At 40.8% G+C, this 60,180-nt stretch overlaps 3 protein-coding genes across 6 annotated transcripts; 1 reads left to right on the forward strand and 2 right to left on the reverse strand.

The window, feature by feature from the left end:
• Positions 1 to 329: 329 nt before the first annotated feature.
• nepro (nucleolus and neural progenitor protein) lies at positions 330 to 7,095 on the reverse strand. Its single transcript, XM_061792940.1, has 9 exons — positions 6,954 to 7,095; positions 6,613 to 6,767; positions 6,044 to 6,132; positions 4,425 to 4,553; positions 3,235 to 3,309; positions 2,829 to 3,127; positions 2,089 to 2,147; positions 1,788 to 2,002; positions 330 to 1,239 (listed from the first exon to the last, which is right to left on the reverse strand). Exons 1-9 carry the CDS (start codon positions 7,036 to 7,038, stop codon positions 912 to 914), a joined length of 1,434 nt encoding a protein of 477 aa, XP_061648924.1. The 5' UTR covers positions 7,039 to 7,095; the 3' UTR covers positions 330 to 911.
• Positions 7,096 to 8,766: 1,671 nt separating this feature from the next.
• LOC133486965 (transmembrane protein 163a-like) lies at positions 8,767 to 48,828 on the reverse strand. The gene is made up of 8 exons (XM_061792848.1): positions 48,246 to 48,828; positions 41,772 to 41,891; positions 18,003 to 18,046; positions 17,164 to 17,255; positions 16,726 to 16,822; positions 13,608 to 13,719; positions 12,994 to 13,135; positions 8,767 to 12,874 (listed from the first exon to the last, which is right to left on the reverse strand). The coding sequence occupies exons 1-8, from the start codon at positions 48,457 to 48,459 to the stop codon at positions 12,814 to 12,816; spliced, it is 882 nt and encodes a 293-aa protein (XP_061648832.1). The 5' UTR covers positions 48,460 to 48,828; the 3' UTR covers positions 8,767 to 12,813.
• A 5,951-nt stretch (positions 48,829 to 54,779) lies between these two features.
• acmsd (aminocarboxymuconate semialdehyde decarboxylase) lies at positions 54,780 to 60,147 on the forward strand. Of its 4 annotated transcripts, XM_061793146.1 has the most exons (11): positions 54,849 to 54,940; positions 55,667 to 55,711; positions 56,573 to 56,715; positions 56,863 to 56,959; positions 57,042 to 57,091; positions 57,449 to 57,685; positions 57,861 to 57,954; positions 58,691 to 58,786; positions 58,864 to 59,036; positions 59,147 to 59,245; positions 59,718 to 60,147. In XM_061793146.1, exons 4-11 carry the CDS (start codon positions 56,875 to 56,877, stop codon positions 59,778 to 59,780), a joined length of 897 nt encoding a protein of 298 aa, XP_061649130.1. In that variant the 5' UTR covers positions 54,849 to 54,940; positions 55,667 to 55,711; positions 56,573 to 56,715; positions 56,863 to 56,874; the 3' UTR covers positions 59,781 to 60,147. The 4 variants fall into 4 exon arrangements, with proteins under 4 accessions (XP_061649129.1, XP_061649131.1, XP_061649130.1 ...); XM_061793145.1 differs by lacking the exon at positions 56,573 to 56,715 and having other exon boundaries at positions 54,780 to 54,940; XM_061793148.1 differs by lacking the exon at positions 57,042 to 57,091.
• The last annotated feature ends 33 nt before the right edge of the window (positions 60,148 to 60,180 follow it).

A 60,180-nucleotide genomic window follows, 5' to 3' on the forward strand; every position in this document is an offset into this window, starting at 1 on the left:
AACTGCAAGAAACCGCCTAAAGGAAATGGGATTTAAATCCAGGAAAGCCAAACGAAAGCAATCCTTCACAGCTAAACAGAAGGAAAAAAACAAGGTTACAGTGGGGTAAAGAAAAGCATTAATGGACTGTGGATGACTGGATGAATGTGATATTCAGTGGTGAATCACAAATCTGAATTGGGCAAGGTGATGATGCTGGAATTTTTGTTTGGTGCCATTCCAATGAAATTTCTGTTAGCATATGTTCCAACTAACTACAAATTTGAGTTACGTCATTACTGTAGGAACAAAACTCGAAGTGCAGCGATACAAAACACGGTAAGATGCTGTGGAATCAGTTGCTTTATTATAAATGTGACAATTATCAGTCCCTTTCATGATTCTTTTCAAAAAGAGAGACTAAGCATTTTTTTCACTATTTGAAGCAGTGCGTTATCTTTGTCTTGCTAAAATTTGCCTAATTTGAGAGGGCGGCCCTGTCTCATGTCAGTGTGCAAGTTATTTTGGCCCTATATACTGAAGATGAGTAGGGGTGGAGCAAAGACAACATGGATTGTATTTCCACTCACTTCATCACCAAGCTGCTGAATTATAATGCTCAGAAATGGTCAGATAAAAGATTTACTTGGCTTTTCCAACAATTTGTATACAAGCAATTACAAAGTGTTTTTTTCCCCATAACTTTTCAGAATCTCATGATGTAGTGTGTAGATTCGTCTGCAACTCCACCAAACAAACAATCAGCTAACTGAAGACTTAAAAATGACTCATGTGAGAAAGGTTGTTCGCTTCAATGTGTCAGCCCTGTGATTAAAAGGTCATCAGTCCAGGGTATATCCCACTTCACCCACCTGCAAGCCTGCAAAGGCTAAGTGGCATAAAAATCGATGAATAGGGGAATTTCAAAACAGTTACAAACCCACTAAGGCAAAAATATCATCTATGTCATCTGTACTGCTACGGTTAAACATCAAGGCAGTTGTCCTGCCTATTGTTCTGCTTATCCAATCATCTGTCTGGACTGCAAGCGACACACGCTTCTTTGATTTGAGTCCATTTGTCACATTATTTCTCATTTTGGATGATCTAAACTGCCTCCTGAGTGACCACAGACGGGTTCTCAGGCAACCACGTCTCCGGCACGCAGCGGAGTGGCGGCGGGTCTTCAGAACTGGGCCTTGAACACGGCAAAAAGCCTGGCGTACTTCTTGTTTGAACGTCTGCAACTTCTTCTGCACACTGCAAATGAAGATGGATCACACTTAACTTCATGTGTTGTCCAACAATATGGTGATGTAAAGGGTTGGGCGAGCACCGATACCAGCCTTATTTCAATGTATCAGTTACTCGTGAAGGCTGCCGATACCAGCCACCGCTACTTATGGAGCCCTCTTGTGGCCGTTCTACTATCAGGAAGGGACATGCATGGCTGATAGAACACTCTTCTGTGTGAATTGCATCCCTCTCACTCCTCTCATATGCTCAGTAAGACTAAATGTCTGAAAGTATATATATTTCATAGGGGTTATATTAATGCGTCGAGTGCGTTATCAGTGTTGTGACCAAAATGTATACATTTATTTGATTAACTCAATTTCAGTGGTGAGGATGAGTGGCTCAGAAAATGAATGGATGTGTTAATTTTATGTATCAAATGTACTAGTAGTACTGGTACTCTGTATCGGTCTCAATAAGTGCTTAAGAGTGAATACTCGTACTGGTATCGGTCTGAAAATAAGTGGCATCGAATACAACATCCATAGTGCTGTATATATTGTTGTCCTTACTTGTAACCTGCAGCCTCTGCTCCTCTCATCCGCCAGCACTTTAATCTCAGGAAGGTTAAAAGTCGTTTAGTTTTATTCAGTTTCTGGGATTTGCACCACAAGATCATTTCTTCTAGATTGGAGGCCGTGTCTTTGAACGTGGCGGCTTGCCTCATGCGTCTCTGAAACATCCGCTTCCTCTCAGCCAGGTGTTGTTTCTCTGGGAGGATTGTATTCTGGAGTACCAGAATGATACATTGATTAGATAAGAAGCAGCAGCACATGCATAACAGAAAACACTGAATGTTGTCCAGTTACATACCTTTGCATCAGTGCTGGAAATGCTTTGACTAGACTTTACGCTAGTATCCAACACCAACCCTGCAATGACAGATTAAAAAATAAATTTAAAAAAAATTCTATTCACTCCAGCACATTCAAAGCGCAAGACAGGAGATCATGTTTTTGGTACTGGCCCTGTCACTAAAAATAAGTTATTCCACACTCACTGTCATGGACAGCAGCCATTTTGGCATAGATCTGGTTTACTCATTTAGGATTTTTGTTTGAATTTTAAATTAAATAAAAATTACCATCCACAAAAGCTGACACATATTACCGCCATCTATAGGACACGGGTGAGCATTGGTGTAAGTAAGCCCTCTTCGAATTGCTGTTTATTAAATCGTTTGCTAGTCAAAATATATATATATTAGCACACCCAAAACCTACTCCACGGCCTGGGAGGCAGGCTTTGTGGCCAGTGTGTGTATATGTATGTATGTATGCGTATATGTATGTATGTATGCGTGTGTGTACACGTGTGTGTGTGGGGGGGGGGGGGGGGTCATGGTATGCAGTCCAACTATATTGCAGGTTTTGATTTACCGGTAAGTTGTTACTCTATTTTTCATACTGTTTGTACAATATTTTTCATGTTATCCATTGCTCTTGCGCTCTCTCAATATATTATGTGTTTAAATGTGCTTATATTGTTTTAGGTGTTTATAGGCCTTTTTACAATAATTGTTGCGGAGGTGGACTGGAATTTACCAACCCCACCTCTTTGTACAACAACACCCAGGTCTTGTTGAACCTTCCTCAGCTGTCCCCGGTGATTTGCTTTGACACGAGCCTTCCGTCTCTCCTTGTTTGCCTTGTGTCCCGTGACGTGGAGATCAGATTTGGGTTTCACAACGAGTAAAGCTGCATCAGAAGGACCGAGGAAGTCAGCCATATTTGCGGGCAGGTTGAAGTCTGTGAGGAAGGGCATGGGCCGAGCGAGGGCTACTTCCGCCCGGAGCGCCAAGAGCTGCTGGTACAGAACAGACAAGCTGGCCAGGATCCCTCTGAAAATAACCCTAATGGAGCACAAACAGCCGTGGACAATTGCTGTTCAATTTAATAAAGACGCAAAGCATTGCAAAATATGAAATGCCTTTATCCATAAATTGTTGAGGTGACTCACCAGAGGCGACTGAGCATGCTGGTTATCACCAAATTCACGATGATGAACTCATATTTCATGTGCTGCTTGGATAAGCTGAGGCAAATGTTTAAGGCAGTGATGCTCAAAGTGTGGTATGCTGGCTCCCTCTAGTGGTATGCTGGCTCCCTCTAGTGGTATGCGAATGAATCACTGCCCAAGTACAGTTCACTTTATCCATTCATCCATTTTCTTTACCGCTTATCCTCACTCGGGTCGCGGGCTGCTGGAGTCTATCCCAGCTATCTTCAGTTGCATTTAAATTTTAAGAGCAATTTGCATTTAGTTTTTAAGCTTTGATGTAGGTACAATTCCTACTTTACGTACAATGCATAATTAAACTAATCCGTTGGTAGTTTTTTCCAAAATTTTCACATTTTGCTTATAACATTTTAACTTTATTCCTCTAAAATTGCATACTTTTTTTCTTATATTCTAACTTTATTCTCCTAAATTGCAACTGTTTTTCAATTAACATTACAACTTCATTGTTGTTTAGTCCTTATTTTTTCTCATCATAACTTTTTTTTATATTTCTTGTAGTATTCCGACTATAGTCTGATATTTTTTTTCTCTCTCAATATTTTGACTATTCCTGTAAACCTTGGGGTGTTGTTTTTCTCAATGTTATGACTTTATGTATAATTTGAGGTTTTTCAAATACAATTTTGACTTTATTCTTGGTAAATGATGTCTTTTTTCTTGTAATGTAACTTTGGGAATTAGGGCTGCCACAAGCAATTATTTTGTTCGCCAACTTGTCATTATTATTTGTCGATTATTTTTGTGATTAGTCGACAAATGTAAATTGCAGCTTATTGCACAAGCAAGCAGCTGCTCTTTTACAAGCATTATTAGCTTCCAGGTTGAATTGTTTAAGGTATGTGAAAATATAATAGTTCATTTAATTTTTAATAAACTTTGCAGCTTGTACCAGCATTCCTGACAAGTTTATTTATGATTCTTAACGTTATCATTAATAGTTGACTAATCTTGGCAACACTATTAGGAATACAATCCATTGTCTCATTTTTGATAAACATTTACATTTTGTAAAACGTTTGAGAACCACTGGTTTAAGGGAAGTTAGTGACACAATAGATCAATAGATCATGAAAACTGAAATAAGTCTTAATTCTCTCGCCATCTAGTGGCGCATCTGGAAAGGATACACAAAAGCTCTGCTACAGCGTTTCATTGTGCAGTTCATCAGTTGCGCAGCTCCCAGCACTTTGAGACATTGCCACTCCAGCCTGGGTTGGCTGGGAAGATCGGCTTCACCGGCCTTCATGCTCAGCCGCCTGAAAGGAAACAAGTACAGTGGGGCCTTGAGATACTGTACGGGTTTAATTTGTTCATTGCCCACGCTCGTAACTCAAATCCTCTTTCCCCATTGAAATGATTGGAAATGCCATTAATCCGTTCCCGCTCCTCAGAAAACACCAACAAAAAAACTAACATAAAAATAGCACTTTACAGTATTTTACTTACACACATACAGTAATAACATAACGACGTAGAACGTAAAGAAATAAATAGTTTGTGCCGAGAAATTGTGCAACGATGAGTGCACCTAGGCCATCAGGAAGTGGTATAATACAGACATACAGAGTTGCATGGACAGTCATAACTGCTCAGTAAGCTACAGCAACATTAGTCGTTTCTCACAGATAATAAAAAATATGCATGCGAGCATTGTTAAATTGTGTGTCCGCATGTGATGCTGCGCTGTTTGTGTTCAAATATCTGTTGCTTAAAGAGTTATAACAACCTGACATCGACACTAGTTTTGTTGGCCCGCCTTTGGGCAAAATTTTCGCATTGCGCGTTGGCATTAAGCTAGTGGACCTTCGGGGAAAAAAATATTGTGATATCAAATTTAGGCCATATCGCCCAGCACTATTTTCACATTAAATATCTTATCTTTGTAGTGTAATTATTTGAAGAGCTTGAAAAAGACTTGCAAATCACTGTATTTTTTTATTTATTTACATTTTACACAATGTCGCAACTTTATTGGAATTGTGGTTTGTACAATTTTTATCTATAAAATATCCAACTTTTTACTTTGAAGAAAAAAAAAAAACAATCATACTCGTAATATTATCACTTTTATTTAGAAACAAATAACTATCTGAAAAATATACAACTTTTTGTCAACAAATATACTCTTAATATAATGACTTTAATCTTGAAAATATCCAACTTAAATTGAAAATATACTCCCCCCCCCCCCCCCAAAAACATACACAACATTCCTTTAGTAGTACAACTTTGATCCAAAAAGACTTCCGACTGTTTATGTAGAAAATACACAACTTATTCTTATAATACTACTACTTTGATCTCGAAGGATTTCTGAGATTTTATGAAGAAAATATCCAACTATTTGTCTAAGAATGTAACTTTATTCTCAAAATCTTGAAAATATTCTATTTTTGTCTCAAAAATATCCAACTTTCTTTCTCAAATAAAATCCACATCTTCATTCTCGTACTATTAATAATTTAGAAGACTTTGGGCTTTTCCATGCTAGAAAAAAAACCTGTAAAATTTATAATATATATATATATATATATGTGTGTGTGTTGAAAAATATGACTTTTTACTTGTAATATTATGACTTTTATCAGGAAAAAATGTTAATTGTTTCTCTAAAATATCCTACTTTTTCTTTGAAAATATACAACTTCATTTTTAATTTCTTCTTTCTTCAGTGTGGCCCTAATCCCCTATAGTGTCTCATGCTGTTCAGCACAAGTGTCAAGAACGAGTCAACCGTTGTGCCTACCTTTGGATCCCATTGGGACACATATCGCTCAAACTCTGCAGAGCGGCGTCCAACTTCATCTCCTTCAGTCTGTTAACGCACTGTTCAACCTGGATGACACGAATCAGGCACAAGAAAATGCACATTACACGTCCTTATTAAGGCTTACTGTTCAACACACCCCCCATCACACACGTTGTACTGTACTTTTATTAGGCGCAACCCAAGTGAGGCTAAGCGGTGCGGATGGATGCATCTGCTGCTGACTGAAGTGGTCCAGTGATGATGATTAACATTTTAAGCACACAGAATACGTTCAAAAATATTGTACACTTTATGTTGGGAAATTACTTGGTCAAACATTGTTTTGTAATACATAGTCATTCCCAAGAGCCAAAAAAGACGCAAAAAATGCAATGCAGCACATACTGTATGTGGTAAAGCTAGAGCTGCCTGTAATTATGCACATGGCCAGCAGGTGGTTTCGTGTGCAATGAAGCATCAAGAAATGAACCACGACTCCAACCAATGGCTGAAGTGTTACGATGCTTCATGAAGCTTCATCTCGCCATCACTACTTACAACCTTACCTGCTTTAGGACTCGAAAGGTTTTGTTGCCTCTTGCGCTATTGTTGAGATTGTAGAGCAAATCGTATAGAACTCGAACTTCCGTCTGAAGAAACCTACTTCGAAGTACCTTGAGGACGTTTTCGTTCTCCGCTAGGAGGTTTTTCACAGTGGTGTCTGCATTAAAAAAAAAAAACATATTTTTTTTATTATTATCTCGACACTCACTAGTTTGTCCACACGCACGCACAAAGTAGCCTGAGTGTCGCGCACGTGTGATACAGCAAACACCCACACACAGGGTTCTTAAATTGAGTTTGGACAAGCAACGTACGCAAATGACATAATCCGAACATGTCTAACCTGTTTTCGAAGTAAAATGTACGCAGACTTTGGAAACAGCACTGGGAATGGTAATATTGATCCTGTTCCACGGATAGCGTGCCATTTTGTGTCGAGAAAACACGGAAGTCTTTCAGCCAATAGTAAACGTGAAAACGGCGACGTCACACAAAGCCGTGGAAGGAATCAAGACTGCGAATAAATGCGCAATTCATACGTTAGATAAACATATTGCAGTGTTTTCACTTATTATTATGTTCGCAATAGGTCACATACAATTTTAATAAACTATGTAATTTTTATTGGGTTCGGTATTGGTATGCATATTTTATTCTTTTTTTTATTGTGCTAATTGCACTTTCATTTTGTATATGAGTAATCTTTATTTGGGTCACAGGAGAGCTGGAGCCTATCCTACTCTTTTTTTTGGGGGGGGGTGTACAACCTGGACTGGTCACCAGCCAATCGCAAGGCAAGTATATGAAAGAAAACAGCCATTCACAATCATTTATTTTATTTTAATAACTTAATGATATCATAGAGTTCATATATACATAAAGGATATTTGAATAATCATTTAAAATGTATACAATCTGTGAGTGTATCAGGCATTAAATACATGCATACTGTATGTTTAGAGCAGGGGTGGTCAAACGTTTTCATCTGAGGAACGCATACAGAAAGCTCGAAGGATGCAAGGGCCACTTAGAAATTTTTCATGTTTAATTTATTAAACACACTAAAACCAGTCCACCAAGGGATTATATATTGTTTATAAATTGTCGTTATTTAAAAAACACAGCAACATTCCAGCTTTCTGTTAAAAGTAATCAGGGAAATTTTGGAGTGGCCCACAGCCGGTAACCCGCTAGAATAGATCTGCCCTACATTCTGCACATTTTTATTACTCACACTGTACATATTTTGCAAATTGGGCACATTCACGCCTCATTCAGGGTCCCCTGGGGGGCTGGCACGAGGCATGATGAGGCGGACGCCGGGCCGGTTACTGGCACATCTGTGCTGGTCTCCGGTCTGGTCGCCCTCCTTCTCTGCCCTGCCGGTCCTCCAGTTTAAATGCATCATACAGCCATCCACCCCAGTGGGTGGAGGGGAGTGTCGGACTGGGGAGGACACTCGGCCAGGTGTTCTGGCACTCTGGCCTGCCCTCTGGCCCACTGACACCCCACCACACATGATCACAGTCCAGGGATAATGGTTGCCGGTCGGGGATCTGGTAACCATAGTAATAGGTTTCACATTTCTCTTGGTTTGACTCCTGGGGCCTGTGCCGCACCCCCACCCCCTCACCCGCTTGGTAGTTGTTCAGCAGGGAGATGGGTGATAAGAGATAAGAGATTGTCAATGTATGCGAAGTTGGGAATATCGCCAGTTCCTTCAAATGGCCATTAAAGAGTGGGTAACAGTCAAAGAATGCAAAATAAAACATGAAGACTCAAGAACCTGAGAATGAATGGACTTTCAAAAAAAAAAGAAAAGAAAAACATGTACTGTATGATACATTTATGGCATCATAGCAATGAGGTTCTTAGAATGGAATAGAGTCTTTAAAAAAGCAATATCGGAAACACGAAGAGAGTCACACAAAACAAGGGGGTTGGTGGTGTTTATCCAAGGCACTGCATCAGTATGAAGGGTGTCACGCTATACGCAATTGAGCATTATGTTTTCTCGCAAGGCACATCTAGACAAACTACTCACACTCACATTCACACCCATGGACAATTTACCATCTTACCCACAAGTTCTAATAGACGTCCTAAAGACATTAATTAATATCTCACAGTGTGACAAAAAGACAAACACTCTGTCGAGGGACAAACTGGCATAATCTTTATTAATCATTGAAACTTTTTTTTAAACAAATACTTTTTGTTTTTTTATATATAAATACAATAAATGGTGTATACATTATAGGTAATATCACAGACCTTATTACTGTACAAACATGGCAACATACATATTGATCGTGTGTGCGTGTGTGTGTGTGCAATGCATTTCAAACTACTTATAGAGACTACATTGGATTAAGTCCATGCAAAGCATCGAAAGAGTGAAGAGTATCACTGCTGTTAGAATTGAACAATCATGTAACGGCAACGATTTGGTATGATAATTCATCAGTACAACTACAGTGAAAGATGTGAACTGTAATGATTGAGATCTGTGTTCATCTTCTAATAAACTCACTTCAGCCTTTACACTAAGCAGCAGAAAAGCGAACAAATTCATTAATGTGCTTTAAATTGAAATTCAGCTCGTGAGATTGACTTCAAAGCTTCACAAAGATACTTTAGGAATGAAAGAGCATCATGGCAGCATTAGAAGGTACAGTAAGTGAATTCAGGAGTGTGAAGTGGGTACAAAAGGACTTGAAAATGAAAAAACCTTTCGAGTCCTAAAGCAGGTAAAGAAGAGAGGTAGAAAGGTCTATGCAAAGTCTAGACCCAAACCATAAGAGGTAAACAAACAACTTTAATGAACCCTGATGATTCTATATGCTTGGTCTGTGCCTCACAATATGCAACAGTGTGCTTAAAAATATGCTTTCTAATGATTGTTACTAATACTTCAGAGAGAGGGAGGAGTGGAATCATTGTGCTTTTGGTGAGCTGACAACACATGAGTTGGTTCATTTATTGTATTCCTGTTATTGGCACAGGAGACCACACCACAGTATTTTTTATACTTTACCGATATGGCAATGTAATTTGTGAAAACTGACGTGCAAGGTAGACCCTGTCAGAGAAAAAGTATAACGCTGTAACTCAGTAACTTGTACTATAGAATAGGTCCTCGATTTATGAAAGATTTCCATTCCATTGAGCTTTTTTATTATCCAATTACACTTAATCAGTCCAAAAAATATTATTTATTTAATACAAATAGTGCATTTTGGATCATTTATTCATGCCAGTGATGTATAGTGACAGGCAGAACAATTTAATTCTCTTACACTAGATTTCAAAAGTTCCAAAATTCACCTGTGTATACACCTGTTGCCATTAATACAACAGAATAATAGATTTGTGTTCAACTAAACAGGCCCACATTTCATACTAAATGTTGTGAGTAAATTGAGACAAGATTGTCATTATTTCACTTGATACACCTTCTGTGGCATTTAAGTTGGTGGTATGAAGGTTGGGAAAACAGTGCACTAACCTACACTAACGCAGTTGTAAAGTCATAATTCCAGTAAATAGTTGTACCAAAAACTCTGAATATACAAAAAAAAAAAAAAAAGAATTCAAAGGTACGGTGGCAACTGTGCGTGTTCATAACCCTCTAAATGTCGTAAACCGAGGACTCCCTGTACATTGTATACCTGTACAGATTAAAATTGTTGCCATGTGGTTTCTAACAAGAAGGGAGCTCACAAGTATTGAAGATCCACATGGCTACAAAGCTCACTTCCAATACTGCAAATACATGGGTCATCATTTGTGAACTCTGGGTATCTGTCTTCACATGTCACATCATCTATGAACAATGCATATCCTCCATGAGGATGTCTATTACACAAAACGGACACTATCCACATTGTCAGAATATTCAGTACAAAGTATTTACATGTACAGCATCTCTGAGGTCATACCCAGACGTTTCCAAAGATCAGTAAATACAAACTGATAGTAATCAGCATGTTTGTAAAACAACAACCTTGTCAGACAGCAGTACCAGCTTGATCTCCACTCAACCAGCAACGCGCGCGCACACACACACTGGAATGGAACTGTACTTGCAGAGGGCGATTTCACAAGGGGGCGCAAATTCCCCATACAAACGCTAATGATTGACTTGTGGTGCCATTACCTTCACAATAGAAACCCATTTCTTGTAGCATTTTCTTAAAATTGATTTGGGGTGTGTTGCTGCCCCCCAGCAATGCTGCCCTGTGTGGCCGCACATAATGCACATGCCAGAAACCGGCACTGTTGTTGGATGACAACAGCCTACAGTGCAAAATCTGACCGTAAAATGTGTAATTTTATTTCATCACTAATATGTAAAAATATTTACAGAATATATGCACTATAAAGTAAACATGTTAACATTTTCAAATGAAGCTTCTTAATCCAAAATTTTTGCTGTTTACCTACATATCTATTTGTGACTTTTTCAACTAACGGAACCATATGTAAGTTTAACTTATTGACAGATTGTGTGGTGGGTGTTTACATTCTGTTCATTGCGACATGAAAACATGCACTACAAATGTCTCATGTGCTGGTGAGCAAATACATATTATGTGTACTGTATTTGCAAATTTGTACCTTTTCCACTTGGTGCTTCATCTTTGTAAACCGTAGTGAGCCACAAAGGTCGAGGCGATGCAACTGGAATCAACCTTGACTCGACCATGACCTGGATGACTGAGAATCTACGTAGACACTCAGCCATTGTGCAGTCTCTTCTAAAGCCAGGTACACACATAATGGGGCCGATTTTCAGCATTTTCCCTCCCTTACGATCAAAGTGAGCAAAGGCCCTTGTATTGGATGTCTCTGAAAGATTATCCTGAGCAATTGATTTTTCTGTGGTCTGGGATGAGTTTGGAGTGATTTCCCTCCTCCAATTAAGTTCAGCACATTCATCTGTTGCAGCTAGCAGCTCTGCCTCCTCAAGCCAAAACCTAGTTGACATCATGCTCTAAATATCATTGTTGAGTAGTAAAGTCGGCTAGTCTGTACGGCCCCTAGTAAGAACACACTTTCTGGGGTCTCTCACATTTTGAAAATCGATGAATATGTTAAAAATCGGTATGTGTGTACCCCACTTTAGGTTACAATAGTCAACATTCATGAATGACTGTTCAAACATGACACAAACAACAATAAACAGATAAATACAAGATTTAGGTATTTCGAGCCCATGATGCCAAGATTATGGCACAGGGGTCACTTCAGAGTTCAGTGCCTTCACATAGAAAATCAAAACCTGAGAGAATGTTACAAACAAAACAGCATGAATACTATATAGAACTAGTTATATAGACACATGTACCCCCACCCTTCGCAGCTACAGCTAGTGTAGTCCAACTCCTGATTTAAAAAAAAATATTTGATTAGAATGTTTGCCTCGATACGTTTCTCTATATAGCTGAAAAACCCTTTTACAAACTTTGGTTTTATTATACTTCTTTTAATCACTTTTCACTTACCCCGTTAAAAGGTGACAGTTCATGTTTTTGTTGAAAAAAAAATACATTGACCCATCCATTGCAAACAGATTGAAATATGGCAAATGATTAAATAAATAAATAAATACATGAGAGTCACTGATATCAAAATGTGAATACCTTAAAGGAGGCGCTAATTTCTTCGAAGAGTGACTACTCAGTGTTGGCTACTGAACCTCAACTGCGCAAATATGATGTTTGCTTTTTTTTTTTTGATACATCACATAGCACATCACATTGACTCATAATTTATACACTTTGTCTGAACCGCTTGTGTATGATTAAAAAAAAGACGTCTATCAAGGTCTTATGTGTGCCTCCTGATTTGATGGTTTGATGACACAGCCTGTTGAACTCATTCAGTTTCCATCCCTCCATCTTCTCATTTAACCAGTCTTCATGAAATGTGGGGAGGCTTAACAATAGAAAAAGTTATCTTAATGAGTGTGTCTGTCTGATGTATGGGAAGGGAAACATGAGAATGCATGAATGCAGAATATAGACTCTATGAGGCCCGCGACCCGAGTGAGGATAAGCGGTAAAGAAAATGGATGGATGGATGAGGGTATGCTTATTACAGTGATGTACGTAGCGCCCAAAATTCAAATGTCCAATCACTACTTTTAGCACATAAGGAGCGAGTTGATAGCAGGGGGACAAACAGTCAGTTTGAGAACCTCACTCAAAGCGTTCGTAGTTTCTTGTTTGCCTCACACGGGGCACCATATCCATTAGAAGCCTGTAGAGACACAAAGAGTGTAAAAGTGCTATATTTCTGTATATCACAACACCGTGCTTGGTTCTGTGTATTAGGTCAAACAAAGGCAGACAGCAAACGACTGTTAGTTTATTCCTTACTTGACCCCGTATGCCAAAATGATGAGTCCAATGAGAAATCCAATCAAGCCATCCAAGAACCAGACATCAGGGTGGTCCTTGAACACTTGGGCACTGATAAGAATGGTAAATCCCAGGAAACCACCAACCAGAGAGTTAAAGCCTGGAAAAAAAAAAAGAATAGTCTGAAGCAGGGTACACATGTACCGGTTATCGAAAGTCTGTAATAGATAATCCTGAGCAATTATCCCGTGGTGTGAAGTGGGGGGTTGTCAAGAGATTTTTTTGTCTCCCTTATCTATTCGGAAAACAGCTGGGGCTGACAAGGGTAAATGGTAAACCTGTTCAAAAATTCAGATCGCACGTCCTCATGTGTGAAATCAATACTGAGTTTGGCTGAACCACAAACTTTGTGGTTGTGATGTGAAGCAGAATGATAGCCAATTCCTAAACGACTTCACAATTCATTCACCACCATAAAAATGACAAGGAAGAGAGTTTTCAGCCGTGACGTAGTTACCAGAGAAGTTGACCGTTAGCCTATATTTATCTTCTATCTGTTTTGGAGGAGGAATACGTCATTACGTCAATACGTCATTTATTCCAATATTCCCATTGAACTGCATGTGACCTACCATCTGTGATGAGTGCGCGGCTCGTGAGCACTTTGCCCAGCATGAACTTGGCAACAGCCAGCACAGTGCACACAAATCCACTCACAATGGACACACTGAAGAGGAAGTCATCCTAAAGGACAAATGATGAAGACCTGATTATTTATTCAATATAGGGGATCACATTTTAGTACAGAGAAAAGATACATCTGCACAATTGAAAGAGATACAGTTTAAAATGTGTTTCAAAAACTCTGCCTTTACCTGCTTCCGATTGGGGTTCATTTGAGCAAATTCCCTTGTAGTTTTTCAAAGAACGAGCCCTGAAGTTTTCCCAAAATGTCTGCTTCAAACCAAAATGGCCGACTTACTTCTTAATTTCAGGCATGGGTGCTTGAGACTTTTTCGTGCTTCATATTATTATCAAAATATCTACCCAATTTGTCCCAGATTATCGCTCTACTAGTCACTTTAAACTGCATACACTCCTTGAAGTCTCGGCGTCTTTTGCACAATGGTCATTGTACCGCACTATTGCTATATTAGTCATTAAAACTGCTCTAAGTGCTAGAGGACTCTTTTTGTACAATTGTCAAAAAAATATATAATAATAATTGGACCAGCCTTACCAGATATCTAGCAACCCTTTATTGCTCAGTGACTGTTTTTCTCAATGTCTTTATGTCTCAAAAGTGTTCTCTGTCAATTGACTGTCTGTTGTCGTACTAGAGCGGCTCCAACTACTGGAGACAAATTCCTTGTGTGTTTTTTGGACATACTTAGCAAAATAAAGATGATTCTGATTCTGATTTTGTGATAATCGGTGAAACTGGTTGCGGGGATAATTTATTTTAACGTATACATTTTCACCAGTATGTGCTTTACCATGTGAGTATGTCGAATGAGATGTGAATGAATGAATGAATGAATATAACGGCACCCAATGATGCACTTGGGCCCCGGCATGAGTCACTCATCCCCCACTAAGACAAGAACTTCAGCCCGTTTGTTCGCATCAGTGGTTATCTGGTGCAATTGTGAGGTGCAGCTAACTGCTAGCTATGCCTACACTCCCAAACATTTTTTTCCTTATGATAGTCTTAGGTGGTGGCCGCTCAATAGTGCCTCGTCGTTGGCGAGAGTGTCATGCAGGGAAGGAAAGAAGAGCAATAAAGGGAGAATTTTTTTTAAAAGTCCACCTTGACAGCCAACTTGTTGACTGGGGCTTCTGGTTGGCATGGCCACTTTAGAGCGCTTAATTGTCGACCATGAGTGTGTGCATGTCACGTAGGGAAGAAAAAAATGACAGGTCTGATGTGACAGTCAACAAGTGGACCGGGGCTTTGCACTGGCGTGGCTCTTCTTGTAGACCTGTCATATAAAATAAACCATTGACATTGTATGGAAATACAATGTGTGTGTGCGTGTGTTTGTGTGTGTCTGTTTAACCCCTTCCGTCTCTTTCTCACACAGTCGTCACTTTCTCACACAGTTGCCTCATGGCGCAAACAATCTCTGCTTTCTGTGTTTAATTAGGCAATGCATGTAGACAGCTCACAATGAGAGCAGCAGTGACGTGAATTAGAATTCCCAATATTCTGCACTCCCTCATTACGATTTAGCTGCTTGATACTTCAACGAAACACAATTCTAATCACAAATGGCCTCAAGAATGCATGAAAACTGTGAGGAACACATCAAATTAGCAAAAGGTCAAAGTCACACGAATAAACAACAGTCCAGATGTTCAGGAGAAAGATGACTGCTCACAGAAAACATCACAGAGGAGGTTATAGAACATGAAATTGACATTGTAATGACAACAGACAGGCGGCACGGTGGACGACTGGTTAGAGGGTCAGCCTCACAGTTCTGAGGACCCGGGTTCAATTCCCGGCCCCGACTGTGTGGAGTTTGCATGTTCTCCCCGTGGCTGCGTGGGTTTTCTCCGGGCACTCCGGTTTCCTCCCACATCCCAAAAACATGCATAAATTGGAGACTCTAAATTGCCCGTAGGTGTGACTGTGAGTGCGAATGGTTGTTTGTTTGCATGTGCTCTGCGATTGGCTGGCAACCAGTTCAGGGTGTACCCCGCCTCCTGCCCGATGACAGCTGGGATAGGCTCCAGCACGCCCGCGACCCTAGTGAGGAGAAGCGGCTCAGAAAATGGATGGATGGATGGATGGATGACGACAGACATGATATTCAGACAAAGTGAGCTTGCACAGTTTGACTACCATGAAAAGAGAAGGACAACATGACAGGACTGACAGATTTACAGGATAATGATAAGAGGAAGATTGACCAGAGAGACAATCAAAACCTGCCAAAGCTGGTATTTTTACATCTCGTTTCCTGACTGCTGTTCTGTATAAATTCAAAGAAACAAAACCACAACAGAGACAGGACAAAGCCTTTATAGCTTCACATTCATTTCTTCTGCTCTGTTGCATATTTTATGTCACATTAGACCCTGTTTCCGACGACTTCACATCTAATTATCTGATTGCGGGATCCTGAGTTGGGCAGCATGGTGAAGTAGTGCTTATTACGTCAGTTGAGGTAGTTGAATTTCTCCCACATTGCAAAAACATGCAAGTGAGGTTAAGTGAAGACGAAATTGTCCATAGGTGTGAATAGTTGCTTGTCTACGTATATGTGTCCTGCGATTGACTGGCGATCAGTCCAGAGCGTACCCCAATTCTCTCGCCAAAAGTCAGTTTAGGTACACCGAGCGATATGGGCGAACACGACTGAAGCGCAAAAAATACAGAGGGTGACTCTTCACCTCACACCGAGCGATTCAGCGCCATGCTTCTATTGACCCTTTGTAAACGGTTTTGAGGCACCACATACAATAAGCTGTATGTTATTATTGTTTTGTGAACCAGAAAAATATGGCACGATTGTCAAGGAAAGCCACAATGACAGGAAACAGGCGACAACAAAGGAGAAAGTGTGTATATTTTGAGAGGCTATTGGCAATGATCGATGGCCCCACTCTCCAAACTTTGCTTTCTAGTCACAGGTGCATATTGGCCAACAGCAGGCTAGGTCTCACGCTTAAAAAAACGCAAATGGTTTTCTTTTTGACTTCTAGCTTTTTTCCGTTTGTTCAAAAATATGTGTGACGTCTTACCACTTCTGGGGGCATCCTTGAAACCAGATTATGAATTGCCTTTCCAAGAATGCACAGGGAGCAGAGCACAAACACAATTCCCAGGACCACACAAGCTCTGAAAAGAGACAAGACAGAAGAACGAGACACCAGACTTGAGAAAATGTGATCCGAATACGGCTGGATTCCTAGCTTAGATAACACAGTCTTTGATTAGTTGTGGTGTCTTTTAAAAGATTTTCCTGGAAATAGACATGACACATACTATACACTAGCTAATGATGGTGGAAGAGCAGCAATGGCCTTAGGATGTTCACCATGTGAACAAACAAGACTTGGTTTAAAATTGTTTGACTCCATGGATAGATCCCAACCATCTGGTTGAATAGGTCTGAAGATGATAGAATACATTGTACGATTGCAAAAGTTAACGCAGACCACACTTCATTTTACACTCACATGTATTCTCGGTGTGCTGAATGCACAGCGGCCGCATTGCTGTAGCGCCAGAGTACAATGATTGATGAGAGAACATCCAAGGTGGCATCAAACTACACGCACAAGGTACGAGTCAAGGAGAGAAAGAAGGGAAGGAGACAATAATTAGATGGTTAGACCCGTAGCTTTTAACAACACACTCTCACACACATTCTGTGCTGTATAAAAAGCAGTTAACTATGCCCAGACTGAATGGAGCATGGAAGGGAAATTCCTTACAACCATTAGAGACAATTTAACACATTTATGACAACGTGAACCATGGTCTTTGGTCTTTCATGGTTCAATTTCACTAGAACAAATGAAGTTTATGTGTTAAAAGACATTGAGGACCAAAGATAATCAATTATCTGTTCCCTCACTTAAGTAGACTTCAAACATCCTCTGGAATAATCTGGTTTCTTTAATCTGGTTCACCCGTGTCTATTTAACATTTTTAAGCAACTGTTGAACAAAAATATATACGAATACATTTTGGTGATCCTCCCCTTATTTTCAGAGTTAGGTGAGTTGATTGCACTTTCTGTTTTGTTGTTGAAGAAATACATAATGTAATAATAGGCTGGCGTTGGTGTTGAATTGCCACAGAGAAGCTGTTTTGTTCTTGGTTTTCATTTGCAAGACGCTGTAAAGTGAAATCTTGTTTCTACATGATGTTTTTACATGATCTAATCCCCTGTTCAGACAACGGGGCCAGTAAAAGTTGAGTTCAAAGACTCATTGATAAATCACAGAGACCAAAGTTATAACTAATTGATCAATGCAAATGTAGGGAACAATGACGGAAGCTGGAAACTCACGGCAAATCCGAAGGCCGATGCGCTGTGCCTCATGAACGAGACAGCTGTGGAAACAGAAACAGACACAGACAGACAAACAGACAGACAGACAGCAGTTAGTGTTAGTGAATTGATTTCCAGACCATCCATCCATCCATTTTCTTCACTGCTTCTCCTCACTAGGGCGTGCTGGAGCCTATCCCAGCTATCTTCGGGCAGGAGGCAGGGTACACCCTGAACTGGTTGCCAGCCAATCGCAGGGCACATATAAACAAACAACCATTCGTGCTCACATTCACACCAACAGGCAATTTAGAGTCGTCAATTAACCTACCATGCATGTTTTTGGGATGTGGGAGTAAACCGGAGTGCCCGGAGAAAACCCACGCAGGCACGGGGTGAACATGTGGGGGAAACTCCACCCAGGCGGGGCCGGGGATTTGAACCTCAGAACTGTGAGGCAGACGCTCTAACCAGTCGTGCACCGTGCCGCCGATTTCCAGACGTGTTATGCAATTTTTTATACATTTGCAACCAATTCTATTTCAATCCCATCAGTCTGATGTTATCTAAAAATAACCTGTCTCTGACTCCATTGATGTGGGCTTGTTTGAGCCTAATTGGATCCAACCAGAATCTTCAACGTGTGACTCGCTACATTCCAACAATGAGCATTCAGAGCCAAGATTCGCTGACCATAAACTGTTATGGGCTTTGTCTAATTTCTGGTTTTCACCATGTTGAACGTGCTGGCACACCTCATGGAATATACTGCCTGCCTGGATATGCCTCATCTGTTGTTGACTGAAATAGGAAAAATGTTATAAATACTCTCATTCTTAATCATTAAAAATAAAAGTAGGAGCAAAAACATGAAGCCACTGCAGAAATATTGCTTCACATCTGTTGTTAAGTTCATTCATTCATTTTCCGTACCGCTTATCCTCACTAGGGTCACGGGCCTCCTGGAGCCTATTCCAGCTGACTCTGGGCAAGAGGCAGGGTACACCCTGAACTGGTCGCCAGCCAATCGCAGGGCACATACAAACAAACAATCATTCACACTCACATTAACACCTATGGCCAATTTAGAGTCTTCAATTAACCTACCATGCATGTTTTTGGGATGTGGGAGGAAACCTGGAGTACCGGGAGAAAACTCACGCAGGCACGGGGAGAACATACAAACTCCACACAGGCGAGGCCGGATTTGAACCTGGGTCCTCAGAACTGTGAGGCAGATGTGCTAACCAGTCGGCCACTGTTTACCTAAGTTAGAAAATAAAATTAAAATTAGAACCTTTGGGTCCTCCCTGCCTTCCTCTTCCCTCTGCTGGTGCCCTCATGCTCACTGTTGGGGGGCTGTTGTCTTCTCACGTGTTAGCTGGCTCCTGCGTTAGGCCCTGTTGTTGGTTGGGACCCCCATGCCTTCCGGGCGTGGCGGGGGTGGTGTTGGCAGAAGGGTGCGCTGGGGGGGGAATTGGGCGTGGGGGTTGGTGGTCCAGTCCCCTTGCCCGCTCCCTTGGGGGCACGTCGGGGCACTTCGGTTGGGCTGGGGGTCCTTGGGATTGGGTGGCGTCCCCCTCGCTGATTTCCCCATGCGGGTGGAGGGGACTGGGCCCGCCCTTCCTCAGTGTGCTGACACAGCAACTCCGTACATTAGTTGACTAACATGTATGTGATATGGTGTTTATTCACTAATAAGTTCCAGACACATATAGGCTTGAATTGCTTATACTGGGACAACTAACAATAACACGGGTTGTATTAAGATATCAACTCACAGGTGTTTAGACACTATACGTAAAAGCATTCCGTCACACCACTCATCAGTAGCACTGCATTTCCCACATCCTGTCCTGCCCTGTCCTTTTCTGTCCTCTCATCTTGTCCTATTGGTTAGTAGTTGCATGTCCTCACTGGGTGTACCCCGCGTCCACAAATACAATTCGTCTGTTGTAATGTTGACTATGTGTATCGTTCTGCTGTATTTACACCCCTATTTCCCTTGTCCGTTCTCTCCCTGTCTGTCCCTAAAACCCTTTTCTGTCCGACTGCATTTTCAATAAACATCAGAATAATTAACAAAAATAACAACTAAATTAAAAAGGGGGAGGCATACAGATCCACCATTCTGCATGGCCATGCAGGTGATAAGGACAGGTTAAAAAATTAATAAATAAATAAATAAAAGATGAGACCATTCAGCTTACTGCTAACTAACAATGCAAAATGCCATAGACTGGCTAACAAATACCATGTGCTGTGTTATAATCCTTGAAGAAACAATTTTTTTTATCACAAACAGAGATGCAACACATGTACACAGACAATATAACAATATTCACAGGCATATGTTCTTTATACTCTCTACGACTAATTTTACTGTGGCCTGCTGAGGAGTTTTGAATGCCTCCACGTGTACATGTTTGCACTGCCTGCAGGTGGCCAAGACGCACACACCAGAAAGAGCAACGCAATGTCTATTGGATTGAAGCAACAAAAATGTAGCATGAACTGTTGAATTCTTTACATTCTCATTATGTCATTACTGAATGTTTTTGTAAAGTACAGTACAATATTATAGTACTTTTCGTATTAAAAAACATTGTTTGTTTGGGGGGAAGCATGGCATTTCCATTAATTTCAAATGGGATAGATAATTTGAAAAAGGATAATAATAATAATAATAATAATAATAATAATAATAATAATAATAATAATAATAATAATTATTATTATTATTATTATTATTATTATTATTATTATTATTATTATTATTATTATTATTACATGGAGATGGAACACTCCTTCCTATGGCCATAAAATAAATCTTGATCTCCTTTGTCGTCTGCTAGCAGATCGATTCTTCTCTGCCTTCTGTGAGAGCTTCAGGTCGGGCGTGAAGCACGAGTGCTAACAAGAATGGCTGAAGTGGAGAAGGGTGTGAGAGAGGAAAACTAAGCTGTGGACAGTGGGAAAAGGGAAAGTGAGAGAAATACGATGAGGAGACTCATTGGGAGGGTGGGGGATGGGGAATGTGATAACTGAGGAGAAGAGGAAGACAGAAGTGTAAAAAAAATTATACTTATTAATATAAACGTGGGCGGCGTGGGAGACTGGTTAGCACATCTGCCTCACAGTTCTGAGGACCGGGGTTCAAATCCCAGACCCGTCTCTGTGGAGTTTGCATGTTCCCCCCGTGCCTGCGTGGGTTTTCTCCGGGTACTCCGGTTTCCTCCCACATCCCAAAAACATGCATGGTAGGTTAATTGAAGATTCTAAATTGCCCTTGGTGTGAATGTGAGTGCGAATGGTTGTTTGTTTATATGTGCCCTGCGATTGGCTGCCGACCGGTTCAGGGTGTACCCTGCCTCTCGCCCGAAGATAGCTGGGATAGGCTCCAGCATGCCCGCGACCCTAGTGAGGATAAGCGGAACGGAAGATGAATGATTGAATGAATATAAACGTGTTGCTGTGCAGCCGTCCTTCCATCTATCCAATAGTATGAGTCTACACAGGTATGAAGAACAGAATAGAAGACATACTTTGTTTCCCTCACAAACCTTTCTTACGTGACATTTTTACATTTTTTTTCCCCCCACAATTTAAAACAGTTCTCAGGTGTCTTAGTAACAAATGACATAATAACTGTGACTTCTTTATGTCAAAATACCCCAAGGATGTAGAATTATAAAGCAAAGCAAAGCAAAGCAAATTTATCTATATAGCACATTTCATACACAAGTTAACTCAATGTACTTTACATAATTAAAAGCAAAACAAAAAACAAAACAAAAAACGCTTATATTCAGGTGCAACGGCTCACCTCACTTCGCTTGACTGCTGAACCAATAGCGGTTTTCGTTACCATAACGACCCCAGGGGGGGTTGCAACGATGCGAGTGGCCTCAACTTGCACAAGCGGAGCCCAGAGTGTGTAAAAAAAAATGCAAGTGCTCGTAAAGACAATAAAAGCATTTTCACTCGTGGAGGCAGCACTTCGAACACTACACTTCATACACTTGTCAATTAGTAGTGCTTATCAGTACATGTGGCGCATGCTGTGAACAGATTGGCAAACACTAATACAATGGGGCCTTGAGATATAAGTGCCTCGACTTCCGAATTTTTGTCTTTGCTTGGCCGATTTTTCTGCCTTGAGTTTTGGGCCAAAAGTTTGATGACTGCGTTTCAGAGGACCACCATTAGATAGCGCCAACAAACTTCACAACATCAGGCCACCATCAATTCACATTGGATTCCTTGCAGTGCCAGGACAATACCAGTTGGTGGTGGTAATGCGACATTAAACTGGTTTGCTAACCACCAATAGACCCCATAGAAGAACAAGGAAGGACAATACATTAGTCGATTATGTAGAGAGCAAATGCAATTAAAGGTGCTATGTTTTTAACATGGCGGCACGGTGGACGACTGGTTATAACATCAGCCTCACAGTTCTGAGGACCCGGGTTCAATCCCCGGCCCCGCCTGTGTGGAGTTTGCATGTTCTCCCCGTGCCTGCGTGGGTTTTCTCCGGGCACTCCGGTTTCCTCCCACATCCCAAAAACATGCATTAATTGGAGACTCTCAATTGCCCATAGGCATGACTGTGAGTGCGAAGGGTTGTTTGTTTCTATGTGCCCTGCGATTGGCTGGCAACCAGTTCAAGATGTACCCCGCCTCCTGCCCGATGACAGCTGGGATAGGGTCCAGCACGCCCGCGACCCTAGTGAGGAGAAGCGGCTCAGAAAATGGATGGATGGATGGATGGATGTTTTTAACATTACAATACTGTTGAGTGCAATTTTTCACATGAAAAAATAATCTATCTGCTGAAATTCCAAGAATCTAGACAATTTTAAGTTAAACAAGGTCTCGAAACGATTAATCAATGATCAACATAATTTTCCATTCATTTGTTAAGAGATTAGTTGTCAATTCATTGATTAATTTTTACACCTCTAAATCCGACAAAACTCAATGCAGCTCTGCTTACCTTCTGGCCTTGGCATTCACAGTACACGCCATAGACCGCTGCATAGCCATGAGTTGAACTCTGTGGACTGGAACTAGCTAATTTATATTTGTGGCAAGGAGGAGTGCGCTTTTGTTTGCTAAATTAATATTCTAAAGTAATTGGCAGCACATTAACATTTCCTCAGGAACTGTTTTGCATAAAAATTAGGGGTAAAATCATTACACTAAGATTTAGGTTGATGCTAGCAGACACGCCAGTGGGACTACTTAGTCAGTCTAAAAATACTGCAGCATCACTTGCCCAATGATCCATACTTCCTGCCTCTTAACAGACACGCAACAAGACTGCAGCCCTTTGCCCGACTGCAAAAGATCACGTTCAATAATTCAAGACCTACTGCTTGGCTCTGCACTGTGCTGCACCGCTGCGTCCGTACTTTAGGGCTCCCGCCTTCTCTTTAACCTCCCATCTCTCCTTTGCTTTCTCACTCGCTCGCTCCCTCTAGCATGACAATCTTTCCTCGTTCTTTCTTCTTAGAGAGGAAAAAAACAACACGGTCTCTCTAGTGAGTATCATACATTTCAACCTTAACCGCATATAGATCCCTTGATCTTATTGCACTTTGCAACCATCTATTACAAGCCTGTGTTATTTGTCTCCAGTAGCACATCACTTTTACCATCTACCCTCTATCTATCTATCTGATCATCTTCCATCCATCATCCATCCATTCAAATAATAAAGACATCATTATCTGAAGAAATGTAGGTTATTCATTGGGTCAAAGCAATAACACTGTTTATTGTTACTTTAACTCATCAGCTCTTGTGGTTACAATAACTCTGACCACATTGTCAAACAATCTGACACAGACGACTGTGGTCACATGAGGAATAGTCAGACACCACACACACTCTTCTCTTTATAAGAACCACACACATACACACACACATACACACGCACACACACGCACACGAACACACACACGCATAAATCACTTCAGCTCTCACCAGTTGGGTGCTGTTTAATGACACCCAGATGCAACACACCATAGCTTGTTAAAAAGATACGTGACACCGGGCACCAACATTACAATATTTAGCAAATCCACACGGTTTGCTTTGATGTGTTGTTACACTGACGTACAGTAGCAGCAGCAGCGATGATGGGTGGTTCATTCATTACATGGGCCTTAGGTGGGGACTCATGGAATTAATCCAAATCTTAATACCATCACTAACACACCACAGTTATAGAAACCATCCATACTGTTAAAAAGGTTTTTGAAAAAATGCAACATAACAGTATGCAACTGTTGCATGTACACAGTTCAGAGTCTAAATGTATTTAATAGTGTGATCAAAAAACATTAATAACATACATCATACTCACCAGATATGCTGATTATTAAATGTATTAATGTGTGCAGCTCGCTTTAGATATGTTTTGCTAGTCCAACTCGGCTACATAATTTTAAATCTGATTGGTTAAAGAAACAGTCTCATTACTAATATACCAGTAGTTAAGTTACGTTGGCCAGCACTACCGATTCTCAAGGCCCTGGGCAGATTAGATTGACTTGGCAACACAAACAGGCCGAAATATGATTGTACAAGAAAAATCTAACATCTACATACAGTACACATACAGAAAGCACTGCAGTCAAGAGTATTGCTACCGAATGAAGAACAGGGGCGTGTGGGGGGAGGGAGGGTGTTTAACATGTGCGCAGGTGTGTGTAAGCCTGTCTGTGGCCTTTCATCAATAAAATCTAATGTAACCGTGTTGAAAAAAAATAGCATTAAGTTAAAATCTATTAAGGAATTAAAAAAGTTATATGCGTTTGAATATAGAGAGAGTGCATGTGAGAGGGGAGGGGCTGTGGCGAGTCTCTCTGCTTAGGGTTAGTTTCATCGGAATTAAAGGTGCCGTAACACAGCAAGAAAACAAGCCACCACTGAATAGTTCCCCTGCTACCTGTCACTCATACACACAAACACAATTTTACAGCCATTAAAACTGTTAAAAACCTTTTTAACGTTATACCATGCATTTCCGAGCTACGATTGAATGCACCATACCGCGGCTCACACACGAGCAATCGGACCGATCAAATGTTCGACGAAAAAGCCATGTAAATTGAGTAACTCTTTTACATGTTAATGTAGACAATGTATGACAAGTTAATAGGTCATGTTGATGTTAGGAGGGATATTGTGGATTGTGAAGTCGACTGGCAACCAGTCAACACCAGTCCAGACCTTCCAAATCAAAAGTTAGCCATTTTGATACACTATGTGTCATAAAGTTGAATCGGAGCCGTGATGCAAGGCTGATATTGTTACCTACAGTATATTAGCATGCTTGCTAGCTATTGTAATCTAATAAACAAAGCCACTCACTGGTTTGCACATATTTATGGATCATTGTTTGGAAAATTATTGATCCTAGCCTCATATGTTGATCAGATTTTTGATATAACGTTTTGGATTTCATACTGGGGAGACCGGGCACTCGTTGGGAATGACTGAGTTAATGTTGGATTACAAACATGTCAGAAAAATGGCAATAATGTTGATCACTTTTCCAAAAGCTGAAGCTGATTTTGACTCATCCACAATGGAAGAGTCCTTAAATGATTCAGGTCCTACCTGGAGGAAGGGAGATATTTTGTAACAAATGGAAGTGTTCAATCTCATCGAATGGCAATGACCTATGGGGTCCCTCAAAGGTCAATCTTGGACCCCCTGCTGTTCAGTCTGTATGCTACCCTTGGGTCAAATTCTTCAGAACTTTAATTTTGACTATCAGAGCTATGCACATGACACACAGTTATATCTAGCAGTGTCTCCACTGTTGAATTGAGGTGTTGTGTCACTGTCAACAACAGATAAATAACTGGATGAGCCAAAGTTTTCTTCAATTAAACCAGAACAAAACTGAGATAAATGTTTTCATGAATAGCCTGAAATGCTATGCTAATGCCTTTCAAACTCTTGTTCCATGTTGTTCTTTTTTAACTTTGAGCACCTGATGAAGAGAATAGACTGCTGCAAATAAATTAATACAAATTAATGGAATGAATATTCAAATTTAGGTTGTAATTGCAGGTAAGTGCTTCTGGGAGTGTTTAGGCTTGTCCTCATCCCGGGTAAGCTGCGGCTGAGCTGGAGACAGTCCCAGTGACTTTTGGTGGGAGACGGGTTCCACCCTGGACTGGTCGCCAGTCAATCATAACGCACATACTATAGAAACAACCATTCACACTCATATGCACATCTATAGACAATTTAGAGTCTTTAAGGAACCTCACATGGATATTTTTGGAATGTGGGAGGAAGTCAGAGTTTAACTATTGGAGTGGTAAATGAAGGTATACTTTACATGCTATGTGTACTGTACAATACACATGTAGTTGTTTGCCAGTCCACCGTTCAGTATTAAATGAGTCATTACGAAGCTGACAGGCTACAAGGTGCAGGTGTGTCGCAACACAATCGCTAACAGTAGGAGCCACGGAGAAAATAGGCCAATCAATGAAGACAACAGAACTATATCCCATCTGGCAGCAGCAGCTTGTAATGTTTCACTTGGAAAAACAACACCTCCAGTGACTGGAATAAAAAAACACAATAAATCATGCATAGTGCAAGACTGCAATTAAAAATCATGCCAACACAACCACATAATGTTAATTTTAAAGTTATAGATTTAATGTTGATCTGACTGGCCCATAATCAGAAGTAGCTGCGACAATCGGGTCACCCCATTGCGATCAAAGTCAATAAAGGCTCTAAATCTTATGTCTCTCAAGATTCTCCTGAGCCATAATCCTGTGGTGTGGGGTTTGTCCAGAGTGACTTCTCTTCCCCGACTTACTCTGAAAACAGTTGGGGCTGAAAATCATAAATGATCAACCTGTTCAATTCTTTATGATTGCAAATCTTTATATGTGTGTTTAATAATTAATTCAGCCCCAGACTCTGTGGTTGTCAAATCTTTCTTCTATTTATTTTGTGGCAGTCTGGATGCCTTGTCGTACCATGCTGCCTCTCACAGGTCAGTCTAGGTACTACAGCGAACATCTCATCTGATTTTGACTCATCCACATATTTTAATTTAGAGTCTCTTTCTCCTTGTCCGATCTGCTTGGAATGATCATCCTGATTAACTTAAACACATGCTTAGAGAAATAAATGCACCAGTTACTGAAAATGTTCCGCATGATCTCTTCAACCTGAGATAACCCACAATCATGAGGAGCAGCTACTGCATTCTTGGTAAGGCTCCCACCCCAATGCTATTTCATCTTGCTAAAATGAATGTGCCAAGAGTCATGACCTGCAACTATATCCATCTATTTCAATGGGGCGCTGTCCCTTTGTATTTGCGTTCTTGTGTTTGAGTGTGTAAAGGGAGCTATAAGAATACTGATGAAAAACTGAACTTGTGCTTGAATTTTGGTTGAATCAATACATTCATCTTCCATATCACTTATCCTCACTAGGATATGAGCCAATAAATCCATACAACCTTACAGCTTTCTCTATAGTACAGCTTTTTGATAGTTTTTCAAGGACGTTTTAGTCCACTGCTCTAATCAGTGTGTAGATGGATAGAAATACTGACTGTTTTCATGGCTGCAAAAAAAATATTTTCTGCACTTTGTGGATCATTATTATTAAAATGGAATGATCCGCAGCATTTTAGGGGATTTATAAAATGGACTGGAACTAAATAGGCAATTAATGATGATTTTACTTTGTCAAATTACATAATACACAGTTATCACATTCTTAAATGTTTTCAAATGGCAGCAAACAAAAAGGTCTTGTAAATTTGACACATCACTTAATAAGAGTCTTGTTTACAAACTGGACAATAAATAAATTAATTAAAATATCGCAGAATATGTGAAATCAGGCAACAATTTGGTCAAGAATTGAGACATACTTTTAGCTTGCAGACGCTGTGACCATGTTGATGAATTCCTGAAAACCCAGCTTCCCAGGAACTTTCAGCTGTCAATCTTATTACTACTTACTTACTTATTTCAGGGCTCATAAACGGGGAGAGAAGAATTCCCAGCGATGGACATTTCACCCACTCTCACTGGCTGCAGAGAACCAGCCTCTGAGCCGCCATAAAGACCATAAGTCGCGCCGCCAAGACGATTCTCCATCCATTGAGCATACTTCTGTGGCTGCCGAAGTGTGCGCCATAAGTGGCCACAGTAGCGCATCGGTCCCCTTGGATGATCTTTTTCCCCATCCTCCTCCTCCTCTTCGCCCCACGACGTATGGCTGGCAACTGTGAGGGTGACGGTTCTAACCCTGTTGTGCTGGACCTCCGGTGGCTACTTTAACCGTGGGTGGCAAATCCAGTCCGGTTCGCCGCTGCCTCGCAACGCAACGCGACACTGTAGCCCAAATAACACAAAACACATTACACTTCAGGGAAGATGCATTTTTTCGAGTTGTAGGCATAGTTTGATGGCCAATTGCATGCTATACTGGTAGTAATGGGTAAGGTTTTAATAAATGAGGAAGTAGCAATTCTGCTGAATGGCTACTGCATGGAATAAAGGCGCTTGCTGTTTATACAGTATAATGGGGAAAGGCCTCATGGTAGATAGTATGCACCCCAACCCGCTGTCATCACAGGACTAATTTTTAGCCCCGCCCAAAATATTCGGCCAACTGAGAGGATGAAAAATAATTTTAAACTATATCTCAAAAATTCATTACTGCAGTAAATTGTTCTCATTCTTTGCACGTTTTCAGTACTTACCTTGAAACATATTTATTGTATTATAGACAAAATACGACAATGAGCTTGGTTCAATTTTAAAGGTTTTGCGATTGCTTTTGAGCGGTACAAGAATCGTGAAAATGTGTAGTATATCGATGCAATGTGGGTAACAACCAGTATGCCACCAGCTGTGACCTGCTCAGCAGGTCGATCCATCCATCCATTTTCTGAGCCGCTTCTCCTCACAAGGGTCGCGGGCGTGCTGGAGCCTATCCCAGCTATCATCGGGCAGGAGGCGGGGTACACCCTGAACTGGTTGACAGCCAATCGCAGGGCACATACAAACAAACAACCATTTGCACGCACATCAACACCTACGGGCAATTTAGAGTCTCCAATTCATGCATGTTTTTGGGATGTGGGAGGAAACCGGAGTGCCCGGAGAAAACCCACGCAGGCACGGGGAGAACATGCAAACTCCACACAGGCGGGGCCGGGGATTGAACCCCGGTCCTCAGAACTGTGAGGCTGACGCTCTAACCAGTCGCCCATCGTGCCGCCTGCTCAGCAGGTATGAGCTCTTATTTTGGATTGACAAGAAGTGTTACTGCCACCCAAGTGGAGAAAGGAAAGCCTCATTGGGCAATCTGCAGTGATACCATTGGTGGGATTCAGTTTAATTGTGTCTATGCTAATGCTAATATGCTAACATGTGAAATGTTTCATATTTTCAAGTGTTAGTTGCTATTACCCTAGCAGTTAGCTTGTAAGTTAGCTTAACAAATGCTAACTTGTCAATGCTTAGTAACATGAGGCCTGTAAATGTGATGACCTGAAGCCAAATTAGCAACCTTAGCTATGTGCTTCAGCCATGTAGTTATTTTGTTTGGTATGATGAATGCCTGTGCTATTTCTTTGTTATTGACTATGTTTACAAAGTTATTGTAACAATTACCTGCATTTGTTTCATGATTCATGTATCAATGGCAATATTATTTTTCTTAAAGGTTTTCAACCTGATTTAAGACACCTGTCTTAAACATCAATTCTAATAAACTATAAAGAAGAAAAGAAAGTGCTGTTTGAGTTTATCGCCAACATTCCGTGCTGTTGTTGGCAGTTTTTTAGTTAAGGCAAAGACTGAGGCAAAACTTCAAATAACTCGACAGGTTTCCTGCAGCAGGACAGATAATATCACATTTCTGACCTTGCACACTCGCACTAAATGAAAATTCATCATCAGCAAAATATCTTTCTATGTGGTACCATGGTTTTTGGTAGTACAGTCATATTTTGTCAAACAGTTCTTTACTATTATTCATGGAGCCTGGTGGCATGCAACATTTTTATTAGCTTTGGCTTCTGAAGAAAGGTTTTTGGAGCAACTTAGAAAGGAGAGATTTAAATGAAAGGTTGCTCAGCACGCATAAATACACCCATACTTGTTCTGGAATTCTCAAATGAAGAAATTCCTCAATAACACAGTTGATAAATGTTTGAATTCAAAAGTCCCATAAAAATCAGGAGCTCGATCCAACATTGTGGATTGGAGTATGTCAGGCAGTCAAGTTTTGTTGGATGCACAGGTTAGCATTAGCTAACAGCGTCAGCTTTTTACATACTCGATTGCTCGGTGCCTGGGGTATTTGAGTTTGGTGATGGTGAAGTGCTGCCTCCATGAGTGAAAATGCTTTTATTGTCAACTGTCAGTAGGCTATATGGCTATATGGGGCAGGGTTTCCAGTAGGGGTTGAACAATTTCAGATTTTTTATAGTCGACGCTATGATGATGACAGTCAAGTCGACATAGATTAATCAATGAGGTCATTCTGTTGTAAACTCGCTGTATGTGCTTTTTCCTTTGTGCTTTTAACACAAGCTCACTTACTCACTTTCCCCACCGTCCTCGATTGCACCGTTCCAACCCCCAACTGTTTGAAAATATGAAAAAAGTAATGCATAACATGTCTCCTTTAATAGTAACTTCTTGACTTGAGCAAGAAGACGTTCCACCATGTGTTATCCATTTCTTGAATGCTATTTACATTTTCCATTAGCCCCCAACTATAGGTTTAATGAAAAATTCATGATGAGTGATGAAGAACCCCAGCTTTTTCCAGTCTAATTTTCCAACAGCCCCTTTTCCCCTGCATGCAATTTGTACCCTTCTGCTGTACTGAAGTACAAGAAAACCCCAGACTCTTGGTAATGAATCCATCGCAATCATCAGTTTACCATCGATCATAATGAAAGAAGCTGTGGATTGTTCTGGGACTTTCATGGCCACCTCAATCGTGCTGCTCCACAAGAAAGCCACCATGGTGTGTTATGGGAATTTTTTTCAGCCCAGGTCTCGCTGAACAATCAGTTTCATGCCATCAGGGTTGTTTCAATCTGATACTGGAGATTTCATCTCAAGTAGCATGCAGGTAGAATGACACTTTGGATGTCATAATACATCATATTTTAAGGAAAGTGTAAATTACCAGTGACTCGGCATTAAAGACAAGGAGAGGAATGTATTTCAGAATGAATGTTTTTAAATAAACTTCACTCATAATTCTTAAAACGTAGTGATGTTACATCCATCCATTTTTTTTATAGCTCCTGCCCTCATTAGGGTTGGTACACTGGTTGCCAGCCAATCGTAGGGACAAAGGACCATTCACACCTATGGGCGATTTCGAGTCTTCAATTAATCTAACATGGATGTTTTTGGATTGTAGGGGAAGCAGAGAAAACTCCACCCAGGGAGTCCGAGAATCCCGAAACTCAGAACTGAGGCAGATGTGCTAACCATTCATTCCCTGTGCTTCCAGTCTTGTCCCAAACTGGATTACACCACATGACAGCACTTAATTTTATAGAAAAAAATATTAAGAAAAAAAAAAAAAGTATTTGCATGACAGTGCTTCACTTTTTCCACATTTTGTTCCATTTAATTCCACAGGCTTCTTCCTATATAATTTCCAGTCAAATTATACACACAACCCCCCATAATGACAACACGGAAACAAATATTTTGAAATGTTTGCTAATGTTTCAAGAATTAAAACAAAACTGCAAAATATCTTGCTCTTGGACCTTATATAGACAGGTGTGTGCCTTTCCAAATCATCTCCAATCAACTGAAGTTACCACAGGTGGACTCTATTTAAGATGTAGAAGCACTTTATGTGTCACTGATGATGTAGTGGTACACTCACCTGACTTCAGTACAGGTAAATGACTGTGCATTTGAATAGTTTTCTGTCTCTATATGTGTCTTGTGATTGACTGGCAACCTTTGATTGACTGATGACCATTCCAGGGTGTAGCCTGCCTTTTGCCGAAAGTCAGCTGATAAGCTCCAGCTACCCGCAGTCCTGAACTGGATAAGTGTTAGAGAAAATAGAGGGATGGATGTTATGTATGCCACTGCAGAATTACTAGCATGTCTATTAATATATAATAAGCCACAGTATAGATTGCATTGCATTGATACAAAACTGATACCACGTCATGATATAAAAACTGATGATTTATGGTTTTAAGACCACCAATGTAGGATTTGGTGTTAGTGAGGTTAAGCGGTACAGAAAATGGATGCATGGATGTTTGCCACAACATGCGGACAAATGATTGCGATCGAGTGACAAGAGTATCCTGGCTATGAAATGTTCAATAGTACCACTGGAGCATGAGAAAACTTTCTCCGCCGACATTTGTATGTGATCTCATTGCACAGCTTCCCATCTTTGGCGGCGAAGCATAAAAATAATCAAGTGGTATTTACTGCTAAACGACAGTGCAAGGCTGCCGAGAGAGGCCGTCCTATAATTACGCCGCAGATGGTCAGCTTTTGACAGCCAAGCAAAACAAGCTGATAAAATGCGGCCGGCACTCTGGTAGAAATGCTTACCGCTGGCAAACTAACTAAGAGAAGAGACAGAACATTGCAAGGTGTTCATAACAATTGAAGGTAGTTGAGATTTTGATGCTGGTAAAGGTCTTTAATGTTTTCATATTTAAGAAGAATAATTAAGATTAGTGGGATATTCAAGTTAATGAAACCCAACTTGGTGTTCAGTCTTGGGGAAAATGGTAATTTGATTTTCATCCTCATAAATGCAGAACAGTACATTTTTAAAGGTAATGAAACAGTATTCCAAATTAGGCTTATGCTGTGTTTTGGGCGGCACGGTGGGCGACTGGTTAGCACAGCTGCCTCACAGTTCTGGATGCATGTTCTCCCCGTGCCTGCGTGGGTTTTCTCCGGGCGCTCTGCTTTTCTCCCGCATCCCAAAGACATGCAGGGTAGGTTAATTGAATACTCTAAATTGCCCGTAGGTGTGAATGTGAGTGTGAATGGTTGTTTGTTTCTATGTGCCCTGCAATTGGCTGGCGACCAGTTCAGGGTGTACCCCGCCTCTCGCCCGAAGATAGCTGGGATAGGCTCCAGCACGCCCGCGATCCTAGTGGGGTTAAGCGGAACGGTAGATGAATGAATGAATGCTGTTTTTGTTGATTTTCATGTCAATGCAATTTACAGTGAATACAAATTATATTAGCTCCTATAATTATCTTGATTTTTATCAAACAAAACTAAAAGGAAATGCTATTTTGATTTAAAAAAAAAACATGTTAACATAGGAGCCCTCTTTGATTCCCATTTTATTTATTTATTTATTTATCCAGCTATATTTGAAACCTGGAGTTGCATTTTGGGCTATGCACAGGTTCTCAGTAGGGCTGAGGTCAGGGGATGGTGCCTTCTAAGTCAATAGACTATTACATGATTTTCATTATGCATAAAAAGTGTAAGTTGCTTAATAATGTGGCAAAACCACAAGTAAATTCCCTTTAATTGGCCTCAGCTTGGAAAAAAATTAACAATCCTGCCAGAGATTTCTAAAACCAACATGAAACATCCCTCCCAGACAAACCTTTTTTTTTTTACTTAAATCCTACATGCATGATAATTTGAAACATGGTGTAAATTAAACAAGAAATTAATCCTCCTAGGCCAAGTCTGTGAGAGCGCCAAGGCTGAAAGATGAGCTATTAATAATTTCATGAATGGGCCAGATTTGTTTTCATTCTATTCTGGTTGCATTATGACCATGATGAGAAAATCCTATCCTGGTATACAAGACCTGAAAGACCAAGATTCTAGCTCAATAACAACATCACAACTCGGAGGCGTAATTCTTATAAACCTCTGCCAAAATAGAGCCCTATAGATAATAAGTGTTAAACCAAAACATGGTCAAGCATTGCCATGCATTGTACACAGAAATGTTATGAAGACACTGAGAAACTGCTTTACATTTTGAAAAAATGCATAGTATGTCTCCTAAATCAATTTAATATAAAGATCAAGAGAGAACCATTGCATAAAATATTATTAAGACCAATAATGGAGCTGTGGTGCGGCCGACACAACCTGGAGCTGAACACGCTCAAGACTGTAGAGATGATCGTGGACTTCAGGAGGCATCCTTCGCCACAGCTGCCCCTCACGTTGTCCAGCTACCTTGTGTCAATCATCGAGACCTTCAAGTTCCTGGGAATTATAATCTCCCAGGACCTGAAGTGGGCGACCAACATCAACTCCGTCCTCAAAAAGGCCCAGCAGAGGATGTACTTCCTGCGGCTTCTGAGAAAGCACGGCCTGCCACCGGAGCTGCTGAGACAGTTCTACACAGCGGTCATCGAATCAGTCCTATGTTCTTCCATCACAGTCTGGTTTGGTGCTGCTACAAAAAAGGACAAACTCCGATTGCAACGGACAATCAAAACTCCTGAAAGGATTGTCGGTACCCCCCTACCCACCCTTGAGGACTTGCATGCTGCCAGAACTAAGACAAGGGCGTGCAAAATCCTCTCCGACCCTCCCCACCCCGGTCACCAGCTCTTCCAACTCCTTCCCTCAGGTAGGCGCTACCGATCAATGCAAACTAGAACTAGTAGACATTCCAACAACTTCTTCCCTCTTGCAATCAACTTCTTAAACACCTAACTTATAATTACATTACAACAAGCTGGGAATTTTTTGACTTGAGTTCGTTGTTGAGTTCAACTACCGGAGACAAATTCCTTGTGTGTTTTGGACATACTTGTCAAATAAAGATGATTCTGATTCTGATAGCTGCTGTTTTATCACTTTTTACTCGACCCACCTGCATCTGCTATATTTTGTTGCTTACCGAAACCCTCTTGAGACCCAACGGGGTCAACCAGAGTGTCAAGGATGGACAGTGGGTGATACTCTGGTTTTCAAAATATATATTCTATACTGGGAGGAGATAATTTATTCAGTTCTCATAGAAAGTATGGCAGAAGCATCTGGTGTGAGAAACCGAGGAAGCAGAAAGCGTGAATAGCCAAGAGAGAGAGCGAGAGAGTGTGACTCCAACAGAAATACATGTGTCCGTGTCAATGTTCAGTTGAAATGACAGATTAAGTTACCATAGGGAAGCCTGACTTGAATTGATGGTTTTACAGTATGCAGTACTAAAGAGTCCTTTCTGTCATTTGTTTTGGGATTGGGATTCAGTTATTTTCTAATTAGATTCAGGGACTGTTTATAAGACAATTTTGGTGACTGAAAACGCCATCCATTTTCTATACGGCTAATCCTCGTTTAGGTCACGAGTGAGCTGGAGCCTGACCCAGCTGACTCTGAGGTAGAGGCGAGGTATACCCTGGACTGGTCGCCAGGCAATCGCAGGGCACATGAAGCGAAACAACCTTTCACATTCACATTCGCACTGATGGCAGTAGTATCTGTTTGCATATTACGTATCATGCCCTTTTGTGTCAGTAAACGGGCTCCTTTCCTGCCCTTGCGTCTCTAATTAGTTTCAGTCCATATATTCCCTGGTTTTGCTCACTTTTTGGATCTTTGTAGGCCACATGTGTGCGGTGTCAGGTCTTTTCTGTCATTACCTTTTGCTCCCGCTCCCTGGCTACACTTCTTGTTCCCTGTGTGCTTTTCTAAATTATTATTTAAAGGGAATACTGTGTTGAGGTCATGCTTGCAATTCAAGATGGTTTTCTTCTTTTTTCCTTCACCCTTGTGGAGACAATGTTTCTAGTAAAAGTGGAGATGCAACAATGAACGATTGAGGTGGAGTCTGTCCTATCTGTCTTAATTATTTCAACAGTAACTACTACATACTGTTGTGAGGTCAGTTGCGCTTCCACATACCATTCAGAAATTGGTAGTAAATAGAGTCTATGCAATACAGTTTTGCAAGAGAAAGTCACAAGGAAGCCCTGTTCTCTCCACTTCTTTTACACAATGCTCACATAGTAAGCAAGATGACGCCTAACCACTCAAGCTTTACATACCAGCACACAACTAGTCTGAGGCCTCATTCTGTTTCAGTATTCTATTCTGTTACTGTGACTGTCAGGGAGGCATAACTACGTAAAGCATGACTGGCAATATAAGCAAGTATGTGGGGCGTCTCAATGCACCACTGTAAATCCGTGCTATGTCTATAACATGATTTAACAATGGTAAACCAAATAATGGTGGTTTATCATTCTAATTACCTAGGACAAAAGGTGTACATGTACCCACTTTATCATATCGATGATGTACACATATAAGCTCTATGACAGGCAATCAATGTGATCTGGGTTCTTAAAGCTACGTATATGACTTTCCTGGTCATCAAACAAGGCTTTTTGGCTTCAGAGTTGGCCCTTTTCCATCCACGTGCCAAATAACACTTTATTTATAAATAGACTCCTTCCACATCACTGCTAAAAATAGACCCCACAGAGAGGAAAAGAAAATAAATAAATGATTGTGTTTTCATCTGTGAGACAGACAGTTGGTGTTGGAGAAGGGGGTATTTGGTGTGTGAGTAAAGCAGAGCCAGAGAGAATGAAATGAAGATAACAAGGGGGAAAGGCTTGGAAGAGAGAGAACAAGAAGTAAGGGGAGTGGGTGTGACTGAGGACCCCACAGGAGTTCATTGTGGGGAGGCAGCGCTGTGGCAAGACAGGCAAATATTTCTCCAGGCTTGGCCTGCATGTGATGAATGGCCTGCTGACACCGGTGTTGTTTTTGTCTCAGTCGGTGGATGAATTAAAGATCCCGGAGTCAGCAAATGTCCATGTAAAGCACGGCTTGCTTCACACAGTGCAAATGCTCAATGCTCAATAGGAGTAAATAGTTCAGACATGGGGTACGTACATACCGATAGTTGGACTGAATTTGAGCAGTTTTCCGCACTTCCAATTAAAGTCAGCAAAGGTCTGATAATCGGATGTCTCTGAAAGATTATTCTGGCTGATTATCCTCAGGTGTGGAGTCTGTTAAGTGTGATTTCCCGCCGCCCCCCTCCCCTATCTACAGTCTGGGCCAACAATCGTAAATGTTAAACATGTTCAATATTTACAATCACAACGTGTGTATGTGTGTAAAAGCCAAAGAAAAAGACTAGGTTAGCTTAGTTTTCTATAACAGCAAATTCCTGAAAATCTTGGCATACTTTCAGGGCGCGCTTTCCAATGTAGCCTTTAGTAATGTGACATCCCAGCATCAAGGTAATATTCTCGTTCATAGAAACACGACTTGTAATCTTTTACACTATGGTGACAAACAAGGGTCTGTTTTTCCTTCCAGCCGCGTGTTCATCCACATGTACAGCGTAGAGAAATATCACTGGTTTATTTGTAACTATTTCTGTCTTTACTTTATGTATCTGGGTTGGAGCGCAATAATTACAGTGCTTCTGCAGGGAGCAAAAAGAACAAGGGTAACATTTGAGGAAGGAGCTGATATGTCTGAAGCGGGGTACGCAAATATTGATTTTTAACACGTGAGAGACCCCATACATGCTTACTGCTCCTACAGTGTGTGGTGTACTCCAGATGAATAACACACAGGTTTAACATTTATAATTACTGTTTTCCAATCAGGAAAAATCATTGTTTAATCACACCCCATACCACAGGATAATCGATTATGGTAATGTTTCAGAGAGGGCCTTTGATGTTGGGCAAATGCTCAAATTTGTCCTGATTATTGTTATGAATGTCATCCATCAATTCAATTTCTACCACTTATCCGAGGTCGGGTCGCGGGGGCAGTAGCTTTAGCAGGGATACCCAGACTTCCCTCTCCCCAGCCACTTCATTCAGCTCTTCCGGGAGGAACCCTAGGCATTCCCAGGCCAGCCGAAAGACGTCTCCTCCCGGTGGGACGTGCCTGGAACACCTCACCAGGGAGGCGTCCAGCAGGCATCCGAATCAGATGCCCGAGCCACCTCCCGGAGATCCTCCCGGATGACCGAGCTTCTCACCCTATCTCTAAGGGAGAGCCCGGACACCGTGCGGAGGAAAATGGAAACTGTTATGAATGCTTTACTCAAATAGGGCGCTGTTGACATTTACAATTTACTTATCCATCTCCATGCTCAAAAAGTTATGAGGTCGTAAAGGTGCTCCCGAGTGCCCGTTTTGTCTCGAAAATATTCACCAGAGGAAAACAGTCAGCGATTTATCATACATATAGTAATACTCTGCGGCACGGTGGACGACTGGTTAGAGCGTCCGCCTCACAGTTCTGAGGACCAGGGTTCAATCCCCAGCCCCACCTGTGTGGAGTTTGCATGTTCTCCCCGTGCCTGCGTGGGTTTTCTCCGGGCACTCCGGTTTCCTCCCACATCCCAAAAACATGCATGCTAGGTTAATTGACAACTCTAAATTGCCCGTAAGTGTGAAAGTGAGTGCGAATGGTTGTTTGTTTATGTGTGCCCTGCGATTGGCTGGCAACCAGTTCGTGGTGTACCCCGCCTCCTACCTGATGATAGCTGGGATAGGCTCCAGCACGCCCGCGACCCTAATGAGGAGAAGCGGCTCAGAAAATGGATGGATGGATGGATGGATAGTAATACTCTCGAAGCTCACACTGAGAAAGAAAATGAACTAGGTAGGTCAGGTTGGGAAAGAAGGCACAGAAGCGATGAGACATCAAAGATACACGATGGCTGAAGGAGCGAGCAGAATCTAGGGCAGGAGTGGTGCTGTTTAAAGTGGAGCCATCACAACTACCGAATCCCAGGTGCCGCCTGCCAACATTCATCCCGCTTCATCCGTTTTGGTATCGTCATACTTTACAGAGCTTCATGTTATCTCCATCTTCGTCTGTGTCTCGCAATCTCACTGCTGTCCAACGCAACACAGTGATGCTGCAGTCACGGATTGATTTCTTCACCGTGAACCTGTGACCTGTCCTCTGACTGTTGACAGTCCAACTGAGAGCAGCTGCCCGCAGCTCACTTGTCCTTTCCATTGAGACCTTGAATCTCAAAGTTTTGTGTTCAGATGTACGTACTTCATCATTCTTCATTCCTCTTCTATGGGATTTTTTGTTTTATGAGTCCTTACAATGGCGGCACAGTGGAGACTGGTTAGAGCGTCTGCCTCACAGTTCTGAGGACCGGGGTTCAAATCCTGGCCCTGCCTGTGTGGAGTTTGCATGTTCTCCCCGTGCCCGGTTTTCTCCGGGCACTCCGGTTTCCTCCCACATCCCAAAAACAAGCGTGGTAGGTTAATTGACAACTCTAAATTGCTCGTAGGTGTGAATGTGAGTGCGAATGGTTGTTTGTTTATATGTGCCCTGCGATTGGCTGGCAACCAGTTTAGGGTGTACCCCGCCTCCTGCCCGATGATAGCTGGGATCGGCTGCAGCACTCCCGCGACCCTTTTGGGGATAAGTGGCTCAGATAATGGATGGATGGAATCCTTACAATTCCTTTTTCTGAATTGGAAGTTATGAACCGATAACTCACAACACTCATCTGCAGAATTTTGGATATGTCAGATCCGCTGTCTTGTCATCCTGAGCTCCACCCCTTTCCCCTTTCAGTGTGTGTGTGCGTGTGTGTGTGTGTGTGCGTGTGTGTGTGTGTGTGTTTGACTCATTCACTGTCAGCCATTTTCAAAGCACAGTTCCCCATAATGCCAGTGGTTTTAGAGCATTTTGACCGATCTTCAAGACCCACAGAATATTGTGTTCTGTGACAATATTAACCTACTCTTTCTTAACCAAAACGTTTCTAGCTTTTTTCCATTCTTTAGTCATCAGCAGTAGAACATGGGTTACTTTCAACAAAAACATGTTTCTGACCCCAAAAAAACATTTGCATTTTGTTGTTGTTGTTGTTGGTGGTCAAAATATGCATCACAAGATTTATTGAGCTATTCGACCCATGGATAAATCAAAGAAAAAAAATTTAATATTACGTGTTACATGAACTAGCAGAGGGCAGTTTTAGTTAGATTTTTTGGTTTGCTGTAGGTGAATAAATCAGCTTTAATCTTATAAATACGAGGAGGACTCAAATTGACCTTGAAAAAAGAACCTTTCTTTCAAATAAAATGTGAATTTTGTGCTGAAATAATATGTTGAGTTCTCTGCAGCAATTAACTGATTTTGTAAATACAAAACAATATTGTTTTTATACATACAAGTAACAAAAAAAAAGATATATGCAGTGTTATCCTCACTTTAGATGTCAAAAGAATTTTGTTTTTGTTTTGTTTTTTTCTGTGGGAGAGGGTCCAAATGGCTCTTTGAGTATTTAATGTTGCCGACCGTTGATTTCTGACAACTAATTCTTCCCTGTTTTTATTTACATTCTTAGCCCGCCTGAAGCCTGGCTTCTGTCTTTATCCTTTCCACGGCTGCTTCGTTCGGATATTGTTTACTGCCGCCTGCCTGCACCATGCAGCAATATCTCTCTGAGAAATTGAAAATGGCAACAACATCAACAATCGTTCATGCAAGACCTCACACATAATGATTTTTAATACCTTAACTGAATCACTCGATACACCCCACACCACATGATAGTTGCTCCGAATAATTGGGCCTTTTTCTTTTGAAAGAGGGGAAAATGCTCAAGTTAGGCCCAGTTATCTATATGTGTGTACTCATCTTAAGAGTTGAGATGCTCTCAGAGATGCTAAAAACAGCAGCAATGATCATTCAAATTTGAAACTACTATCCTACCTGATAACATTTGTATCTTATCTGTCGTGTGAACATCATGTTTGGGTATACAATTAATGGGCTCGTGTTCTAAATTAGTTGTGACTCAGGAGATGATACGATTCTGGGCACTCAAAATGTGTTCAGTAATGAGCATCTCACTGCACTTTAACACGTGCCTGACGCTTAGTCAAGATGACAAAGCAATATCCTGTATCGTGCCCACAACGTCATATATTATGTGAGGGTCACCCTCTATGTCATAAGATGATGACAACAACAAAACATAAACCTTTGACACTGTCGCAAGGATCACATGACCGTGTAGCTTAGTTCCCCAAAAAAGGTTTTAAGATGCAGTTGTAGAATAAAAAGACTAGAAAATAAATATTGGTTCTCATGTGCAAATGTACCCTATGAACTGAACTTTACGTTTGTAAATTTTTGTATTTATAATCTGACATAATTTGACAAGCAATGTGCCATTAATAAAGGAAAACAATGACAACAGTTAGGTTTTCTTAAACTTCTCTTGAGATTTCATGTGCCATGATTTATACATTCTACATTATTTCAACATTTCTAGACATAAAACAAAATGCTTCATCTGTTGTCATAAGTTTAAAAAAATATTTAATTTCTTTTAAACGCAGAAACCACATTTCTGTCCCATCATCCCCTTCATCCTTATAGTTGAATAAAAACAAAGTGTTATTCTAAAAAGCACTACTTATGTAATGTGTGGCTCATGGATCACGCTAAAAGAATCCATTGAAAATGTGTCCTCAATGCGCTCTTAAGCCTGTCATCAATTATTTCAGTGGCTTTTCATCTGCAGTCTACCACAAATGTATCTCTAGCAAACTACTTCCAGCATGTCCGTTATTATTTCAGCAGATGTTTACATTACAACAGCCTTTCGTACGTGGAAGTGAGAACTACTGTAAACCTGCCGCACTCAGCATAATTGCCACAGCCTGACAATACTCTCGCTCATATTCCGCCACTTAAGCATCTAAGCAACATTTCATGTGCATGACTTAGAATGTTCAAGACTTACTGAAAGCTGTCACGGCCAGTATGAGGGTGACCACGATGGAGATCCATGAGACCCAGAGAGCCTTCTTCCTATAGTTCTGAGCCTCATGAGGCTTCAGACGCAGGCTGCTCTCAAGGAGACCTGCAAATAAAAACAGAAACAAACAAAAAAATGCAGACTCATTTTCAATGACAGTTTCAGGGTCAGGTTGAAAAGAAGTGTCTTGTCCAAGACTCTGGCAGAGAAAAAACTATTTAACTCCCACAAAAACTGACCTACATACTGTATAATGTGTAGTATAGTGAGTATATATTATTGTTCTTGAGTAGCTAGCAAAATGGGTTATATATAGTAACTTTGTTAATCAATATCTTCATAAACGAGTCATTGGGGAAAAGAGTAAGAAAGAAGAAGAGGACTGTTTTTTTCCCCCTCAGATTGGATTTTTTTCTGACCATGGATGCATGGATGTTATGATCACAATTTATTTCACCTCAGTCTAGCGCATAGCCATCAAAGTTAAGAGACCCCTGGGTCCATGAGCCTGTTTGTTAGCGGTAAACTGGCGAGACACGTTTTTTTAAATTAATAGTCGCTAGAGTGGTCAGAAAAGTTGGTAAATCGCTAATGGCTAAGTTGGCAGCCCTGTTGTTAGTGTGTAAGCAATGCACATCAGCTGGAAGTGACAGGATAAATATTGAATGAATGAATTAATGGATTTTGGTTCAAGTTCCATTCTATTGAACAGGGAATTAATAATTAAGTTGAAACATTCAAAAAAAATAATTCCCATGGAATTTAGTGGTGACCATTTAAAAAAAATAAAAATTCCAGTTTATTTGAAAGGGGACAATGCAATTTCATAAAACACATGAAGTACACATGGTTAAAAAAGCCAGAATTAGCCAGAAGGCTAGTTTTCATCTGTACTTATGTTTAATTAGCATTAGGCTTATGAGTAGGTTTTTGGAAAAATGTCTCACCTGTAAGGAGTCCTTGGCCCCAAAAGGTTTGCGAACCTCTGATCTAGTATACCTGCTTTCAATCGGCGATGCTTTGGATAAATTCCCCACTTGGAGTTTGCCAAAGTACAAGCCCCAGAATTCACCCAAAATGGCTGCTTCAATCAAAAAGGTCAACTTCCTGTTCAACTGCACCAAATTTCATGCCAATCAGTAAAATTTGTGTTGGAAGCATAGCAAACATTTTTCCAACTTCTCAGAGGGAGTTAGTTACAGGGGGGTTGTGTTGTCAGGCAGGCTTAGGTCCCCAAAACCACCTTTGTTCGTAAAAAGGACAATAAAGTCATTCCAAATATGAACCCTTCATCACAATACAGTGGTGCCTTGAGATACGAGTGACCCAACTTACATGTTTCTCGAGATACGAGCCGTTGTTCGGCTGATTTTTTTTTTTTTCTTTGGCTTGCGAGCAAATATTATGCGATACAAGTTTTGTGTGGTGGCAGTGCACTCAACTCAATTCATTTCACAACAAGCTGCAGTTTGACGTAATGAACAAATCTTCCAAAAAGAGGCTTCAAGCTGTTTACTCCCACTCCACGTCTCACTTGAATTTACTGCAAACTAAATATAAAACAAAGATAATTAAATATTGTGTATTTAAAACAAGCCTTTAAGTGAGCATGATTAATCCTAATGCTAACACATAATGGGAAACACCATGCACTAGCTAACGATTAGCATCTATGTGGCAGTGTTATAATGCTTTAAGCAAATGATATTTGAACACAAACGGCGGAGCAACACATGGAGACGTACTGTATAATATAATAATACTCAAGGGCAAATATTTGTTATCCTTTGTGAAAAATGACTAATATTAATACTGAGAAGTTGTGAGGTCTCCTCTGTCTCCGTGTATATCTGTATGTCTGTATTATACTGCCACAGGGTGGCCAAGGTGCATACACCAGAAGGAGCAGCATAATGCCAATTGAATTGAATCATAAAGTGTGACAAAAACGGTTGAATTCTCTACATTCTTTTCAATTATGCCATTACTTTGGTTTTAATAAAGTGCAATATCATACAGCACTATATTTCCTCATTAAAATACACATTACATAATTTTTTGTTGGGGGGAACAGCTTAATGGCGTTTCCATTCACTTTAATGGGGTGGAATGATTTGAGATACGAGTGTGATGAGTTACGAACATGTTCATGGAACCAATTAAATTCATATCTCAAGGCGCCACTGTATGGACTGAATATTGCATCGGCTTAAAGAAGCCAGTTAAGGAAAAGGCCAGAAAATCCACCCTTGTTAACCAACCTCATGAGCCTTTTACGACATGTACAAATGTCCAGCAGCCAATTAGGTCCATGTACGGCATTGGTAAAAACGATGCAGTCAAGAAGGGTGATTACACACTTTAGGTGACCAAAAATAAATGGCTGGGCATAATACTCCAAAAGACTGTGATTTTTGCAGATAACTTTAATTAAACTGCACATTGCCGCCATTGGTGTCACTGAAAACCTGTAATTTCCTGACCTCGGCAAGACTCTTTTTGCCTGACAATTCTAGTAAAGTAACAACTGATCATTTTTGCCAGTTTAATTAGTCCAGGCAGAGTGAATACTTTATGTGCTTTATGTGGACTGGGGCCAAAGTACAACCCCAATTCCAATGAAGTTGGGACGTTGTGTTAAACATAAATAAAAACAGAATACAATGATTTGCAAATCATGTTCAACCTATATTTAATTGAATACACTACAAAGACAAGATATTTAATGTTCAAACTGATAAATTTTATTGTTTTTAGCAAATAATCATTCACTTAAAATTTTATGGCTGCATCACGTTCCAAAAAAGCTGGGACGGGTGGCAAAAAAGCTAGTCAAACACCTGTTGGGAACACCCCACAGGTGAACAGGTTAATCGGGAACAGGTGAGTGCCATGATTGGGTATAAAAGGAGCGTCCCTGAATTGCTCAATCATTCACAAGCAAAGATGGGGCGAGGTTCACCTCTTTGTGAACAAGTGCGTGAGAAAATAGACGAACAGTTTATGTACAATGTTCCTCAACGTACAATTGCAAGGAATTTAGGGATTTCATCATCTACGGTCCATAATATCATCAAAAGGTTCAGAGAATCTGGAGAAATCACTGCATGTAAGCGGCAAGATCGAAAACCAACATTGAATGGCCATGACCTTTGGTCCCTCAGGCGGCACTGCATCAAAAACCGACATCAATGTGTAAAGGATATCACCACATGGGCTCAGGAACACTTCAGAAAACCAATGTCAGTAAATACAGTTCGGCGCTACATCCATAACTGCAACTTGAAACTCTACTATGCAAAGCACAAGCCATTTATCAACAACACCTAGAAACGCCGCCGGCTTCTCTGGGTCTGAGCTCATCTAAGATGGACTGATGCAAAGTGGAAAAGTGTTCTGTGGTCTGACGAGTCCACATTTCAAATTGGTTTTGAAAACTGTGGACGTCATGTCCTCCGGGCCAGAGGAAAAGAACCATCCGGACTGTTATGGACGCAAAGTTCAAAAGCCAGCATCTGTGATGGTATGGGGCTATGTTAGTGCCAATGGCATGGGTAACTTACACATCTGTGAAGGCACCATTAATGCTGAAAGGTACATACAGGTTTTGGAGAAACATATGCTGCCATCCAAGCAACGTTTTTTTCATGGACGCCCCTGCTAATTTCAGCAAGACAATGCCAAACCACATTCTGCACATATTACAACAGCGTGGCGTCGTAGTAAAAGAGTGCGGGTACTAGACTGGCCTGCCTGCAGTCCAGACCTGTCTCCCATTGAAAATGTGTGGCGCATTATGAAGCATAAAATACGACAACGGAGACCCCGGACTGTTGAACAGTTGAAGCTGTACATCAAGCAAGAATGGGACAGAATTCCGCCAATAAAGCTTCAACAATTAGTGTCCTCAGTTCCCAAACGTTTATTGAATGTTGTTAAAAGAAAAGGTGATGTAACACAGTGGTAAACATGACCCTGTCCCAGATTTTTTGGAACGTGTTGCAGCCATAAAATTCTAAGTTAATGATTATTTGCTAAAAACAATAAAGTTTATCAATTTCAACATTAAATATCTTGTCTTTGTAGTGTATTCAATTAAATATAGGTTGAACAAGATTTGCCAATCACTGTATTCTGCTTTTATTTATGTTTAACATCCCAACTTCATTGGAATTGGGTTTGTATTTTGGATGTTGTTTTTAAAGAATAATCTCTTAATGCAGTGGTTCTCAAATGTTTTAGACCAAGTCACGATTAAAAATATGCTTAGCGGTACAGGTCCCACCATCATGACCAACATTAAAATACCATTAGCGTAGTAGACCTAAGCATTCATCAAAAAACAAGATCATTTCTAATCCCAAGTACATTTAATAATATTGTAAGCCACTTTAACAATATGCACAGTTTGAACATTAACACTGCTTAAATATAAATAGGGATGTTGGATACCACTTTTTATTTTTAGAACTATACCAGAACAAGTATGATGAAACAGAGCGATTTCAACCAGAGTGAGACAAGTGCAAGTAATACCTTTTATGAAGACACCTGGGAACTGTTTTAAATTGTCTCTTTCAAAGCCTCCACTATAAAAGCCAATGGTGGACCTTTATTGTGAATAACAAATGGTCAATTTCCTTTTGATACTGTCTATACTGCTGACTTGCCGAAAATAAATGGAATCCATCCACACAATGTTCATTGAGTTGTAGGAAATACTGTATGTGAGTGAGTTACAGTATTTCCTAATCACTCCTGTTTTTAGCTGGAGACAATTTACATGGGATATGTTTAATGATTAAATTAGGAATTTTATCTTCATTCTTGATGGCAATGGAGCATTATAAGCTATTGTTGTTTACTCGTGTTTTACTCATTCTAACAGGCTTACTAGGTTAACCATCATTAAAAAGGTGCAACTTGTCCCTTGAAATCATATTTAGTAAAAATAAACACATTAACTAAACCTGACGGGTGCCTATACAAAATAAGTTACAGGTGTAGGATTGACTCAATAACATGGGATCATTTGTCCATTATGGAATGTTTAGTTCCACTGACAAGTGCATATAATGAATGGGATTATAAATATCCAAAAATCATACATAATCTCTTTCACACACTCACACATTCATGCTTTCTTAAGGCATGAAAACACACAGTAAAGGATTTATTGGTCAAGTATGTGACTGGTACCAAGGTGGCTTCAAGGCAGACTTGCCTGTCGGCCCAAAGCTCTGTATTATGGACTAAAATTCTCTGTTTAACATCCATCCATCCATTTTCTGGATCGCTTATCCTCACAAGGGTCACGGGCTGCTGGAGCCCATCCCAGCTATCTTCGGGCGGGAGGCGGGGTACACCCTGAACCGGTCGCCAGCCAATAGCAGGGCACATAGAAACAAACAGCCATTCGCATTCACATTCGCACCTAACAAGTCAGCATGATTTTAAAAATCTTCCTACCCTTAAAACAAAACAAAACAAAAAATCTATGGGCAGCACGGTGTACTAGTGGCTAGCATGTCTGCTTTGCACTTAGAGTTAGAATCCTGAACTGATTCAAACCATTCCAGCGACAAAAGGGTCTGTATCTTCAACTTCCACATAATTTCTTCTTTTACCATGATTCCATTCTCCACAAGAAAAAAAAAACGATTTTAATTAATTAAAAAATATTTTTTTCAACCAAGTCAAATCATTGGACTTTCACAATGGTCAACATTCCGAATACCCCTATTTTTGAACAATTGCACATGTTCCATGAAAAGATTCCAAAACTGATCACAAAAATGGAACATATAACTTCAAAATCTCCATTTTGTTTTTTTAAATCCATATTTTTTTGAAGAGTCCACATTTTCCCTGAGAAACATCTCAAATTAATGGAGACATTTTACAAAGTTTCCTCAAGACTATATTACAGCTTTTCTCGAATTCTCACATTCTACACTACCTACTTTTCTACTTCACACTCCAGCATTTCAGTTCAGCGTCAGGCAGGGCACACCCTGGACTGGTCCCCAGCCAATTGCAATAGACAAACAACCATTCACACTCACATTCACACCTATGCACAATTTAGTCCTCAGTGAACCTAACATGCACATTTTTGGAATGTGGGAGGAAGCCGGAGAACCACAGATTCGAATCTTGAACCAAACTGCAAGGCAGACATGCAAGCCACTAGCACACCGTGCTGCCCATAGATTTGTATTTTTATTTTGCTTTGTTTTGTTTTAAGGGTAGGAAGATTTTTTAAATCATGCTTACTTGTTAATTATTCAAATAAGAGTGGGTTAAAAATACCTCACCTCATTTCCCAGGGGCCCCCGTCTAATAATAATAATAATAATAATAAGAAGAAGAAGAAGAAGAAGAAGAAGAAGAAGAAGAAGAAGAAGAACAACAACAACAACAACAACAACAACAAGATATGAAAAAGAGTTAGCGCACCTTCTCCCTCCACACTGTCTGCGATTTTCATCTCCTGGCCGGTGGTGAGAGGCTCATGTCGGACGGGGCTTCTGACGTGCTGCTGCTGCTGGTTGTTGCGGTTGTTGCCGAAGCCATCCGGGGCGCACTGGCCGTTCCGCACCGTGCCTGGAGACGGATCCACTATGGTTAACTCCGGGACTGGGTAGAACTCTCTGGTCACCGGGTCTGTCATTTCTCTCGCTTTGAGTTCCGTTGTGGGTTCAGAGTGGCGCGGCGGCGGAGACGACGAGGATGAGGAGGATGGACGATGAAGAGCGCAGCAGACATCCAAGCGCGAGGTTATAACGACACCAAGCAGTGCCGGCTCGATTGCGTAGTGGGGCGGAGGAGGAGGGGAGCGAGGGAGGGAGGTTGCTTAGACACGACGATGTAATGTGAGATTCATAAATACATAGAAAAATACATAAAAAGATTGTTTTGTTTTTTTCCCCCAATGGGCAGGTGAGCATTTTGTGACCTGCAGACTAAAGAGCGGCGTGAACACAAGCAGCCAAGTGCGATGTAAGCAAGCTGGAGGGAGACAGTTTGAGGTTAGATGCAGTGATGCGATACTGTACTGTAAATGTGGCGGGCGGTACCCTCACATTTTCTCTCCTCCCCCCTTTTTACCCTTCACTCAGGTTTGCATGAGCCCCGTGCAACAAGCTTTCATGCTCGGAGTTTGACATGAAGAAAACAACAAACACGATTCAATCATTAATTTCTTTTGGGGAAGTGTACTTGTAAACACAAAATAACCTGCTCCGCCTTTTTCATCGAATTAAATATAATTAAAATACAATTTTATTAAATGTTGCCTCAGAATATTTCAGCATGAATTAACTGGGCAACACTGCAGAATGTGGTTATTGTGTCTGCACCGCAGTTCAGATGTTCTGGGTTTGAAACACAGCTCCGGCTCCATGTATGGACTTTGCATGCCTCCCACATTTAAAAAACACGCATGTTCATACTTGGCTAATTGAAGACTATAATTTGTCAACAGGTGTGAGTATGAATGGTTGTTTGTCTATGTGTGCCCTGCAATTGGCTGGCGACCAGTCCAGGATGTGGGAGAGGCTCCAGGTCAACCGCAAGCCTAATGAGGACAAATGCTGTAAAAAAATAGGTATATACAATACAAAATGGATATTGACAGGCAACAGAGAAGAATGTGCTCCCATAAATGGACAGATGAGACAAAACTGGAGTGCTATGTTGATGGATGCAAAAAAAACAAGCATAGAAAGAAGACAGCAGTCCAAAAACCAAAAACATGGAGGAGGCTCAGGTATGTTAAGGGGCTGCTTTGTTACATCCAGCACAGAGTGTCTTGAATGTATGCAGGGTACAATGAAATGTCAAGACTATCAAGGCATTCTGGAGCAAAATGTGCAGTCTGCAGAAGGCACCTTTCAAACCTGAGTGAGGTGGAAAAGTTTAGTGATGATTGTGGAGGTTTTTTTTGTTGTTGCTTTTTTTGTTAACCTGTTCTGTTCAGCTGCATGGACATGCAGAATGGTGGATCTGTACGCCTTTTGTGCTGGAACAGTTTTGTTGTGCAACAGGGGACCTTGAAATACTCCCTCTCCTTAGTTTTAAATGTTTTTTTAATTATCCTGATGTTTATGGAAAATGTAGCTGAACAGAAAAGGGTTTTAGGTAACAGACAGGGAGACAGAACGGACAAGGGGAATAGAGGTGCGAACCACACCAGAACAATAATTAGACAGCCTAGATATTTGACCACAAGTAACGTTACAACAGTCAAATTGTGTTCTCTTTTGTGGATTAAGGGTGGGGGGTGTCACCTGCTGAGGACATTCAACAACTAACCAATAGGACAAGATGAGAGAGGACAGAAAAGGGAAGGGCAGGACAGGATGTGGACAATGAGCAAGGCACTGCTACTGAGGAGTAGTGTGGTGGGATGCTTTTATAATCTCTAAATACCTGTAAGAACCTGAGTTCTGAGGAGTCAAGCCAAGAGAAATGTGAAGACCCACCACCCACCATATTACTACGGTTACCAGGTCCCCAACTAGCAACCATTATTTCTTTACCATGATCGTGGGGTGTTGTGCGTTAAAAGACTGAATACACTGGTGAGGGTGAGCCAACCGTCACCCCCAAACAGGCCAACCGGCTCCCCAGAGGGTGTGCGAATGTATGTGATGCATTAAACATCTGCAGAGGAAAGGCATGGCAGGCCAGAGAGCAGGTTGGAACACCTGGCAAAGTGTCCTCCCCAGCCTGACACTGCGTCCCCCCCCCACCCCCCACCCCACCCCCCTCCTCCCCTCTCCCAACTGACGGGTGTATGATCCATTGTAAAACTGGAGGACCGGCAGGACCGAGAAGGGGGTCGACCAGACCAGAGACCAGCGCAAATGTACCAGGACCTGGATCGGTGGGAGTGGAGGTTTTTTCAATGGAATAGTACCAAGAATTAGTACCAAGAAGTGTAAATCAATGCTTTTTTTTGTTTTGTTTGTCAGTCTCTTGCACAAAACAGCATTTTAGCATTAAATAGCAATCATTAAAATATCACAATGCCTCATTCTGTTTGTCCAGGGTATGTCATGGCCCTGTGTTTCAAGTTGTTTTTCTTTGTGTTGCAGTGTCTGGGTGGGCGTGGACATCGGTGACGCACCTGTCATGCATTGTAATCATTAGCCTTTTTAGGGGGCACCGTGACAGTGTGTGGGCGTCGGAATATTCACTCGTTTTTGCCCCGTGTTTGCCGGCGTTCTGACCGCTGTCCAAATTTAGGCTCGATACGATTATACCACACTGACTGTTTGTCATGTCTCCTTGCGTTATCTGTTTTTGATTCTCTCTGGTTGTGAGTTCCTTTAGTTTCGTATGTCTCGCCATCACATGCTCTGCCATTTAATTAAAATTGTTCGGACCTCTGACCTGGAGTCTATTTTTTGGGATCTGCCCTTACGGCATTTCCGCTCGTGACAGGGTATGTATAATTTTGGTTTTAGCGGGCTGTCCAATTCTTAATTGCAGGCTGGTTTTAGATTACAACATTAAGTGGCCACATGTCTTCTCGTAGGGACCGACCGGTTGGAACTGCAGACAGGCCAAAGCAGTCTCCTGATACCTTAAACTTCCACGATTGGCTTACAAGCAGTGCAACCACAGACTGAGCAGCTGCTAAGTCAGGTCAAAATCATGCATCTCTAGTGTGGTATTTCTGTAGCAGTTGAACATGTGAGAGCTGAAGGACTGTGTGTTAATAGCCACCACAATGGTGAAACAATGGGTGAAGAAATAGGATGGTGTCCAAACAGCACATGATGCCACATAACTGAACACTGTTCACGGCTGAATGCAGTGCTGTGACATTCTGAGCTGTATACAATACAGTATACATATTTTATACTGAGTGTGTCTAAGTGTCTATAGCTAATCACATAGGCCACATTAAAGTAGTAATTGTACACAGTCACATATTGAATCTTTCTTGAACTCTTGAATGGCTTCTCCTGTTCCCAAGACCAGTCTGGTTTATGGTGCTCATCAATCTGGCAATGGACGCAATGAATCCCATGGGGTTAATGATAACAACTCAATCTGCAAATAATTGCAATGATTTATGTTCCCCTTGCCTGAAGATAGCTGGGATAGGCTCCAGCATGCCCGTGACCCTAGTGAGGATAAGCGGAACGGAAGATGAATGAATGAATGAATGATGTTCCCCTACAAGTGATTATACTTTCATATATCCATCCATCCATCCATTTTCTGAGCCGCTTCTCCTCACTAGGGTCGCAGGCGTGCTGGAGCCTATCCCAGCTATCATCGGGCAGGAGGCGGGGTACACCCTGAACAGGTTGCCAGCCAATCGCAGGGCACATACAAACAAACAACCATTTGCACTTGCATTCATATTCACACCTATGGGCATTTTAGAGTCTCCAATTAATGCATGTTTTTGGGATGTGGGAGGAAACCGGAGTGCCCGGAGAAAACCCACACAGGCACGGGGAGAACATGCAAACTCCACACAGGCGGGGCCGGGGATTGAACCCTGGTCCTCAGAACTGTGAGGCTGACGCTCTAACCAGCCGTCTACCGTGCCGCCTACTTTCATATATTAATAGTTTAAACCGTAAACATACCACAAACTACAGTGGGAGGAAAAGTATGTGAACTCTATGGAATGTCTTACATTTCTGCATAAATGGATCATAAAATATGATGAGCTTCTTCTAAATCACAGGAATAAACAAAACAGTCTGCTTAAACTAATACCACACAAGCAATTATATGTTTTCAGATTACTTTTTGAAAATCATGCAAATATACACAGGACAGGGAGAAAAATGTAACCGAACCTCCAGGCTACAGATTCTCCAAAAGCTAATCAGGTGTAAGCCAACCCGCGCCAACATGGAATCCAATCAATGGGACAAGATTGGAAGTGTGGCTTAAAGCTGCTTTGGCCTCTACAAAACACACACCATGTTAGAATTGTCTCCTGTCAAGAGGCATTGCCAGATGTGTACCATGCCACACTCAAAAGAGCCCTCAGAAGTCCTATGATTAAGAATTGTTGGCTTGAAAAAAGCTGGAAAAAGGTTACAAAAGTGTCCCTAAAAGTCTTCATCAGTCCACAGTTAGACAAATTGTCTATCAAGGAGAAGGTTCAGCACTGTTGCTTCTCTTTCAAGGAATGGTCATCCTGTAAAGATGACTTTGCAGTCAGACAGCGCAGACTGCTTAATGAGGTTAAAAAAAGAAAAAGAAAAAGAAGAACCTTAGTGTGTCAGCTGAAGTTACACAAATGCCTGGATTTCTGTTGACAAATATACCACATGTCAAACATTACACGAGAATGGGGTGATGGGAGAACACCAAGGAGGAAGCCATTGATTGCTGTGTTAAAAAAATATTGGTGAACATTTGAAATTTGCTAAAGAGCACAGCATTCCTGGCAAAATATATTCTGTGGATGGATGAAACCAAAGTTGAATTATATACAACCCCAATTCCAATGAAGTTGGGATGTTGTGTTAAACATAAATAAAAACAGAATACAATGATTTGCAAATCATGTTCAAAATATATTTAATTGAATACACTACAAAAAGTCGCAGTTTTTTTCATAGTTTGGCCGGGGGTGAGATTTATACTCCGGAGCGATTTATATGTGAAATTATTAACACATTATTATATAATTTCACGTTATTTTCACACTGACAACCGCAAGAGGGCGCTCTCGGCCTGTGTATCTGTACCTGCTACTTCTGTACCTCTGAAAATTGATAATTTCAACATTAGCGGTAACTTATAAAAACAACTGAGAAGGACTGAACAAAAATGGCATCGAAAAGAATCAATTTCCCCCCAAAAATGCGACTTATACTCCAGTACGACTTATATATGTTTTTTCCTTCTTTATTATGCATTTTTTGGCTGCTGCGACTTATACGCCGGAGCGACTTATAGTCCGGAAAATACGGTATTCTGTTTTTATTTATGTTTAAGACAACGTCCCAACTTCATTTGAATTGGGGTTGTAGGAGGAACAAACAGTGCCATATGTGGAGGAAAATGGCATAGCACATGGTATGAGGGTGCTTGTTACCTCAGGGCCTAGACAGCTTGCTGTCATCAATGGAAATATGAATTCACAAGTTTATCAAGATATTTTGCTGAGGAAATTGCGTCCATCTGTCCAACAGTCAAAAGAGGATTGGTATTGCAGCAGGACAATGATCCAAAACACACAACAGAATGGCTTCAGAAGAAGAAAATACATTCTGAATGGCCCAGTCAAAATCTCGACCTATACCTGATACAGATGCTGTGGAATGACCTGAAGAGAGCTATTCCTACAAGACAGCCCAAGAATCTTGCTAAACTGCAAGAGTTTTGTATAGGAGAATGGTCCAAAATTCTTCCTGATCGTTGTGTATGTCTGATCTGCAACTACAGGAAACATTTGCTTGAGGCTATTGCTGCCAAAGGTGGGTCAAACAGTTATTAAAACCAAGGGGTTCACTTATTTTTTTCCTCCCTGGCCTGTTAATGTTATGCTCTATAAAAATATGAAAACATATAATTGTGTGGTACGTATTAGTTTCAGCAGATTCTGTTTATTCTTATGATTTGGATGATCAGACTACATTTTATGAGCAATTTATAGAGAAATAAAAAGAAAATTCAAAGCGTTCACATACTTTTTCCTTCCACAATATGATCCTGAAACACTTCAAAAGTAGAGAAACTCTGCTACTTTGTAGGCCGCTGACACTACCAATGGTTAGCGCTTTGGTGTTTAGTGACCCGAAACTGTATTTTCAATTTGCGGGATTGTTGTTAAAAAAAAGTTCAACTGAAAGTTGTAATTGTGCAACTGTCATTAATGAAACTGCTACATAAAAAAGACAATTAAACATTGTTTTATGGAATATGTGGTCCATCCAGAAAACATCACAGTGCTAATCTTAAGTTAATAAATGACAAGGGGTGTCTCAGCAGGAGTTATTCACCTGACGGTCATTGCTTCCCCGGCTGAGGGTGGGTGACTGACTTTGCCGGATTTCCTCATTGTCATTCAACTGAATGCGCTGCCAACAGACCTCTACATGTCCAAAAGGATGAAGGTTGATATACATAATCATATTTTACCAAAGGAATGGCCTGATTTGAAGAAGGTAGGGAGATAAACGGCACATTCACTTGGCACACATTTGAATTACCGTAACTTCTTATAGCATGGTGAGGAGAGTAAATCCTAAAACATCTTCCATAAAGCCAGATTTTATATGACTCAGGTACAAAAATTTATTTGTGTGTTAGTTTTGTCTGTTCTAAATGCCATCAAAAACATCCAGACAATTCCCAGTGGTGTAAAACAGGACAGCTCAGTCCATACATCAGTGCAAGTGGTTAAATGTTAATCAATAACTAACTACTTGTGCTTGGCTTTCGCTAATGATTGTCCGACATTATTGCCGGAGGGGAGGTTTTCATTTCTCTTCTTTTTGTCAGTTGTTTTACAATGTACAGTATAGCGTACACTACTCGCCATCATTCCACTGAAACATAACTTTAGATTGACTATAAAAGTTCCAACTAAGCTCAGACCGACATTATTTGCTCACAATTTGTATTGTAGTGTGGATTGCAATGCTCTTTAAAATGTACACATATGCACGAGTCAAATCATAACATCTAAATGAAGTGCAAGTCTGGCACTTCATTTAGATGTCATGATTTGTATGTGTTACAGTGGCTAATCGTGTCGACAATACTTCATTTTGCCATGTAATACTATGCAATTACTTGAACACAAATGGATATATACTGTATAAGGATTTTACATTCCACATTAGTAGATGCAGCTTTCTGAAAACTCCAATGGTGTGTATGCATTTCAGAGGTACGGCTATGATGGCTTCGTCCAGCTTCACCATCACTGCAAGGTGAGTCAAGTGCAGGAGGATGCTTACATCAGAGGACCTGCAGTATTCTCTTCAAATCTACCTTCAACACAACAAACAAGGGTGGTTGTCATCTACAGAAAATAGATGAATTTGTGTTTCACACTTGCATACAGTACAGGCTGTTGTATATTTGTGGTGCAGACCACACACAATGAGTGCTGTGCTGCACCTCTAAACTGAGTTTTTTAAAGTCCATTCCAGAAAATGTGTTCATTTTTCAAATTCAACTTACATTTGCATGTAATATTTTACAATGGTTTGTTTTTGATCATTTCTTTATGTATTTTTTTATTAATAATTTTTATGTGCAATACATTTTAATTGACTCCTTTATTTAAGTGCAGTTTTTTTCCGCTCTATTTAAGCGCAGTCTTAAAATGTATACTGTGCTTAATGTTACACCAGCTTAAACCTTTTTTTAAATACAGTATATTTGTTCAGTTCAGTTGTATTTAACTTTTAAGTACAGTTCATTTGCATTTCATCTTTTAGAACTGTTTATTTTCAAACATTTATTTTAGTATGTTTTTTGTCGAAAAAAGTTCAAGAATCACTAGAGTCTTCAATTAACCTAACATGCATGTTTTTTTTTTTTTTTATTATTATTATGGGAGGAAGCAGGATTACTGGGAGAAAACCCACACAAGCACAGGGGGGAAAAAATGCAAACTCCAAAAAACCTGGCCCAAGATTCGAACCCCTACCTTTAGAACTATAAGGCATATGTGCTAACCATTACAACAGTAATGGCATACAATATCTCATATATATATTAGAATGACAGATTCAGCAAATGTGAGCACGTTTTGGTTCATCATCAACTCACTCTCTGTGAATTAGGTGTCGCCATCATAGACTCCTAAGCTGTCTGCTGCCATCATGTGGCTGTTATGCAGCTAACACAAGTTCGACTTTGTGTGTCCAACACAACAACAAATAGACAACTTCTGTAAACAATCACAGAAGGGAGAAGCAAATCAAAGGTTTGGCCAATGGGGACCTCATGGCTTTCTTTTAAATAAGACAAATTATACATTTTCAAGTAATTCCAAGTCAACCGAAAGTTCACTTTTTAATGTAAAAGCAAACGAGAACATTTATATAACTTTTGAATTGCAACTGTGTTTCAGGGTGAAGCGAAGATGATGAAGGAGGGTAAGCTGTTTCGTGTGATTCAAGAAAATTGCTGGGATGCAAACGCGCGCATACGAGACATGGATCGATATGGTAAAGGCTCTGACATATCGGCCTCCAATCACATAACCCCTGAATGAAATCGAAGAGAGTTTCTGATTATGACAATATTCAGGTGTCACAGTTCAAGCCCTTTCCACTGTCCCTGTGATGTTCAGCTACTGGGTAAGACACACCAGAACCATATTAATTTCAGCAGTAACGCAGAACAGTGATTCAGTTGCGCCATCAACCCCTACTCGTTTGATATTTGAAATAATAGTCACAGTGACTGGCATTTGCACATTTGCCATTGGCCTGTGGGACAGTTAGTCTGACTGAGCCCTATGAACATCTGCAAGTGGCCAATGCAAAAGTATCACATGACATGACATGAAAAAAAATCATACTCTGAATAATAATAATCTGGCAACTCTCTGTAGGAAGGGTAGAGTTAAGCACGCTCTGATAGTAGACGATCATCAACTCAGGTGTGCAACACGGAAAATCACAACAACGTTAATCCACTTGTTTTATTTTCAGGCCAAACCGCATGACACCCTGGATCTATGTGTCCTTTTGAATGACGATTTGGCCCAGACGGTGTGCAGCCACCCCAAAAGATTTGTGGGCCTGGGAACGCTGCCCATGCAAGCCCCCGACCTGGCCGTGCTGGAAATGCGGCGTTGCGTAAGGGAACTGGGTTTCCCTGGGGTGCAGATTGGCTCACATATAAACAACTGGGACCTCAGTGCAGCTGATCTTGATCCCTTCTATGCTGTAAGAATTTCGCTTACTGCAGATGGTCCTGGTAGAACGCTTGCGCGATAGTGTTTGTAAACAAATCGACATTTACACCTCGCCATCCTACAAGTCCGATACTTTTGTGACATTCTTGGAGGTCATGTTTTTGCTCATTAAGAAATACTGACGCTGCAGTCTGTTTCCCATGCAGGAAGCTGAAGAGCTGAATTGCTCCATTTTTGTACACCCCTGGGACATGCAGACGGATGGGAGGATGGCTAAGTATTGGCTGCCCTGGCTGGTGGGTGAGGGAGATGGAGTAGAAACAGGATGTATTAGATCTTAACCGATTTTTTAAACGTGAGCGACCCCGCACATGATGAGAGAAACATCAGCATGTGTTTAACGTTTACAATTCACTCCCCGCACCCCTTTCCGAGCAGATCGAGGACCAAATTCACTCCTAACACACCCACAACACAGGATAATCGGTCAGGGAACACTTTCTGAGACATCTGGATGCCTGAAATGGAATATTTTAGTTTTTATATTGTATAACTGGTTGGAATGTGTTTTACTAGTGAATTGCAACATTGGTTTGATTAGAATACATAAGATGTGACTTCAGGCTTTCTGCTCAAGAACAATAGCAATAGGTGGAGGTGTGAAGCCGACTGCACACATTCCCAAGAGAGGAAGGTTTTTCTATTTTGGAGGGGAACCAACCCCAACATGCCTATTGGTGGTTTATTCATGAATTTGTGGGTTTTTAAAAAAATATATACTATGTATTTTTTACAATGCAATCATAATGGGTGTCAAGTACCTGCGTATTGTCGCTATTCGTGGTCCGGCCCAGTCCCTAACCGCCACGAATAGCGGCGGTCCACTGTATGTGTTTAGAAAGAAAAACAGCAAAATATGCACTTTCTAATTATTACAATGCACTCATTTGCCTTTAGTACAAAATTATCCGAACATTCCTGTGAGAACAGGTCAACTTATCGTAACCCTTCGATTTTTCTTGTATTCATCAAAAAGGCATGCCAACAGAGACGACAATGGCTATTTGCTCAATGATTTTTGGAGGTGTCTTGGAGAGATTTCCAAAATTGAAGGTCTGCTTTGCTCACGGAGGTAAATGATATGCTTAACATGAGATAGACTATGTTTTATCTATGACAATAAAAATATATCCCTCCTTTTTTTAACAGGAGGCTCCTTCCCCTTCACCGTTGGTAGAATTGAACACGGGCACAAAGTTCGGCCTGACTTGTGCGCTGTAGACAACGAGTCCAATCCCCGGAAATACCTCGGTTCTTTTTACACTGACTCCCTCGTTCATGATCCTGTTTCCCTGAAGCTACTGACTGATGTTATTGGAAAAGTAAGCTCCCGCGTCTTGAAGGTGGTCAGAAAAGACTCCTGCACTGGGTCTTGTGTTGGGAGTTTGAACAGGTGTTAGTTTGTTGTTATGTGATATGATATTTTCTTTAGGATAAAGTGATGCTTGGAACGGATTACCCATTCCCACTGGGCGAGCTTCAACCCGGATCTCTCATTGAGTCAATGGAAGAATTTGACGAAACACTAAAGGTAGTAATCATGTTTGAAACAATATACTGTACACTGCTTTACAAGGCTCCATTTGATGCATCTGGTGGGTTACTGCCCCACTTTGTCCCAATGCAAGTGGACTTCAATGATGTCATAAAAATACATTCCTGGATACATATACTGGCATCCCGATCCACACCAATGCTTAAAGAGTTTTGTTTGGCCCATGCACCACCCTTGTTTATAGTTTCATGGAAATCAGTATGTAATTTCTTCATCATCGGGCTACCTAACTCACCAACCAAATCCATCCATCCATTCATTTTCTGAGCCGCTTCTCCTCACAAGGGTTGCGGGCATGCTGGAGCCTATCCCAGCTATCATCGGGCAGGAGGTGGGGTACACCCTGAACGTGTTGCCAGCCAATCGCAGGGCACATACAAACAAACAACCATCCGTAAAATCATTAATAAAAAAAAAAACTTGATAGTACTGTCTTCTTGTTTTACAGGATAAGCTGCTGGCTGGAAATGCACTGGAATTTTTGGGCCTCAAAAAAGAACAATTTGACTAACAAGCACATTGAGTCCAACCTGTGGCAGGGGTTTGAATACTCATGAGTCTGTTGTTGTTTATGGTTGTTTTATCAGTCATTTTAATTATTATTATCAAATTCCATAATTTTGTCTGATATAAAAATAGCGAGAAAATAAACTGCTGGTCTACTGCCGTGTGACCAAAACAAAATATGCATCCAACCAACAAAAACGGTTTAAACCAACTAAAAATGGATACTGGGCTGTGTTTTTTTTTTTTTTTAATTGCATAAAATCTGATTATGATATGATTGATTAATCATACCATTTTCTGTCAACTGTATATGACTCAAATTACATTCTGAAATATGAATGATCAATAAAACACAACAATGTTTTTTTTTATTGCTATACCATGATTTAAAAAAAAGTCAGTCT

This window comes from Phyllopteryx taeniolatus, chromosome 12 (assembly GCF_024500385.1).
Source record: "Phyllopteryx taeniolatus isolate TA_2022b chromosome 12, UOR_Ptae_1.2, whole genome shotgun sequence".
In the NCBI taxonomy this organism is placed as follows: Eukaryota; Metazoa; Chordata; class Actinopteri; order Syngnathiformes; family Syngnathidae; genus Phyllopteryx; species Phyllopteryx taeniolatus.

What these genes read in the sequence shown, in the direction of transcription:
- nepro (XM_061792940.1), bottom strand. Translation starts at nt 7,038, where the DNA reads ATGGCACGCTATCCGTGGAACAGGATCAATATTACCATTCCCAGTGCT. An exon ending in ACATTTTACTTCGAAAACAG is followed by an intron (nt 6,768 to 6,953) that starts GTTAGACATGTT and finishes TTTTTAATGCAG; the next exon opens with ACACCACTGTGAAAAACCTC. An exon ending in CGCTGTAGCAGAGCTTTTGT is followed by an intron (nt 3,310 to 4,424) that starts GTATCCTTTCCA and finishes CATTTGCCTCAG; the next exon opens with CTTATCCAAGCAGCACATGA.
- LOC133486965 (XM_061792848.1), bottom strand. Translation starts at nt 48,459, where the DNA reads ATGACAGACCCGGTGACCAGAGAGTTCTACCCAGTCCCGGAGTTAACC. An exon ending in AGACAGTGTGGAGGGAGAAG is followed by an intron (nt 41,892 to 48,245) that starts GTGCGCTAACTC and finishes TTTTATTTGCAG; the next exon opens with GTCTCCTTGAGAGCAGCCTG. An exon ending in ATTTTGGCATACGGGGTCAA is followed by an intron (nt 12,875 to 12,993) that starts GTAAGGAATAAA and finishes GTGTCTCTACAG; the next exon opens with GCTTCTAATGGATATGGTGC.
- acmsd (XM_061793145.1), top strand. Translation starts at nt 54,872, where the DNA reads ATGTCCAAAAGGATGAAGGTTGATATACATAATCATATTTTACCAAAG. An exon ending in AATGGCCTGATTTGAAGAAG is followed by an intron (nt 54,941 to 55,666) that starts GTAGGGAGATAA and finishes TATGCATTTCAG; the next exon opens with AGGTACGGCTATGATGGCTT. An exon ending in TGACTGATGTTATTGGAAAA is followed by an intron (nt 59,037 to 59,146) that starts GTAAGCTCCCGC and finishes TATTTTCTTTAG; the next exon opens with GATAAAGTGATGCTTGGAAC.